We start from the raw sequence: 72,089 nt of genomic DNA, 5'->3' as shown, positions 1-72,089 counted from the left end.
AGTGAGAGTTTTTTTTAAATTATTCATTACATGGGGGGGGGGGTGGTTCAAGTGAGTACATCAACCTTATTACACACAATATAAATCGAAAACAAGAATGCAAACAAGAAAACGCAACCGCGGGTAATATTAATCAAGATATCCAGCCAGAATACATCAGCTACCATCGAATACGTCGCATCAGCCAAACACATCGATGGCGAGTACAGAACATTTTATAAATAACCATTAGAACACTGATAACTACATTGAAAAAATAAACAACACTGCATACATATCGCGTAAAAAACCGTAAATGAAACTAAGACAGTCAAATACAGATTAGCAATGTTTTTCACTTCGAAAATATAGTCCATGATGATGTAGCGCTGTTGACTTTAACAGACGGCGCCCATCCTGTCGATTTCCCTCGTACTGGTCCTCTTCAAGGTGTTTCTAAGTACAAGTAAAACAACAAAAGTGATTATTGATATGAAAAGTTGCCTTGTAAATACAGAGAACCCATTACAGTGCTTAAAAATAAATTTTCGCAGAAGTAATGCTGTATTACCTCGCTTCACACGTTTCGAAGAAATGCACAGGCTATAACAGACACCATGCCAGAAAGCGCCGAAACATTTTGGTCCCATTATGCCCCTTAACTCTACTACACCTGGGCATACCGTGCACAGGCATTTAAAGACCGTCACAGTACCCACTACGATCGGGAATGAGCACGAATGACCATCGGCTTACTAGCACCACGCTACAAATATATTCGTCTAAAAAATCAGCTATATAACGTAACAACCTGAGATCCGCAAGATATGTGCTGAGAATAGAGAAAATCACAATGCTTCGCTTGCCACGCACACAACAGCCGTTCTCCCCAGAAGAAGCACTGCGTTCTTTAGTCCCAAATAACCAGTAGCGAAAAAAGAAACTGAGGGAAAAAAAGAAACAAGAGACACACGATGTGTGCTTCCCGTGAAAAATTAAAATAGGTGGCTTACATGACGATTTGTAGCTAATGTAAGGCTATTTCGCGGCGAAGCATTTTCGTCAGTTCTTAAAATAAGGGTACTACTCGCATAGACTGCGCTGATCAAAACGGCAAAAGCCTATGCGACGCGCGCTCGCAAACCATAGGCTACTCAGCCTCGGTGCAGTGCTTAGTTCGTGAGCGAACGTAGGTACGTGAGCGAGGATCACAGAATACTTTCTTATTTATGAAAAACACGATGCGATAGTCTAAACTTTCTTGACACTTACTTCGCAAATGTAGGAGCTATCCGTTGCCTTCCAGTGATACCGCTTCACTTGGGCTTCCCATCTCTTCCTTCGCTCTGGGTCCCGGGGGAAGCGTAAACGAAGCCCTTTACGCGTCGATCCGGTGCACTTGGGAACACAACAGCCCGTCATGTCGACTCGATGCACTTGACAAGCTTGTCATTCATGCGGCTGAACACTGTCCAGCAAGTAGAAGCGTCAGCGAAGCATCCGCGCGCACTGTGTCTCGAACTAAGCACCGGCACCAAGCACTCGCAAGCGCTCGCTGTGACTCAAGATGGCGTCGCAGCGAGAAAGCGGCGGCGCGGGTGCGGTCAAAGGATGGCACCACCCTGAACGGCGGCGCTGGCATCGAGGCACCCTAATGATCCTCATCGCGTCGCGCCATCTGCCGAGGTGCGTGGAAATCACTCAACAGCTTGCTTCCATGTGCGCATGCGCTGAGTGGCGGAGGCCGGCGGCGCGGAACGGGCACTGCGGCACGTGTAGAGCGTGTGGTCTGCTAGAAACGCGGGCCCTCAGCTATGGTACCTCACTCGTCTATTTGACAGCAATCAAGCAAAAAATATTAAAATTAAACTGTTTAAATATTAAAATTGGTATTAGAGCTAAATAATTTTGAATTTAATGGAAAACACTTCGTGCAAGTCAACAGCACATCAATGGGCACTAAGATAGGTTCAAACTATGCCAACGTATTCATGGGCATACTGGAATCAGAGCTTCTTGAGAGCTGCGCGCTAAAACCAATGTGTTACAAAGGCTTCATTGACGACATTTTTATAATCTGGTCTCACAGCGAGGAGGAGTTGTTGAAGTTCCATTCGCGGTTCAATGTTGTCCATCCAAACCATCTCATTCTTCCATACATATTCAGATTCCGTAATCATTTTCCTGCATGTTAGTGTAAGTGTGCATAACAGCAAGCTTATCACATCAGTCTACAAAAAACCAACTGATAAGCACCAATACTTGCATTTCCAGAGTAGCCATGTAAAACACTGCAAAACAGCAATCCTGTACAGCCAAGCTCTTCGTTTCAAGCGGATATGCACTAAAAAAGAAGACTTTACATCGAACTGTGAACAAATACGTAACGACTTACTACGGCAGCGTTATCCTCCCTTATTAGCGACGCTATTCAAAAAGCAGACAACCTTGATCGCCGCGCGCTCATCAACAGCAAACCAGCTCCCCAGATTCGCGGACTAATCTCATCCTCACATATTCAACATCAAATCCTAACATACACCGTATCCTCCGGAAACATCATACGATACTCTTACAGAACGAGAAAATGCGCCAAATTGTTCCTGAACCTCCGCGGGTGGTACACAGACGGGCCACCAACCTCAGAGACGTCAAGTCCTCCAAAATTCACTCAGATAACTTCAAAGGCTGCGTACCATGCGGAGAACCTCGATGCAGGCTCTGCCCCATGATGAATACTGCTAATGTTGCCAAAAGCACCGCGTCTTCATTTTCATTCAAAATCCAAGGGGATTACAACTGCGGCACTTGTAACGTTGTATATCTCCTCGAATGCACCATTTGCCGTGCACAATACACCGGACAAACGGAAACCCCTTTTAGGCTATGCTTTAAGAATCACAAATCACATGTAAAATCTATACCGCAGCTCCCCCTCTCAAATCATGTGAACACACTAGGTCATCCTTTCGAAAAATTTAAGGCCACTATTTTGAAATCAGGATTCTCCACTCAATACGACAGAGAAGCTTGTGAATCATTTCTGATAAGTTCAGCTCACTTTCAAAGAGAATAAATGAAAGCATAGGTAGGCTGACATGCATGCCTCACGAATAAGAGGCATTTTTTGGCATGTTTGGTGCACCAATTGATATGGGGTTTATTGGCGTTAGGTCCAGCTCAAAGAGCACCCGAGCAGTTCCAGCCAAACGCCAGCGCGAGGCAAAACCAGCGACACCGATCCGTTCGTCTTTCTCTTCCTCACTTCAGCAGCCATGCGACCACAGCGACGCTTGTGCTAACTTCGGCATTACAATGGCCCCACGAGAGAAGACTAGCCATCCTGGCGACTCACGGTGACGACACGATAGAGGGATCGTAATACGGTTTAAGCCGGCTAACGTGCACAGTCTCGCGACCACGACGCCGCAGATCGTCAGACAGCGTGAGAGGTTCGACCACATAGTTTACAGGAGATGTACAGGTGACGATCCGGTAGGGTCCGTGGTATTGAGCCAGCAGCTTAGACGAAAGACCGGGAACGTGAGGCGGAATCCACAACCAGACGAGGGTGCCGACACGGAAAGTGGTAGGGCTCAGGTCGGTGTCATGTCGATTCCGCTGGTGGGCTTGACCTTCCGTCGTGAAGATACGGGCAAGTTGGCGGCATTCTTCAGCGTACCTGGCTACTTCTGATATGGGTCGATATTCAGAGGCGTCAGGTTGGTATGGCAATACTGTATCGAGCGTGCACGAGGGTTCTCGTCCATACAATAAAAAGAATGGTGAAAAGCCTGTGGTTGCTTGAGTCGCGGTATTGTAAGCGTAGGTGACAAAAGGGAGAATCATGTCCCAATTGGAGTGGTCCGACGCGACGTATGCAGTGAGCATGTCGCCAAGAGTGCGATTGAAGCGCTCAGTTATCCATTGGTTTGCGGATGGTACGCGGTTGATGTACGGTGGACGACGTGGCACTCGGCAAGCAGAGCTTCGACCACTTGGGAAAGAAAGACACGTCCTCTGTCACTGAGGAGTTCTCGAGGAGCGCCATGTCGAAGCACGAAATTGCGCAGGATGAAGAAAGCAACCTCACGTGCTGTAGCGGCAGGAAGGGCGGCAGTCTCAGCATACCGGGTGAGATGGTCAACACCAACGATTATCCACCGGCTTCCAGACGTAGAGCATGGGAGTGGGCCGTAAAGGTCGATGCCGACCCTATCGAAAGGCCGCGCAGGGCAAGGTAAAGGCTGAAGAGCGCCGGTCGAGCGTTGCGGAGGAATCTTGCGTTGTTGGCATGCTTCGCAAGCACGGATATACTTTAGAACAAAGCTGTACATACCGCGCCAGTAGAAGCGTTGGCGCAACCTTGGGTAAGTTTTCAGCACGCCTGCGTGAGCACTCTGTGGGTCGGCATGAAAAGCAGCGCAGATGTCAGAGCGCATGTGACGAGGTATTACAAGAAGCCACTTGCGACCACCCGGTATATAGTTGCGGCGGTAGAGCAGGTTGTCTCGCACGGTAAAATGAGAGGTTTGACGGCGGAGCGCGCGGGAGGGCTGATTGGCGGTGGAATCCGAAAGAAGGTCGAGAAGGGCAACAATCCACGGATCCTTCCGTTGCTCCGAATGCATGGACTCGACGTTGAGCGCTGAGATAGCGGTGTACTGTGCCGAGAGAGACGATGTATCGTGGGGTAGAGGAGAGCGAGAAAGGGCGTCCGCGTCAGAATGCTTGCGGCCAGACCTGTAGACCACCTGGATATCATACTCTTGAAGCCGCAGGGCCCACCGACCGAGGCGGCCCGAGGGATCTTTCAAGGTCGACAACCAGCAAAGAGCGTGGTGGTCCGTGACGACATAAAACGGGTGGCCATAAAGGTAGGGTCGGAACTTGGCAAGAGCCCAGACTATAGCCAGGCACTCTTTCTCAGTGGTTGAATAGTTGGTCTCGGCCTTTGTGAGGCTTCGGCTCGCGTAGGCGACAACATACTCGTGATAGCCAGGCTTCCGTTGCGCGAGCACCGCACCAAGGCCCACGCCGCTTGCATCAGTGTGCACCTCCGTAGGCGCCCGGGGATCGTAGTGCCGGAGAATCGGAGGAGCGGTGAGCAGCTGGCGTAGCGTCTGGAATGCGTCATCACATTCACGAGACCAGTGAGACATGTCGGTGCCAACGGTGAGAAGTCGCGTCAAAGGTGCGATAACGTTCGCGAAATTGCGCACAAAGCGACGAAAATAAGAACAAAGGCCGATGAAGCTCCGGAGGGTCTTCAGTGACGTCGGCTTAGGGAAGTCGGCGACAGCTCGAAGTTTCGCAGGATCAGGGAGGACGCCGTCTTTGGACACAACGTGGTCCAAGATAGTCAAGGTGTGAGCTGCAAAGCGACACTTTTTGATATTCAGCTGAAGACCAGCGTTCTTAAGACATGTCAAAACTTGGTGGAGACGTGAGAGGTGCGTCGAGAAGTCTGAAGAAAACACGACGATGTCATCCAGGTAGCATAGGCAAATGTTCCATTCGAGACCACGAAGTATGTTGTCCATCATGCGCTCGAAAGTTGCGGGCGCATTACAGAGCCCGAATGGCATGACGGTAAATTCATATAGCCCATCAGGGGTGACAAACGCTGTCTTCGGTCGATCGCATTCGGCCATGGGAACCTGCCAGTAGCCAGATCGTAGGTCCAATGACGAGAAGTACTCAGCGCCTTGTAAACAATCGAGTGCATCGTCAATGCGGTGTAAAGGGTAGACGTCCTTCCGTGTGACTTTGTTTAGGCGGCGGTAATCGACACAGAAACGAATAGAACCATCTTTTTTTTGCACTAGCACAACTGGAGAAGACCACGGACTCTGGGATGGTTGAACGACGCCACGCTCGAGCATGTCATTCACTTGGTCGCTGATTATACGACGCTCCGCCGCTGAAACGCGATAGGGGCGTTGTCTGAGGGGAGAGTGGGACCCGGTGTCGATGTGGTGGGAAACACTGTTCGTACGACCCAAGGCGTGTTCCGTACAGTCGAACGAAGAACGGAAAGTATCTAGGAGAGACAGGAGTTGCTCGCGGTGCTCGAGGGAAAGGTTGGCGTCAACGCATGAAACAAAGACTTCGGTAGCCAATCGGGAGCTTTTCGGAAATGGTGTCATGGCGTCGAGCGAAAGGCCAGAAGAGGAGCCAGGCACGTCCAAACACTCCGACATGTCAATAGGTTCGACACAGCCGAGGCACTCGTCGCGAAGCAGAGTCAGCGGGTATTGGAACGGGTTGTCCACTAGCATAATTGTTGTACCAGCGGCTACGTCAAGAACGGCGAATGGAAGTGGTAGAGATTTGCGGTGAAGAAAAACAGATGAAGGCGTGAACAGTACCGAGGCGTCGGGCGCCGATGGACACAACAAAGCGACTGGTGTTGAAGTGCTTGGTGGCAGATCAGTATCGGCGGCGACAATAATCTTTAAGGGGGCGGGAGAGGCGGCAGGCAGAGTGGTGTTAACGACAGACAGCAACTTCGGCACGGGCACAGTCAATGACGGCACGGTGGCGCGACAGAAAGTCCCATCCCAGGATGACATCATGGGAGCAGGAAGGCAGAACAAGGAACTCAATTGTGTAAACTACGTCCTGAATAACGATCCTAGCGGTGCATGCAGCTGAAGGTTCGATGGGCTCCGTGGTGGCAGTACGAAGTACAAGGCCAGAAAGTGATGTGGTGACCTTCCTAATCTTACGGCAAAGAGTCTCACGTATGACGGAAACCGCAGCGCCCGTGTCGATGAGTGCGAATGTAGCGGCTCCTTCAACCTGTATTTCTATAATGTTTTGCGGCGATAGCGGAGGTCTTGGGCATTTCGACAAGCGTGCAGCTCTTGCCTCCGAAGCTGCAGCATTTAGTTTCCCTCGTTGGAAGGCGGGCGACGACGCATCGGCGATATCGAACGGCGACGCGGTGATGGTGAACGACGGGGGCTGAAGTTCTGACGACCGGTCCAGAAGTTCGGCGATGGGTTCGAATCAGCATGCTGGTGGGATGCAGGTACCTGTGGCTCAACGACGACGTCCTGACGCGGCAGGCGACGGCGACAAAAGCGCGCCACATGTCCCGCGATACCGCACGAGAAGCATATCGGCCGATTGTCCCGCGTGCGCTAGGGATCTTGTGGCCGGAAGTACTGAGGGGGCATTTGAGGGACAGGGAGAAGCGCTGGGCGCGGTGGCGGCGCCGAGTAGGGGAGTGTCGTTGGTCTAGGACGCGACACGACTTCAGCGTACGTCAAAGGTGCAGCAATCTGAGCTGGTGCAGCAATCTGTTGGACTGGTGGAAGGGCCTCTGCAACCTGCTCGCGGATGGCCTGCTGCACGGCCGAGGACAAAGGTTGGACAGGCTCCTGGGTGAGAGGGAGCAGCGAGAGCTGGCGGGCCACCTCTTCACGAATGAAGGCTTTGATCTGAGGCAGGAGAGACCCGTCATCAGCCTGTCCGTGAGCAGTCACCAAACTGGAAAGGGAGGCCACTTGAGGAACAGTTTGGCGGGTGAGCGCTCGTTGCCGGCGTAATTCATCGAAGCTTTGGCAATATGTGACTACGGCTGCAACGGTGGTAGGATTCTTGGCCATGAGCATCTGAAAAGCATCGTCTTCAATGCCCTTGAGGATTTCTTTAATCTTATCTTCCTCAGTCATCGTTCGGCTCACGCGGTTGCGGAGATCTATGACGTCCTCAATGTAACTAGTGAAAGTCTCGCCCGGCTGTTGCGCTCGGTGGCGAAGGCGCTGTTCAGCGCGAAGCTTTCGCACCGCAGGACGGCCAAATACTTCCGCGAATGCAGTCTTAAAGTCATTCCATGTCGCAATGGTTGCTTCATGGTTGCGGAACCAGAGGTGGGCGACACCCGCAAGATAAAAAATAACCTTGGTGAGCTTTGTCCGATCGTCCCATTTGTTGTTGTTGCTCACCCGTTCGTACGACGAAAGCCAGTCGTCGACGTCGGTATCAGCGGTGCCACTGAACACAGCCGGGTCTCGTTCACGAACGGCACCACAGGTGACTTGCACAGTTGACGAAGTGGGTCGCTCACCGGCGTCGTCTGGCATGGTCGTGGGGGTAGCGGAGGGCAGAGTGCGGCTGCGGAGTTCCAGGGCGAGTTGGTAGGATAGTATACCCAGCACCTCCACCAAATGATATGGGGTTTATTGGCGTTAGGTCCAGCTCAAAGAGCACCCGAGCAGTTCCAGCCAAACGCCAGCGCGAGGCAAAACCAGCGACACCGATCCGTTCGTCTTTCAATTCAGCAGCCATGCGACCACAGCGACGCTTGTGCTAACTTCGTCATTACACAATGAATATTTTTCCTGGTAGCTTTATACATTTCCTGCCGATTATATACATCTGTAATATGGCATACTTATGACGTGATGTGTACATTTCCGTCTCATCTATTAGAAATTCTCCTAATTAATCAATTTTTTACGTCATTGTATGCACGCGCAGGTTTGGAGTCACATTATAGCGCCACTGTAAATGCGCCCGAAGTTTTTGGTCACGGTGATGTCTCTCGCTCCCTCCTATTTCCGTTAAGTTTGACGTGAGGCCATGCACGAGTTGGTATGCATGACGTCACTAATTGTGCACGTGCCTGTGGTCATAAATCAGGTACCGACTCTCTTTTTTTTCCACACTGTATGCACGCGCAAGTTTTAAGTCACGTTGATGTCTCTCTCTCTCCTATTTCCGTTGAGTATGTGTTGGTATGCATGACGTCACTAAATATACACGTGTTCGTGGTCATAAATCAGGTACGACTTTTTTTTTGTTCCCTACACTGTATGCACGCGCAAGTTTGTAGTCACATTGATGTCTCTCGCTCTCTCCTGTTCCTTATTTATTGATTTATTTTACAATACTGCAGGCCCTCCTCGGGCCCATGCAGGCATAGGCGCCGACTACGGGGGGGGGGGGGGGGGGGGCTCTGGGGCTCGAGCCCCCCTCGGAAATCCAAAGTCTGCCCGCCCCCCCTCCATGTCTCGCCCAAGTGTCACCACCAGAGTTCTGTTACCCACATCATTTGCGGTTTCTTTAGAGTTGCCTCAACGTTTCACTACACATTTTATTGTGGCTGAAAGCTTACTGCATCAGCGCGGACGTGCACGGCTTTACATTCACACTTTCGCTTTATTTCTGCAAACCCTGACCATAGGACGACAAGCGCATTAGAAGCGCCAGCGGCGGCTACCTCATAAGCATTTTTTCTCACTTCAACGTTTTTTTTTTAAATTTCGACTGTGAACACTATACACACACATACAATATATTTTAATATATACACAGGAATAAGTTTGTTACATTTTTTAAAGAGACGGATTTAGCCAAGTAACAATTAATTCTAACTGTAAGGATAGGTTACGCCTGGAGAATGAATACGTTGCTCTATGTTCACCTCCAATTACCCCTGCCTTGCGCTAGCGTATTCCTACTTGCGCCTGCAAGTTGGAATACGCTTGGAATACAGGGATAATTGGAGATCGCAGGGAGAGGCCTTCGTCCTGCAGTGGACATAAAACATAGGCTGATGATGATAATGATGATGTTCACTTCTCACCCACCGCGGTGGCTCAGTCAGCTAAGGCGTTGCGCTGCTGAACACGAGATCGCGGGATCGAATCCCGGCCGCGGCGGCCGTATTTCGATGGAGTGCTTGCGTTTTACTGCACGTTAAACAACCCCAGGTGATCAAAATTAATCCGGAGCCCTCCACTACGGCGTGTCTCATAATCAGAACTGGTTTTGGCACGTAAAACCCCCAAAAGAAGAAGAATGGTCACCTCTCTTCAAATTGCTTTGCGTGCTTTTTTTTGACCCTGAAAAAGAAAAACCTGCAGTCTTCAGTGGCCCCTTCAGCAGTCTTTTATCAGCGGCGTGTGAAATGCACATGAATGCTGTGTGTCTGAGTATTGCTACTGTTTCCAGTAGGCAATGCTAACGACTCAGGAAAAAAACAACAACCAAAAACTGTTCTAATACTTAACAACATTTATTAGGGATGGAAACATCCCCACATGCCTGCAGCGGTCATAAATAATAGTAATTTACTAAGTAACCGAAGTGAGGCTAAGCCGGATTCACTCGCAATCAGAAGCAATAGCCGCCATGCGCAGCAGCGCTTATACTCGCACTAAACGTAAAAAGAAGAAAAAAAGAAAGAGGCGCAGTGTCGCCCGAACGGCGAAGCATCGATTGCAATAGAAAACTAGTGGACAGCTATATGAAGCTTACGTCATATATACTTCATAGTAGTTTTATCGGCCGTATAAATTTGCAAACATTTGCTTAATAACTGAATTATCAAGCATGTCAGCGCGCCCAAGCAAACATGAACACAGCACACTCGATGACCTCTGACACTAACCGTCAAAACGCTGGCGTATGAAAGTGCGGCACCAGCAGCAGCAAGCAGTGATCTTCGTACTGCCTATCGCTTCAACGGAAACTGAGCGGCAAAAACACAGCGCGTACAAAGGTATTAGCCGTCTGCAGATCGCTTTCAAGATACCGCGCGCAGATTACCGCCAAAATAAAGCGCGCGACCCGCGTATGTAGTACTCCCCAGGCGCACGGACAGCCGCAGTCACTACAAACTAGCAGATACGCGCCGCGCTTGTCCCCCCCCCCCCCCCTTTTTTTTTTTTTTTTTTCAAAGCGCACGCTTTATCGATAAAGTGACCGCGCGTTCAAGACTTGTACTCTGCGCATGCGCCGCTGCCTTCTTCTCTGAGCCTTGCGCGAACCCTAAGCTTAGCACGCTGCCACTGCGCCGTCTTTAGTGATGTCTTGTGAGCATTCGCAGGAGGCACCTTCGCGTTTGAGCAGGTGGAGAATCCGAGATAGAAGAACCAAGCGAAGCGCCATTGTGTCCGTTGTGGTTTTCATGCGCACAACTTTGGAAAGGTAGAGGACTTTAAAAAGCTCGCTGGTTTTTCAACGAGGTAGTACCATCGTGTCCAGGCCCTTTGGATGCGCCTCACTCGTTTCACTTGTGAAAGTAAGCGAGTGCCTGCCCACGCAGACAAGTTGACAACTGACGTCTGCGACCTGATCGGTCCAAACAGGTGAGTGAAGTCTTCCATTATAAACGCATACCCCTTCGTATACTCGACGTCTTTAGTAGAGGTTCACTGTCGCAGTAAGCGTCGTCAGCACATCGCATCGTCATAATACTTTGACTTGCGTTAACTATAATACTATACGCGCGCGATCGTACATGCTTCTTTATGGCAGCCTTGCGCATCTGGCGGCGTCAAAGTCGGCTACCACGTAAGCAGGAGCGCAAGTGCCCGCGCTTAAGCCACCCAGAGTGACCAAAAGTGGTCGGCGCTGACTGATTCGGAAAATTGTTCGATCTCGTTCTAATGGAGGGGTGCGTCTTTATGAACATTGCATGGCGGCAAGTTTTAATAAAAGGAAAAAGTAGGAGCTATCGCATAGTTCTGAGCCGTTCTGTACCAGGACGGCAGTCTTACAGAGAGAGTGCTCCTACAATAAGGCATGTACGAGGTATTCAGTTGCCCTATTGAAAAATTTGTACGCGAATTGTGCGAGAAATGTACGAGATGTATGCACATCGCACAGATTTGAGAAGTGTGCGATGTGCTACGCACATTCAACGAGATATCGTAGAAAATGTGCGAGATCTGTACGCATGAGCTGCGTAGACTTCACGAAGTGTACAAGATCTGTGCGAGGTGCTACGCGAATGCATGTGCGAGATGTCCGCATGTGCGAGATGTGTGCGATGTGCTGCGCCAACCTAACGAGACTATGTACGAGGTGTGCGAGATAGCGTGCGATGTGTACGCACTGTAGTCATATGAGCAACGAGATCTTTGCCGATGACTACGAATTGCATACAAAGTGCATGCATCTAAGTAGTAGTGTATACAAAAGCTCGTGAATGACAGCAAGATTTTATGATGAATCGTTTGTAGCACATGCAAGGACGTAATCAATCTGCTGTATGACGACGTCGAACCATTGTGCCACATATAGCAGCATAAACTGCAGAGTGAATAAGAGCTCCAGTGTTGAATTTCTGCAATTTCATATAATGGACACACACATCCCCATCAAAGCTTATGTCAGTCCTAATGATGCATTGATTTTCACTTGGGGACATATTCTCGGATCATCACTTACGGCAATACTATTGCCTTCGTGTAACGCATTGCTCAACCAGCCAATAAGCGCGCACTGACAGTGATATAGCCAAAAGCTGTTGTCCGAGAGTACGTCCCTTGTTCAGAGTGGATCACCCAAAGCTTTTAATGCAATATAGGGTTGAGTACCTTCACAGTTTCGGGAAAAAATGCTATAGGTTTGTTTTTTATGGAGAATAAAGGAAGCTGGCAATGGCGATTATAGCTCATTGAAAACAGATCCAACAAGGACGAGTTGGCAAATGATTGTATTACATGCAGTTTGATCAGTAACAGAAGATGCACGCGCTTTGTCACACCCTAATCATATTACTTGCGTCAGAGCTGTCAGTCATAGGTAGGAATGTAGAAATTTCAAGCTCCACATTTTCCAAACAGCTAAGTGTGCCCCCCCCCCCCCCCCCACAAGGCGAGTAATTCACGAAGAAAGTTGGGTTAGTTGGTGTTGATGCAGTTGCTGTGACTAGTGCGAACAACGGAAAAAAGGTGGGACAGGACAGCACTCTGTCCTATCCCACCTTTTTTTCCGTTAGTTGTTCGCGTTAGTAATTATGTCACAGCCCCCACAAGACTCAAATCTGCTAGTCACTTTTTATTGCCCATATTTTAAGAGGTTGTTAGTGCCTGTTTATGCCAAACTGTAGCAGGCAGGCATAAACTGGCCATGCATGCCCACATGTAAAAAATAAAAAGAACCACAAACTCAGTGTAAATTGGTCAATAAATAGCCAAAATAGCAGCCAAAATCTATCGCACTTTGACAGAAAAAAATAACGAAATTACATAACCATCAATCACTAATGCTGTCATACGATCAGCACATTTTGCCCAATTGCTGCTTGAAAAATTATTTGCACTAAGTACTGCACAACTTGAGCACTGTATGCTGAGAGAGCTTGACGTAGTAAAAAAAACCTCGTATTTGCCGCTCAACAGCGGCAAATACGAGTTTAGCGTGGCAACGGAGCATTATCTGTGTATATACTACACAAAACTGAATTTGAAATTAACGGAGAAATAACTAAGTAGTTCGTGCAGTGATGTTTCAGAGCAAGGCAACGCTTTGCGATGCGTTAAAAGCTGACCTCCAAACGACCAAAATGTCAATGTCCCTACATTCAAGCAGGGTCGTTAAATGACGAACATGCAGCATATCCTGGCGTTCGCGCACGCCGGAAACAAATGAAAAAACACTTTTGCAAATCGCTGACACAATAACGACGCATATCAGACGCGCGCACTCACTCACTCACTCACTCACTCACTCACTCACTCACTCACTCACGCACGCACGCACGCACGCACGCACGCACGCACGCACGCACGCACGCACGCACGCACGCACACACACACACACACACACACACACACACACACACACACACACACACACACACACACACACACACACACACACACACACACACACACACACACACACACACACACACACACACAGACAGAACGCAAGCAGTGTCCGAAAGCACTCGCGACAGACAATGCGGACGTTCTCGCGCGTTGGCTAGAACGCAACTCGATCCGGCGTGGCAGCAGCGTCCGATGCACAGACGGCACTCTTCATGAACTATACACATCCGCAAAATGGCACACAAGCCAGAACAAAGTGCGTCGACGACGCCACTCGACACCAAATGCGTCGTCGATAACGCCACATGAAAACACGAACACCTTGTTGAATTCACAAACATTCACAAACCAAAGCACGATATGCTGAGATTTAACGGCCCTGACCGGTTGATACGGCTGCTCCGCAGGTTGCTGTTCTCGATGTTGAAAGAAACGTTGTTGAAACACGCCGCATCACTCGCATAACATGTGAATACCAGCCGCCACCATCCATGCAATCACGATTACCGTGGAGCACCGTGCCGAGGAGCCAGAGACCAACGTTGCCTGAGACGACAAAACGGTAGACCAGGCCCCGGAAACTCCGCTGGTTTTTTGTCCACGCGAATTGCAGCGCCATCCATGAGATGGATGCGGAACCAAAATCGCTTTTTCTTTTTTTTTTTCTTGTCGACCCTTTCTCAACTTTGTCGTGTCTCCCTCGCCTTCAACTATCGGCGGCGCGGCCCGCGCTCGTCGTCCGCCGTGCTGATAACGGCCAAACGGCAGAACTTTTTTTTTCTGGCATTATACGGTCAGTTTTTCGCCTTCCGTGCTAGCAGTGTGGTCGGTGTGGTCCGTGCGGTAACCTACCGTTGTACGTTTGTCGTCTTTTTTTCCGCCATGTCTCGCAGCTGTCGCTGTTCGTGTGTTGTTCAGTGGTGTACGAACACATCAAGACGAAGTGAGCCATGCGACGTGAAATTCTACCGCATCCCTAAAGACAACAGGTGAGCACTGTGCTGTTTACTTCCCGGTTTTTATTTGTGATAGTAATTGTGCGCAGTCGTACATGGCTGTCCGGTGGTGAGGCAGCGGTTGGCTGATTTGAAAAGACCACAACGATGCAGTAAATCGTTATGCCAACAAGCAGCGAACATAAAGCTCCTGATAAATATAGTACCACCTGTGCGTATCGCAACGAACACGTGTGTAGGCGTGCGCTTTGCACTTATTTCTACCTAATTGGTCGCGATCGTTTAAAAATGCGTTTCTGAGAATTCACGTTGACATATCACAACTAGTACTCTGTCGCGATGCGAAACGAGTTCTGTTTTGTATGTTCCAACTGCGATGTTATAATTTATGATGTTCACTGTTCTTCAGGAAGGAAGCGTTTTTAACCTACGCTGGAAGGATGGACCTAATGGGTTTGCCCAGAGAAAAGGTCAACAACCGCAGGATATGCTCGGTGCACTTCACGGAGTGCATTTATGCACTCCGTGAAGGTGCATTTTATGGACCTAGCAAGAAGCAGGCTCGTGTGGTCAGCCGTGCCATCCGTGAAGTCGCCAGATGACCTTCCCGGGTCAGAAAGTAAGTAAAAGTACCACATTAAAACTAGCTTACATAGACTGTACAAGCTTTAGCTGACACTACACTCGCAGCACTCTTACTTCACCAAATGGGAAAAAAAGTGCGTGCTTGCTGCGACAACTGCACCTATTTTGTAATTTACTGTGTGGCAAATGTGCAATCGTCACTTTTGAAGCCTTAAAAAAACACAAGTGTGCTATGACCTTTGCAGAAATAAACTTTTACGTTAAAAAGCCATTCAATTTCTTTTCATGTAGTAGAGTTATCCCTGTGCAAACACATTCATCTTCACCCAGTGCGCTTGCACATCACGAATGTGCATTACCTATGCATGAAATGCTCTAGCATAACTGTTCAAAAAGAAAGAGCCTATTTGAAAAATTGACAATCAACATTCGGAAAGTAACTCATATGTGCTCTAATTGCAGAGCTTGTCACTATTTGATTTAGACACAAGGCAAGTCGTTCACTTCTGCTATTATTTTGGCAAAGTGACGTGGACATTCTGCACCTACCGGCGCCATTTCCCCTTCCTTGCTGTTGCTTATGCAACTTGTATGAAAGGCCGTGGCACTATAATTGAGCTTTTGCATTACTTTCTTTTCCCCAGATGTTGCTGTCCAGCCTGAGCACCTGCAGGACATGACACCCGAGCCAGGACCATCCGGGTTACGCAGAGGTAGGCCCATTGTTGCAGCGCATTGTACAACATAAGTAAATGTTTCAGACTTTTGACACTCGGCATCCACAAAACAAGCCAGTAGGGCTCTTACATTTAGAGCCGTGACACAAAAATTGAGCTTTTTCATTACTTTCTTTTTCCCAGATGTTGCTGTCGACCCTGAGCACCTGCAGGACATGACACCCGAGCCACGACCATCCGGGTTACGCAGAGGTAGGCCCATTGTTGCAGCGCATTGTACAACATAAGTAAACGTTTCAGACTTTTCACACTCGGCATCCACAAAACAAGACATTGCATGTGCAAACGTTATGACACATCCTTACAAACGAAAATCTAGGGTCTTAAAAAAATGTGTCCCAGCTTATGAACAGAAGCAGTACGAGGCACTGGCACTGCTTCTGTCTGACTTTGTCGTTTCTGGTTTTTCAAATACTTATTTACCTGCTGATTCGCCTGAAAAACAAGACTGAATGTCAACGAAGTGTACTAAATACATCTAGTACAACCAACCAATGCTGTTTCTCTGCCGTTTTCTGCCACACATAGAAAAAGCATTGGTTCAAAGACTGTTTTGAAAAGAAAAAAACCTTTTCATGATCTGTTCTAATTTTCGTTTTATACCTGCAGCATCTACCAGTACACCTCCCCCCTCCCCAGGACGCCACCGACGCAGAAAACGTAAGTTTAATCCCTTCCATACATTATGTGCGGGAGATGCAGTTTCTCAGACAAACATCATCGGTAATTTAATACGAGCTCCTTATTATTGTAGCCCATGCAGTGCAGTCTTCCTTGAGTTTATTTTGCACCTGTAAAATACTCCTACACTACCACATCAGTTATCAACGCATTTTCCCTTCTCACATTTGCTTTTGACGTGATTTTATAAGGTTAGCTTAAAGTTGAGCGAGACTCGTAATACCTCTTTAGTGCAATTAAGTCATGTTTTGACAGCTACATATTTGGTGTTAATAACAGTGATGCATTTCTGTTGCAGGAACACCTTCAGAGAAAGGGCGGGAAAAAAAGCTTTTTTCGCCTCAAACGGGGAGGATTGTGAAGAAGTGGAAGGCGGAGGCTCTCAGGTACCGGAAAGCATTGTCACGGTTGCAGATGTGTAAGAGTCCTCGTAAGGCTAACAAGAGGGATGGAAACCCTAAGGCCGAGTCTGACTCCGGAGTTTAAGCTCCTGAGCAATCAGGTCTCGCTCCATAGTCGGAAATTGAAAGGAAGGAGGTGGCCACACGAAATGAAAGAGTTTGCCCTCGGTACATTCTTTCATAGCCCGATGGCCTACAGACACCTTTCCAAAGTGCTTGCTTTGCCAAGCTCGAGGTCCCTTCGGAAGTGGCTGTCTGAAGTGCCCATGACAACCGGAATTATTCCTAACGTACTGGATGTACTTAAAGACGCAACCACTGATTGGCATTTATTGGCTCGGGTCTGCGTCATCATGTTTGATGAAATGTCTCTGCAACAAAACTTGCAGTACGACACCAAAAACGACATTGTCATGGGCTTTTCAGACAATGGGACTGAAAGGACACCAAGTGTGGCAAACGAAGCCTTTGTTCTCTTATCCGGAATTTCAAAACCATGGGTGCAGCCTTTGGCGTTTGCTGTGGCAAAAACGAAAATGTATGCTCCTGACATTAGGAGGCTGCTATTTGCTTTAATTGAACAGCTCAGAACAATTGATTTGTTTGTTAAGGCAGTGGTGTGTGATGAGGGTACAAGTAATGTCACACTTTCATAGCAGCTAAACGTAACTTCAAATGAACCATTCTTCGAAGTGGGCGGTCACAAAGTTTATTTTCTGTTTGACACTCCGCACCTTATAAAGTGCACCAGAAATAACCTGCGTACCCCTCACAAACTTTTCATTGGCACAGACACTATTGAATAGAAACACATCGTGGAGTTGTACAAGAGCTCTGACCCAATTAGAATGAAATTGGCAAGAAAACTGACAGATGACCATATTTACAGGAGGCCTTTTAACAGTATGAAGGTAAAGTTTGCCATTGAAGCACTGAGCGAGTCAGTGTCGGTGGCATTGGCAGTCATGATTGATCTGGGGAAAATGGATGGGACTGCCAAGTGTACAGCAGAGTTCATTGATAGAATTGACAAACTATTTGACTGTCTCAACCGCAAAAACACCACTGCCAGGCCTGGCAAGATGGACCACGCCATCACTGCTGACTCTGGTCATGTGGAGTTTTTGCAGGAGGCAGCCAAATGGATCGAATGCTGGAGATTTGACAGCCCCAGACAGCCTCACACAATTCGTGGCTGGCTTGTCACCATTCAGGCTATCCTTCTACTGTGGGAAGACCTCTCCCAAAATTTTGGATTCACTTGTCTCCTGACACGCCATTTGCAGCAGGACCCTCTTGAGAACCTTTTTGGCACCGTGAGAAGGAAGCATGGTTGTAATGAACATCCAAATGTATTTCAGTTTATTGCTGGTCTGAAACACATTTCTTTTGGGAAGCTAAGCAATCTGGTCTCTCGCGGGAACTGTGAAATTGGGAACACCTACTTATTGGCAAAAGTGATGAGTGGTAGTTCTACTGCACCACCACTCATTGCTGAAGAGGCACAGGTGCCAAGTTCCTGCGACACATCAGGTAATGACTTCCTAGACATCGAGAAGCAGAATGCATTGTACTGCTTCACGAGTCACCTCGTGCAGCAATTCCTTAAGAAACGTCCTGCAGACTGTGTTTGTGAGCGTTTTTTAAGACTCGAGGAGGAGGAATTAGTAGGTTCCCATCAGTTTATAGCTATGCTTCAGGCTCATGATAAGCCAGGGGGACTCTTTGCTGACCTGACACAGCCTTCCGAACGTCTCTTTGTCGCAGTAAAGGACACAGAAAAAGATTTCCTGGATATTATTGGTGTTGTAGCTCATTTGCCTGGTGTCGCAAGTGTGCTGGGGGAGAAACTGCGCGAAAGCTTGTCTCAGGCGCTCTTTTGCTGCAGGAGCTGTCACGCTGACTTCCTTCAACAGTTTTGCCATGCAAGGCTGCTGATTCACATAAGGCACATAAATAGAGTGCTACGAAAGCAGCGGGGAAAAAATCGGCAGCGAAAAGGAAACTGCAAAAGCTACAAAACTAATTTTGATTGATATTCCCTATGGAATACATTTAGTCCACCCACCTAATAACTTTACCCACACTAATGCTTTCGAAGCACTGCAGTGGCTAATACAGTGAATTTTTCTGTGTTAGATATATTACGTTCATGTGAAGTACGTACACCCGATAAATGTTCAATGATCTTTATGGACAGAGGTTTTAAGGAACGTCTGTAGTAAATACAGAAGGGGAGAGTTATGAAATGCTATTGTTTATGTGCCATGATACAATTGTATGCTGTAGTGGCAGCCCCTGGAATGATTTATACCTCCTGCTGATCTTTACTGTGCTCCTAAATACAAGTACACAATCATTTTTTGTATCCCGCCAATGTTATGTGGCCGTCGTAGTTTGGGGTTAATCCTCGACGTCGTGCTCAGCATCTCAAAGCCAGAGCGTCCCACCTACCAGGAAGACTTGATGCAGGAGCATATACTTTTGCATTTTGCTCAACTTTGCATTGTTCCAGTAACAGCTTAACTGATGCTTAGCAGCAGAACACCTTCTAGTTTAAGCCACTGCAGTTTATAGTAGGAAATCTTTTTCTATGTCCCGAGCATTTCGTCCATTTCACAATTTTATTTGCATAGACGTTGCCTGGCAACATCCTATTATGTTTCTATTATGTCCATGATTGCCGGCGAAAAAACACCGCGAACTACCTTCATGAGTATGTATTAAAACGCTTTTTCTGGAACGCTTCAGAATTGAAAGTATTTAATGTACACAGTTGCTCAGTGTTTTCTAGTTTGTGTGCAAATGTTTTCAATGTGTTGCTACAAAAAGGCGACTACTGCGGCTCCTCCTTACCGCTAGCACTTAGGTTGTTAAGTGCAGAATAGTGTTTTTCTCTTATAAGTAGATTAATCCTTTTATTCTGTCAGGTGTGCGCTTTGGTTGCGTTTTGCCGTTTCAAATATTTCTGTGCAATGTGTTAGCTTGTATCTAACGTGTTTTTTTATGCGTTTAGTGTGATCGTTAGAAAAACAAATACTTTTGTGCAATATCTGAACTTGTATGTAACTTGTTTTCTGCTGCGTTCAGTGTGATCGTTAGAAAAACAAATACTTTTGTGCAATATCTGAACTTGTATGTAACTTGTTTTCTGCTGCGTTCGGTGTGGTTGTTAAAAAACAATGTTTACTTGATTATTCATTATTTAGTACCTTGCCTGTATTCATTCTTTTTTTCATTGCCAGGGAATTTTGGCACTTAGACCATCGTTATGTCTCGCACGACGTCCAGCCTTGTGCAACGACTCACTGCATATATGAGAAACTATTCTGCGCATTGGCCATTAGAGCAATTACTATAAATGTTTGTACATGTCCGTACAATAAACAGCATCCGCGTTTTGTTGCATTCTGTAGTGTGTTGCACTGTCTGCTCCAATTCTGGTTTTCGCAAACGAACACAATAAACTGAGTCCAAAGAACTGTTGTGTTGTAAGTGTAATTATTTTTAATATAATTTGGGCACATGCTTGCTTGATACTAATAATGAACGGTACTGCGTGCATGAAAACGCAAAAATAATCCACTGTGCACAAGCACGCAGCACGAATGCACGAATGGCACGGCCGGACAGGGGAGGAGCGCGGAACGCGCGCTTCGGTCCGGCGGTGCGTCTGATAACGCCCGCGACAAAAAAAAAAAAAAAAAAAAAAAAAAAAAAACGGACAGCTAAAGAAATAAAAAAAAGAGCATTGCGCGTGGCATGAGGGGAGGGTGAGGCGAGGCATGCGAGGAGGAATAGGAAAGTCAAGAGGGAAAGGACAAGAGAGCGGAACAACGTTATCATAAAAAAAGAAAGACAAAAGTGCTATTGACCGTTTTCGCGGCGATCCCGTGGGCGCTGCCATGTTTGATCACGTGGTGACGCGTCCATTGCTTGCCTCAACTGCCTCCGTTGCCTCCTTGTTTGCAATGGAAGCGTATGACGCCGGCGTGGCTTAGAAAACCTCTGTTTTCGGAGATGTCGTAGACGGTGACTAAGTGGACGATACGAAGCTTTGATCACAGCTTCAGAGAACATGCAAAAGCGCTTTCGGAGCTGATTAAGCTATGTCCAAACGGCGCAAGCAGTGTATATGGTGCTTGTTCTAAAAGCGGGGATAAATATGTATTCCAAGCTACCCAAGCATTCCGATTATGAGTTCAGTCAGTATTAGTGTGTTGTGCTCTTTGTTCTTTATTTGGCAAATATATTGAAGCAGTGGCTTGTAAGTTTCTGACTCAGTGAAGTTCCTCGGTGCGGCCACTATCTGATTATTTTCTGCCTAATCGCTCGCGGGTGTGCTCAGTTCCGATAGATTTGTTCTTGGTGCGCAGAAGGCTTGAAACTTAGCTGTTTTGTACATTGTAATACCTTGTAGCAAATATATATTACAGCTAGTAATTGGCTTACTCTTGTGGACCGTCACGAGACATTCAACGTCGCTCATTCGTGCGCCATAGGCATATATTCCGTCATTTATTGTGCGTATACAGAGCGAATATATTCAAGTGTGCGCCCATTCACTTATTCTTGATACGTCGGTGATAGAGCGGGCGTAAGTTTTCCTGCCATTTGGGACAGATGTGTATAGATAACGTGCGTGAAACTTACTATGATAGGAAGCGGCGCTACTCCCTTTGTCATTGTTTAACGAGTGGTACTCACTCTTTCCGACGTTCTGGGGATGAAGCCCTTTCTTTGAAGGTTAGCGATACAATTAAGGCTGGCGGATGAGCAAATTTCTGCATCATAGAGGAAAGCCGTACATCACGAAGTGCCGGTAACACGTTCGGACAGTTGCAGCAGTGGTCCGCGAACTTGGCCACACAGATAAATTCTATTCCTTAACATGCCAGTCACTATTTTTGCAGCCAACTACTGTACACGTCTTCAACCCACATGATTCAATCTAGCATGATTAGAGCACAGTGTGTTAGCAAAAACTCAGTTGCATTTCCGACAGCTGATGGCACAGAAGCGAGGTAGAAGCGGTAATGGTTTCGTATTCGTGCGCGGTCGCTGAGGAGAGGTATGGCGCGCCGCCGTGAGCGCCATCTCGTTTCTATAAGACAAACTGCTCCGCGAAAAGGGTCAATAGCGAAAGGGGGAGGGTAAAAAAAATCGCGCCGCTTTTCTTTTTCTTTTTTTCGCCACCATAGTACCGCCATCCATCCGCTAGGGCCTAACTGAAGTTCGCCTTGGCGCTAGCGTTGACTGAGCGTCTGCTATAAAACAGCCAATGGGAGGTATAGGAAGATTCACCCCCCTGGGTAGACGACGATGTAAATAATATGGCCGCCATGACGTTTATCCGGTTCTGGCAAAGCTTCCGGTTCTTCTATCATGACGAAATGACATCATTTTCCCGTGTTAGGCTGTCAAAATGTTACCAGTCTAGAAACGTTGGGCTGTCGGTATGTGAGCGCTGCATGAATATTTTCCTTGCGGACGGTCGATGTGGTAGTTTAATCATATTTACGCGTTGCCGAGAGAAAATGTGCTCTTTTTTGTGCGCATCAGCGATCGCTAAGCCCCTGGGCCTGTGTAACGCTGCTAGCTAGCTGTATCTTTTGTGCGGTGCGGCGTTGTTGGTCATCGTAGTTCTGTCCATTCGCGCTCTTTGTTCCCGGCTCATTAGCAGCCTCTAGTACTCTCGCCGATCTCGCAGCAGTTCACAGTGCACGGAAGAATGTGTTGGAAATTGTACGATTACGTTCATCCGCAATTTAACAGTGTTTATGCCTGAAGGCATAAACGGCATAAACACTGTTACGGCAGGCATTGCCAAATCCTGACTGGGAGCTTACCACTGTGGTTGAAAAGAAAAGTGTACAATCATTGCATTCTACCGGTGCTAACATATGGGGCAGAAACTTGGAGGTTAACAAAGAAGCTCGAGAACAAGTTAAGGACCGCACAAAGAGCGATGGAACGAAAAATCTTAGGAGTAACGTTAAGAGACAGGAAGAGAGCGGTGTGGATCAGAGAACAAACGGGGGTAGACGATATTCTAGTTGACATTAAGCGGAAGAAACGGAGCTGGGCAGGCCATGTAATGCGTAGGATGGATAGCCGGTGGACCATTAGGGTTACAGAATGGATACCAAGAGAAGGGAAGCGCAGTCGAGGACGGCAGAAAGTCAGGTGGGATGATGAGGTTAGGAAATTCGCAGGCGCAAGTTGGAATACGCTAGCGCAAGACAGGGGTAATTGGAGATCGCAGGCAGAGGCCTTCGTCCTGCAGTGGACATAAATATAGGCTGATGATGATGCCGGAAGGACAGTTCGTGCAGTCGATGCGGCCGGACCTGACACGAAGGAGCGTTTGCCGAGTATGTCTCGCAAGGTAAGTCCGGCGCTTGGCGCATTTTTATAGTTCGTGTAGTGTGCTTTGTTAGGCGGAGCACAAGATGATTGGTACAGCGACAAAAATTATAAAAGTGCTTTCCTAATGTTCGTGATTAATGCCGTAGTACACATTTAGCGAAACGTTTTATGAAAATTGCCCTCAAACAAGTATAGGATGTTGCCAAGAGCTTCATATATTGTTTCTTTGCTTTCTGTTATGAAATACACTAGCGCCGAGTATCGTTTAGTCTGAACGGGCACAAAAATTGATGCCGCGAATGTCACTGCTTCTGTACGTAATTTCTCAGCAAGAAATCGTATATATATTTCTAGAAGTACGTTGACGTGTTGTCATCAGAGCTAACATCTGCGCGAGACGGCACCTGATTGCTCTGTTTGACTCATGAGCACATTTTAGCTTGTATGCAATTTTTTCTGCTTATAGATTGTCAAGACAACCTGTGTTTCTTGTGTTGAGTGTTCTATATGTATTCGTGCATTTGACAGGTTAAATAACTGCCCGTGATGTCAGAATGACATATTTGCACAACCATGTAGCTGGCTGTGGTCGTTTCACAATTTAACGCGGTGTTGTTAAATCGCAAGTTTGCAGTTTCAGCAGTGTTTGCAATAAACTGAACATTTCATATTGTTTAGGGATGTCACGATTTCGTGAGACGGAGGCATCTCTGCACCACATGGGAGCCTGTGGCAAAATGCAGTCTGAGCAGCCCGACAAGGAATCTGATCTGCTTGCTTTGACAAGGTGTGTACAAAACAGTCACTGCCACTTATGACTTCTAGGTTCTGTTGGTATAATTCGTACGTGCCATCGGTCCTGAATCTTTTGATGAGATTTACGAATTTGGACTCGTTCTACAATTTTACTATTGTTGCATTGACTTATGAGAATGAAATTCTATTGGGAATATGTTGTAAGAATCTTGAAAAATGGGGTGGTATGAGATTGCAAAATTGCATGTAAAACAATAAATTGTGATGGCACTTGTGCTGCTTTATTAGCAACGCAAAATCCCTAACGAGTATACCAGAGGGGCACTTTCTTAATACCGGTGTCACAGATACACTTCTGATCGCTACCAAGCCCGATTCAGATTAAAATTAGCTACTGCAATTGGCTTCCTCACACAGCTTGCGCAAAAGAGCCAATCACAAGCGAGAAATTTGATCCGGATTGGGCTTGATCGCAATCAAAAGTGCACTGTATGACACCCGTATTAGACGAGCTTATTGACATAAGTTCGTAAAGCCGGCTAAATCGGCAACAGCAAAAGCACTGAAAAAAGGACACTGGTCTAAAAACAATGTCAGTTTCCGCTGTTCCAAGTTAATGGTTTATAATGTGTCTATTCAACAATGTAGCTGCTGAGAGAAAACTTGTAAGAAAATACATGCTGACTTTCCAACACAGCATTGTGTCTAGGATTTTTGCAAAATATAAAGTTCACAGGCTGGCAGGTTTTGTAGAACGTACAACACTTTTGCTTTAGATGCCATATTTATAACTTCGAGTTTCGACATAATATTCAAGTACTACTTGAACTGTATATTTTAAAATATCGCCTACCTTCAGTTTAATCAATATACCTAAGTAGCCTCCTCTGAGTTAAGTATAATTGGGGGCTTGAGTAGATATGCATGACATGCTACTTACTGACTGTATAGTGTCGTATTTTTTTAGGAACTGTGTTTTGAGGCACACATATCCTTTTATGTCTTGTTATGAGTTGCCCAACGAAAGCAGAAGGGCATTGCAAGTTATTGCAAATATTACTGCACTTAATTCCTTACATACATGCCTGCACAGATTCTGTGTTCCTAGATTTATTTCTCTAAGTAGTCAAAAATCATGTATTACACTTTTTTTTCTCTTTTTTTTTTGGGGGGGGGGGGCTGTTCATTGATTCCCATTCCTAAAGGGACGTTGAAAGAAAAAACCACGAAAGGTGGCTTGAAAATGTTTGAATTTTCTATTTAATCTCTTATTATTCTTCTAAAGCACTACCAGCATGAACACATTTCTGCTCACTTTTATAAGCTAGCTGCCAAATAAGAAACCACAGTGTGAAAGAGTATTTATTCCTTTTTTTACTTGGTTTATTGTATGTTCTTTATTTGGCTCACAATGTTCTTCCTGCCACCTTATGCAGTACTCCAGCTGGAGCCTATGAAGTATGTTTATAAATGAATAAGTAAATTCCTGAAGCTTGCAACAAACCATGAAGCATAACATTTAAATGTAGTCAGTTCATAATACATCCCTAGAGCAGCATAGCATCAAGCTTGAAGCTGATCTCTGATGTCCCATAAATTGCAGGTTTGATAATGTGGTATCACAAACTGCTGGTTACGCATGTCAGTCAGCCTAGTGCAGCGGTTGCAGGTGAGAGTGTAACCGAAAGCTGGGTATGGGGGGGGAGGGCTTTGCCCTTCCGCATATGACATGGGAGAGAGCTTGAACTCTGCTATTGCTTCTCTTATAGTTGGGACCATCTCTCTCACCTTCTCATTATTCTGTCAACTTGCTCATATGCATCTCTACAAGCTTAGTTATGATGTTGACTGCTGAACTTGGATGATGTGCGTTTCAATAGTTAGTGGGACCCTCAAAACCATGCTGTACTTTGTGTGCATTTCAAATGGTCAATTTGAAATATGCGATTGACATTCTCAGGGAAACAAGGTTTTTGTTCTGAATAGGGCATAGGCCGCTTCCCGAAAGAGTACCAGAAACAATACTTTCGCACCTAACAAAAGTGTTTAGGCACGCCGTGCTCAGGCCATGCTGACCTACAATAATTAGACAATAATGTGCTATATCGACCGTTACATGTTATTAAAAGTGGTAGACAAAAGTCATAATGCACTTGAATTTCACTGTTAAAATGTGTGTGGCTACCTAACATTTAGCCTTAGCCCCTTTGGCGCAGACACCATTAGTGCAAAAGGGGCGTATGTCATTACCAAGCTTTTGGGATAAGTATAGACTGACTAAGCACTTGTGAAGATTTTGAGTAGTACTATAACGTGAGACCCGCCCAAAGTGTGATTTTATTTTAATTTTTTTATTTAGACCATGAAGTCACTTTTATCTTAAGCCTGTGCAGATATGTCACGCTAGGCGAGTCCCATTTATTTCTCCCTTTACAGTGAATCCTGTTTTCCAGTTTCATGTTGCATGGCATACAAAGGCACTTTAAGCAAGCCAAAAATAAGTGGTTTGAATGTGTACAAAATGACTCCAGACACATAGCTCACCGAATAAACTTACGCATTTGGCTTTAAAGGAATACTAAAGAAGACACTAAATCAGTTTAGATGCATCGGGTATTCTTTCTTGTTTTGTTAGTTTTGTGATGAGAGGTTATTTATTGCAAAAAGAAAATGAAGGTCAAAGTGGCATTTCCTGCCAAATTTTGCGGCGAAACATCGTACGTTGGGGGACATCATGCATTCCAGAGTATTTTCGTATATTTTGGCTGTTGCGGTTCAGTACACTTGCTCCAAAATTGCTAAGTTCAGTTCTTGCCTCTTTTAGAATGCAATATAGTCAGCTATTGCCAAAAACAAATTAACTAGGCCTTAGCAGATAGCCAGCAGGTGTAGGAACTTTATTGTGGTTTCACCACCTGTATATCGTTCTTGGGTATTTTCTAGCTTATCAAGCCTCTACTTTTGGGCAACTGCAGTCTTTCTGGGTTTGCGGAAGAGTAATTCAATAATGCAGCTGAAATAATTATTTTTCCCTTAAGTGTCTCCTTAAAGTTTTGTCTGATTGATGTGGCATGAGACAACACTGCCCGAAAGTTATCTTGCATGTCAGCTGTTGTGTTGCCATGTAATCATCAGTATTGTCTTTGAGGTGCTCAGAGATGTCACTGCACTTACTCATTTCCCAAGTCCCTAAGAAGCCATAAAGAGGATCTGTTTGAAATGTCCTGCAATAAGTTATATATCATACTGTATTCACTGGGGCTCTGTTAAATGCTTGCAGTAGAAAAGCACTGTCTTCTCCAAAACATGTATAGTGTGTCGGGAATTTGTCAGCGATTCTTTTTACCTCAACAGTCATGGAAATATTGATTTACCGTGTTGACTGGCAGATTTATATCAAGCCTGATCTCTGTAGCTGACTGTAGGCTTTTTTATTACACAAAATTAAGCTGGTTTTTAATAATACCACCTTTTCACAGTACTGTAGCACCAGTTTGCAAAAATTATAGAATAAGTTTAACTATTTTTTGTAAAAGCAAGCTGTTGTCTTACACAGCAACTTCAGTGAGTTTTTTAAGCGTAGCAGGCTTAGGATGTTGGTTGAAAATTAAGTTGCTTAAAGACGTGTCGCATCAGAGAGCATGTTTCCCTTTCTTTATCTATTGTAGCATTATCTAGTCTCTTATGTTCCTTTCCATGTTATTCACAGTGCACACTTTCTAAGGAGATAAGGGACAGGCAGATGGTGGCATTCACAGCTCACACATTCCAAGGCACTAAGGGACACACAGAGTGTGAAAGAGGACAGTTCTTTTTCACTGCCTGTCGCTTATTCTTTTGGCATGTGTGTGCCATGAACACCGTCAAAATGAACTGTTACCAACTTGCCCAAGCTTCAGCTCTTGCGCTTGGTGTTTTTGTCTACAAAATGCCCATATGGCAGTAGTAGTGTTGCTGATATTTGCGTGTATGAAAAGGGGATGCTTCCTTGATTGCAGAACAATTTGATTGGTTCTACACATGGTACTGAACTTACCAATGTTATCTTAAAGGTGGGATTAGGTAGGAATCTATTGTGGTACTGTTTAAAGTGCCCTTGTGCAGATGCTTAAAGCTTGTCTTCTGTTGACAAAAATTGGGCTCAAGCCGTAGGAGGATAGTCGTCAAAGTGTAATGAAAGCCTCCTGGTAGACATGCCGAGTTGTGCTGCTGGGGACACTTATTAGTTAGCCCTATTGGGTAATGCTGCTAGGCTTATGGGTGCTTTAACATTGCAGTGCCTGCAGAATGCATGTCGTGTTGTGGTATCATAATTGGCCCACCAAGTGACCACCTTTGCTTACACTATGTGGCTGTCTGGCCTAGTTTCTTAACCTGACTGCCACCTATACACAAGGAGGAGGAGGGAGGCAAAAAAAGGGATCTTCAATTAATTTTCTTGCATAGATGGCTCATGCATCATATTTTTCTTATAGTGCAGGATTTGTTAGTCAAAGTGAAGCTTGCTATATGGAGAATATCTACATTTTCTCATATGTATACCGAACAAGGATTGCTTTGTTCACGGTGTCACTTTTTATATTATACTCACGTGACACTAAGCCCACTTTTATTAATGCAGGTATGGCTGGGCCTGCTGAGAAAGTGTAAGCAGACTGAGCTGTGTTGCTGATCAGTGCTGATCTCCACACCTGAGTTGGTCCCACAACATCCAGGCACCAGCGTGCTTTGCTTCATCATTGACAATGTAATATGATATGGAGAGCTTGCACCTGGATATCAGTTTTGAGCTTGAGAAATATCTTAAGATAGAAGACACAAGGGTTGGCCTTGGTGATAGATCCCCGCAGGGGCGTCTGCGTCAGCAGGCGTTTGGTGTGTTGCGACACCACGGACCCGAGCACATGAGGGTTGGCCCCTCCCGCGTTTAACCGTACGTGGCTTAGCCGTGTCCGGGGAAAGGGGGATCCTGGGGGTTGAGCCGATGCCGGGTGCTTGGACCTTTACGGCCCCCCGGCGGAGGCAACACACCTCTTTGGCCTCTGCTTCACGTAGACGGCACCCCCGGACTGACCCACCCTGGGGAAATCGGTAGTTGCCTTTTCCTGTCTTTCTCTCTCTCTGCAATCTTCGTCTTTCCCTCTCACTTTCAGTCTTTCCTGTCACCTCCTCACTTCTTTTGCTTCGGTATTCTTGGCAGCGAGGGTTAACCTTGTGTGGTACAACCAACCTTGGCTGTACATATTTGGTTATAGCGGCAACGTACAGTTGGCGACCGCTGGGTTTTTTTTTTCTTATAAGACCTGCGGCGTCCCCTTGTTGGGCTCCACGGTGGGTGACTGGCGTTGCTGCCGAAAACTGACTAGTTTCTATGGAGAATTGTTTCCCCAAACTCCCTGATCGCCCTCATAAGCGAGGGCGCACCGAAGTATTCCAGTTTTATGGCCTTCAACGTGAAAACTTTCCAAAGTATCATGTGATACATTCTGAAAAACCAGAAAAGAACGTCAGAGTCATTTCACCTTTCCTTGTAGCGAAATGTCTGTGCGATTCTATAGGCGCCGGTTACAAAGCCACGAAGCTAGCTAGTGGTGACCTCCTTTTGGAAGTGCATGATAAGAAGCAATATGAAAAGCTACAGAACCTTGTCTCTTTTGGGAACATTCCAGTGACCGTGACCCCACACGGAACTATGAACACTATCCGCGGCGTTATTTCAGATGAAGACATGATGGAGCTAACCGAGGCCGAATTTTTAGAAGGATGGAAAGAGCAAAATGTGATCAATGTGAAACGGAATACGATAAGACGCGATGGGAAAGAAGTTCAAACAAAGCATCTTATTGTCACCTCCGGCTCAAGCGTCCTCCCCGAGACAATCGAGGCAGGATATGTCAAGCTCCGGGTCAAACCGTACATACCAAACCTTCTGCGATGCTTTAAGTGCCAGCGATTCGGGCACAGTTCATAGAACTGCCGAGGTCGGCAAACTTGTGCAAAATGCCACAGCACAAAATTTGTCACAGCACAAAACCGTCCTAACAAGGGCCTGTGAAAAAATGATTTGCACAACTGAATTAGGCATGACGATGGAATATAATGAATGAGACGAGCCAAGTAAAAAGTGGTCGCAGTTGTTTCGTATGCGTTTGTGCTTTTTCATGGGCAAAAGCGCATTTGGTCCCTATGGGCCAAGTTTTTTTTTTCTGTAGGAAGCTTGTGAACAGAGATTTGCTCTGATGTGAGAAAAAATACTGCAGCCAGGAAAACAATTTGGTTGTTGCGTGTGGCACAATTTGAAGGAGCTGGTGCATTGTGCAACGGAGGTTGTGTACAGTTGGCCACGACCATCTTGTTATGCCTACATTGTGTAGACAGACATTGTATTAATTTGAGATTAGGGTGAATCGGGTTGCTTGTGCCTAACAAATCTCATCTGCACATTGCAACATACTGCAAAAAACGTGGGTTCACTCCTGTGTTCGACAAAACTCGTTATAGCCCAAAATTATGAAATTTGGACATCATAACAAGCACAACGAAACGCGGACCCAAAGAGACACAGACTGGATAGGCGCTAGCCTATGTGTCTCTTCTTCGTTTTCGCGTTCCTTCGTGCTTGTTATGATGTTCAAGTTCTGTTATCACAAACTAGCCCAAAGTTCTGCGTTGAACAGAAATTATGACCAGAGAGTACATAAGGTAATTAAGCTTTGGCAGATTAACAATGCAAAGAACAAATGCATCGCTCATTCTCAATTACATTGGATGAAGAAATTGTTTTTGAATGCATGACGTCACTTCATATCACCACGTGTTATGTGCGATTTCTGTTTTCTTATTAAAGCTAGAGTTAAGAGTACGCACTTGTGTCCTGCTTGTCGTTGTCTTCGTTTACTTTCTGTGATTCCATTAATAGTTAGTTAGTTATGTAAGGTTTTGTGGCGCAAAAGCAACTAAGGCTATGATGCGCCATGCACAGGTTGAAAATATATAACTTGATAAAAGTGCTTCAAGCAACAAAGATCATTTACATTAAAATTTGTTTAAGAACCCTGTTTCATCTAAAAAATTAAAAACATCATCTAGGGATACAAGTGCATTTTCAGCTAGGATCAGGGATGGATGAAGTGGTGTTAGTGTTTTGTAAACTTCATAAAAATATTTGTCTTTTTTCCTCCAACGCCGGACATGTTAATAAAATGTGATTCACAGTTAGGGATTCTTGGCAGTGATCACAAACCGTTTGTTGTTCATTTTTCAATAAAAAGATATGTGTGAGATGTGTGTGTCCGATGCGAATGCGACATAGAATGACTTCCATGAAACGTTCCTGGTGATAAGATGTCTTCCACTCCTGTAGTATGGGTTTTACTATTTGTAGTTTGTTATTTACTTGGCAGCGCCATTCGTGTTGCCACTTTGAGGTGATCGCAGCACGGACCACCCCGACACAGTCCTTGAATGGAAGGTTTATTTGTCTAATTTTGTTACAGGCTGTGAGTGCTGCACATTTGTCCGCCTTTTCATTTCCCGGGATTCCCACGTGACTTGGAACCCAACAGAGACGAATTATTTTACCATGCTTTTCACATTTGCCGAGCATTCTCAGGATGCAGCCGAGAAAAGGTTCGCACTCTGATTTTCTATGGAGAGAATTAAGTGAACTAAGGGAATCTGTGTAGACAACCGCTTTTTTATAATCTTCTGTTACTATTTTTTCTAAGGCCATAAGCAGGGCATATACTTCGGCTGTAAAAACCGAAGCAGACTGTGGCAACCTAAGACAATTTTCCAAGTATTCCGATACAACTGCGCTTCCAACATGTTCATTTGTCTTGGAACCGTCAGTGTAAAACTCGGTGTAGTCATTGTATTTATTTTGTAATTCTAAGAAATCTTGCCTTATGTGTTCAAGCGGTGTTTCTTTTTCATTGTGGCATGTCAGAGTAAAATCACAAAAAATGTGCGAAATCATACCACGCGGGCAGTCTATTCGGTGTTTCGGCGACCTTGAGAGCCTCGCTCGGAACATTGTAGTTTTGGCACATATCTTCAAATCGAAGGATAAGTGGTCTCACGCTGTGTGGTTTTTTGGCATAGTGTATTCTGTTTGTGGTGTAGGTAACAAGAGTGTGGCATATATGATTAGGTAGCGCTGTGATTCTAAGCACGTATGACATTGTGAGCAAAGCTCTTCGGTGCTCCAAAAAGGGTTCGTTACTCTCGGCATACAGGCTTCCTATTGGGGCGCCAGTTGCTAAGCGTAGTCCGTGGTTGTGTGTGTGATCAAAACGTTTGATGTACGACTGCCTTGCTGACCCGTAAACTATGCAACCGTAGTCAAGAATGCTGCGCACGACAGAACGGTAAATACGTAACAGGCGCGTTCGGTCGGCGCCCCAATGTTTATGTGATAGGACCTTCAGGATGTTAAGCGCTTTGTTTGCCTTAGTTTTTACGCTGTTAATGTAAGCGATGAAGTTTAATTTGCTATCAAAAATGATTCCTAAGAACTTTTGTTCGTGCTTAACCGGTAATTGGCTTTCATTTATTTTGAGAACTGGGTCCGGGTATAGCCCCCTTTTTTGTGAAAACACGACTGCCACAGTTTTTTGCGTAGAAAAGCGAAATCCATTTTTATCGGCCCATTGCGTCAACTTGTTTATTGTTATCTGGGTTTGCCTTTCGCATGTAGACATTCCCGAGGCACGGCATGCAATCTGAAGGTCGTCGACGTATAAAGAGTACATAATGTTGGACGGTATAACCGAATTTATGGAATTCATCTTCACCACGAAAAGAGTGGTGCTTAATCGCAACCCTGTGGGACGCCATTTTCTTGAACAAAGACTCGGGACAGTGTTGCGCCCAGACGGACTTGAAATGTTCGGTTTGACAGAAAATCGGCCAGACAGTTCAGCATCCTACCGCGTATTCCTAGTGTAGCTAGATCTTGTAAAATGCCATACCTCCATGTGGTGTCGTAAGCTTTTTCCAGGTCGAAAAACACCGCTAGGCAGTGCTGTTTGTAAAGGAATGCCTCACGTATGGTATGTTCAAGACGGACAAGATGGTCAGTTGTTGAGCAGCCTTTCTTGTAACCACACTGGTGAGTATCGAGTAAGTTATCTGTTTCAAGAACGTATGTTAGCCTTATATTTATTATGCTTTCGTACGATTTTGCGAGACAACTTGTTAGTGCTATAGGTCTATAGCTGGTGGGAGTATTTGGTGACTTTCCCGCTTTAAGAAGGGAACAATAATGGCCTTTTTCCACTCTGCAGGCATTTTACCCGTTTCCCAGATCATGTTGAAAAAACGCAACAAGGCCTCCACGGCTTTGTAGTGTAATGTATTTTGTCAGGACCCGGTGCTGTTTTCTTACCCGAACAGATCACTCTGTTTATTTCATGAAGCGTTAAAGGGACATTAAACGGTCTGTCTGAACTTCCCGTTGTCGGGAGCTTTTACTTTTCTGCGGACTGTTTCTGTTTAAGAAATGTTGCGGAATAGTTTGCCGAGCTAGATATAGTGTAGAAGTGTTGGCCTAATATATATGTCTGCTTGTTCCTGTAGACTTGTTTGCGTGCCTGGAGTTGAGAGTACGGGGATCGTGTAGGGAGCATAGTCGCCCCTAAACTTGTGAACCTGATCCCACATTCTCTTGGATGTTATTGAACTGTTAATCGATGAGCTATAGTTTTTCCATGAATTTCGTTCTGCTTGCCTACGGATATACCTCGCCTTTGCTTTCGCTTTTTTGAATGATAACAGATTATCTTGGGTTGGGTACCTTCGGAAGATACCCCACGCTTTGTTTTGCAATTTTTTAGCTTCTGTGCATTCGTTTGTCCACCAGGGTTTTAGTTTTTTTCTTAAGAATGCTGAAGATTGGGGAATAGCCTCTTCCGCCGCAGCAACTATGCAAGTAGTAATCCTCTCATTCGCTTCGTCTATGCTTAGGTCATCTAAGATCAGTTTATCTAGACTAGCTTTTTCGGTGAAGAGAGGCCAATTTGCAAGGTGAAGTTTCCAACGGGGTGGTCTAGAAGGTAGGATAGGTAGCTTGGATGTTGGTTTTATGATTGCAGGCATATTGTCACTACCATAGGAATTATCTATAATACTCCAGTGGAAATCACTATAGAGAGACGGAGAGCACAGTGCTAGATCCAGACAGCTCATAGCTCCTGTGCTTGGAGAGCAGTAGGTTGCAGCACCGGTGTTTAAAAGGCATACGTCATTTGCAAGGATAAAATCTTCAAGTGTTCGTCCCCTGGTGTCGTTTGTTTTACTACCCCATAGCGTGTTATGTGCGTTAAAATCACCCGCGATTAAAAAAGGTTGAGGTAGCTGGTTTAAAATTAACTCTAGGTCTTTTACGGTAAAATGTGATTGTGGTGGAATGTATAGCGAACAAATGGTGATGGTTTTGTGCGCTAAAATGGTGACAGCAACAGCTTCTATGTGACTGTTAATGGCAACTTCTCTAGCTGCGATACCTGCCTGCAGAACAATGGCTACACCACCCGAAAGCCGGCTCGCCTGGGTACGGTCGCGCCGTACTACAGTGAAGCCTTTTAAAAAATTTTTATGTTTTTCGCCAAGGTTTGTTTCCTGCAAGCACAAGGCCGCAGGAGAGAAGTTACTTAGCATGTCTTTGATGTCACCTAAGTTGCGTAATAGACCTCTGCAGTTCCAGTGGATAATAGAAACCATTTTGAAACTGAAAGATAAAAAATTTCATTACGATTGAATAAGATATAAGGTGTTAGGTGACATGGATGTGGAGAAGGCTAATACAAAGGCGCAATAACCCTTAGGGTATCCCTTTCTTAATTAGTGTGGTTATTGGGACTTTGTCCCTCTTTGCGGGCTCGAGAGAGCGCTTGTCCTTCGGCGTCAATGACACCGTGGTTTTTGCGTCGACCTCCATCGCTCTCTCAGAGGCGCTGGAGGATCGAGAGGTGGGCGCCGGGACACGTGTCTCGGGCCGTGGAGTTCGATTGAGTTTAGGGCCCAGCGGGACTGGTGTCTGCGGGCCCTTCGAAGACGATGGAGCAGCACTGGCTGCTGCCACCACGGGGGCAGGAGGGGTCACTGCGGTACCACTGTGCGTGGGCTCGGAGGACTCCCGAGGCCTCTGTGACGCTGCCCCCACCTGCGTCACTTCGGCATAACTTCTTCTAGAAAGGTAAGACAGTCGCTTTCTTGCTTCATAGAACGAGATTTTTTCTTTCACAGTTAGTGCAATTACTTCCTTTTCTTTTTTCCAGCAAGGGCAGGACCGCGAGTAGGCTGGATGGTCCCCTTTGCAGTTGACACAGTGTAGAGAAGTGCAATTGTCAGATTGATGGTCATTGGAACTGCATTTAGCACAGGTTATTTGTCCTCGGCATGCGTGTGAAGCATGTCCAAACCTTTGACACTTGAAACATCGTCGGGGGTTCGGGATATATGGTCTGACATTTACTTTTACGTACCCTGCGTTTAGAGAGGTAGGTATTTCGCTTGTTCCAAAGGTGAGTATGACATGTTTTGTCGGAATTTCTTGATCATTTCTGCGGATGACAATCCTTTGTACTATGGTCACGTTTTGCTCCTGGAAACCCTCCAGCAGTTCCTCATCGCTCAAACCAAGGAAGTCCTCCTCGGATATCACACCCCTGCTTGTATTTAGAGTTCTGTGGGCTGAAATTGTAACTGTGGCATCGCCAATACTGGTAAGTTCCGAGAGCTTTTGTACTTGGTCTTTGTCATTTAGTTCTAGGAGGAGGTCCCCGCTAGACATTTTTCAGGCTTTGTATGTCGGTCCAATTTTGTCTTTTAGGCACTTGGCCACCAGGAAAGGAGACAGTTTTCTCACGATTGTGTTGTTCTCACTATGGACTACATGGTACTTGGGGAATGCTGGGGTGTTGCTCCGAAAGGAGAACTGGAATGTTGCTTCGGTGCGGCCTCTTTTCAGAGGCCGATCATAGACGACAGAGGTTTGCGCTGCCATAAGAAAATATTCGAGTTCGGCAACAGCGCCGACCGCCCACCACGGAGCCCAACGAGGGGACGCGGCAGAGCTTGTACACAAGTCTGCACGACGCCAGTCGTACGCCGCTACTATAACCTAATATGGTGTACCCAAGGTAGGATAGCCACACGAGGTTAACCCTTGCCGCCAGCGAAAAATGAAGTAAGTGGAAGAGAGTAGAAGACAGGAAAGACCAAAAGTGTGAGAGAGAGACGCAGATTTGAGGAGAGAGAGACAGGAAAAGGCGACTGCCGATTTCCTCCAGGTGGGTCAGTCTGGAGGTGCCGTCTATGTGAAGCAGAGGCCGAAGAGGTGTGTTGCCTCCGCCGGGGGGCCTTAAAGGTCCGAGCACCCAGCATCGGCTCAACCCCCAGGATCCCCCTTTCCCCAGACACGGCTAAGCCGCGCACGGTTAGACGCGGGAGGATCCAACCCTCGTGTGCTCGGGTACGTGGTGGCGCAACGTGATTCCATTAAGCCAGAATAAATCCATGACATGAACTGCCAGTCCATATAGCTCTACATTGTATGCAGTATGGCTGCTGGCCTGACTTTGACAAGTGCGAAGTAGCAGTAAAAACTTCAGAAGAGTAGAACTTTGGGCCAGTTGGTGATGCATATTAGAGTACGGTGAAGTGCAATAGATGGGACAATGTGAGGTGAGACAGACAGGCGAAGCTCTACTGACAACTGTGAACGTTTATTGGAAAATTTTGCTGCACCAGGACAATGCGCGCATGTGCCTAAGGCACCTGAAACCAGCAACAAACAGAGCAGGCACAAAAAAACAAGGAAATACGGCAAAAATTGCTAACAATATGTGCACGATCTCTTCTTCAAACGTGATAATTGGGAAGCATGTGTACGCTGTCAACTGCGCACAATTGGCACAAGAGACGTCAAAAAATCACAGCATATCCACGGGGTGAATGATGATGAGTGGGCGAAGCTCCGGAGGGAATCATCGGATCTCCCGCTTAAGGGGACGCTAGCACAAACGCGTTAGAAACGTGCAGTAGTCTCTAGTAAGGGGGAGCGGCCACAGCGTCTTACGCAGCCATTTACACATGCCGGAACGTGCACCGCGTTTGCCGACGCCATCACATGACTGCTGAGAGAGTATACCCCCCGTATTCATAAACGCTCCTCGACTTGAACTTGACTTGCCACCGCCTTGGGCAGCGCGTTCGAAACGCGTTGAAGGTAAGGCGGAGAGGCCACAGCGTCTTACACCAGCTTCTTACACGGGCCGTAACGCGCTAGCACAAACGCGTTAGAAACGCGCTAGAAACGCGGCCTTACGTTAATGTTGGGTATTTATTGCCATCGTGGTGCGTGTGTCTATGTGCGCTTCGTGGCGTAGTGGGCTAACGCCGCGCGCTCGGAAGCAATGGTTCGATTCCGCGCCAGGGACCCCTCATTTTTTTTTTCATTTTTCTCGGACTGGTTACACACTACTACTACGACGACGGGGACGGAACGGGTGCCGCTATAAGGAGCTTCGCTCCTAAAAACCACATTGTCCAGCATAACTGTCAGATCCCAGTGACTGTGATCGCTCGCCCGGTCGTATTGCGTTAGCCACTCCTCAACGTTGGCGCCATCGGTCCCGTTGAACGTTCCAGAGTCTCGAAGGCGCGCTAACACAATCGTCGTCCGTGGCGCAGAATCAGATTCCGGCTGGTCTGCATGGTGGCCGCACCGCAGCGCTAACCGCTTCGGAGCTCCGTCGTCTGGCGAGAATACGCCACACCTCCACCAATGTGTGACGGAGCGTCAAAGAGATTAAAGCGAAACACGATTTGTGAACAGAGACTATTTACTGAGAAGGCCAATATGGCTTAAGACGCGCAACGTCCCAGCCATCATCATCTTCCCCGTTGATCCAAGGAGGTGGTTCGTAACAATATAATAAATTTCGCTGTGCGGGTACCGCTGCAATCTTTGATATCAGTACGCTCTCACTCCATAATCTACTACCTACGAGGCATTGTTTAATAAATGAAACGATTCTTGATTGTTGATATTTGCGCGGAAGAGTAATTTCTGTCCAAGCAATGTCTACCGTTGTATTCATTTTTCCCGCAGAATTGGAATCAACGCTGCAGGGGCAGTGCGTGACCTTGGCAAGCCACAGACGTCAGGCGTAACCGTAAGGATCGGCATCCGGAAAGGCCTCACGATGTACGTGTTTCTCGCGGATTACGGCACAGATCCGGTTTCAGCCCCGTTTTCGGAACTCTTGATGCACGGCCATTACTACATCCCACGATTCACTGCAAATTTCAACGTCAGGCGCGTGCAAATTGTGAGTACCCAAAATACTATCAATATCAATTGAGAGTCACTTCAAGAACCAAGCAGTACCTTGATTCGCTTCAATTTCTTGAGTTCTTTTGGCCTGTTGTTACAAATACGTAATTGACAATAATCATAACTTTATTTATATTACTTTTTAATTTGATGAATATATTTCCGTACATATATAAACAGCGCTCTTGATATAATAATGTCAGTTCCATGGCCATACAGTTGGCAGCAGCGAATAGTCACAAATATATGATAAGTACCTAATAACTTACTTCATTATGTAATTTCGACGAGTGTAATTGATATCTTATCCCTCAGGATCTAGTTTACCATTGTAGAATCGAAGCTAGCCAGCGTGAAGGGCATTTATGTTTGCAATTCTGTGACTATCGCCACATTCACAATATTTGTCAACAATTTCTATAACTTGAAGGTACATTGGGATTACATTTACTATTTGCACGCAATATTTGAAGGTGTCCTGAACCACCCCTTGGGCTTGATTAAAAAACAAACCGGCGATAGCGCACGCTGCTGTCAACATCTGAGCCTAATTTTGCAGCCGTGCGCGGAGCGTGGAGCTCGCAAGCGGAGCGCGAAGTCGCCTTTTTCTCAAACGCTTTGTTTTCAACAGAAACCTGCTCCTCACTCTTCTCGGCGCTTTATTTCGTAATATGGCAGATTACCATACGCGGCTACTATTGGCCAATGGCTGACATGGCCTATCATGTGGCCTACCTGGCAAATGGCTACCTTTACTGTGTATGCTTATTGACGCAGTTAAATAAACAGGCTGAAGTAACCAAAAATCTGCTTTAAGATTTCGATAATATTTACGTACATCCGGAAGACCATGTTGCATGGAGGAGGCGCATGGAAGCAAAAACCTCTTTCACTGAGGCCTTCTCCCGTTTTTTGGCGCTGGGTACAAATATTAAACAAAATATAAACGAGCAATGTCGGTTTACTTATCTTTCTAACAAGCGCTCTAACGATATATCGATAGCTACCAGAACGCTGCTCGCTTGAAGTTTCCAACCATACCAACCATTTTCCTTGCACTGATCTGTCATGGCCAGAACATGGAGAGAAATAATTTTGCAGCATTAACGCCTACGTAAAACCAATAAACTTGAGCACTGCGTGTACTGCAATGCTGAAAAAATAAAAGGCAGAATTGTTTCGTAGCCTAATTAAGCGTACAGCCTCGAGCATCTGGGATTGCTCGGCGAATACCACGATGACTTCGTTCAAGAGTCGCCATTGGCCTCCTCGTCTGCAGCATTTACCGTTCTTTTTCTTTGTATGTGGCTACAACATTTAAGATGCATGGACACGCTCTTATTGCGAGCAGGCCTTGCGACACAACCTAAATATGATAACGCTTGTCACGTTGAATCTGACAAAACATAGTCGGCATCATATCATAACTGTTACCGCACGTTGCGCAAACATTAAACGTTGTTATAGCAACAACTTGATTTGAACGAGTTGGTTCATGTTGAGCATAACTTGAAGCAGCGCGAAGAAGACGAGGACAAGAATTGAAAACTCGTCCTGTTGTATTCGTTTTCGATCCTTCTCGCCTTCTTCGCGCTAGTTCACGTTATGCTAAACATTAATATCATACACGAAGCGAGAGAACACCGTCAGCTATCTCAATAAGCTGGGAAATATTGTTTGTGTGCCTAAGCTTATCTCTTTATAAAAGCATACCTCCAGCATTAAGAAAGTAGAGACTCCGAACTAAAAAAAGAAAAGCGATAAAGACATATATAATCTGTAACGGTATAAAAAGGTCGCAGGAAATTTTCATAAATTATTTTAGCGCACGTAAAAGGATTCAAACACCGAACGTACACGGCGTCTGGATACGTATGGACTCCCTCAGGATGCGCCACTGCGTCAGGGACAACATTACGCTGCTGCTCTCCAAATCTGCACGCCACTTTGCATACTCGAAGTCGGCGTCGCTGGCGCTTCTGAATCAAGCAATGGCCAACAATTGGCGTTGCGAGGTGAACTTCGTCTGCTTCCGTAGAACGTAGGGACGTGAATCCTGAGACACTTAACTAGACTTAATAGGACGTGGAACAAATCGACGGTATTCGTCACAGCATTTGCGTTGAACAGGGACGTCCCGGGTTCAGCTCATCATCGATTATGTTCGGTAGCATGATTGTTAGCAAGGTGACCGGTTTTTCTACCCTGCAGGAGCATGCGAACAGTCAATTACGCTTTTTCTTATTGCTCTTTAGAGTACTTAAACGTAATACAGGGGAAAAGTGCTCTCCCGTCATTCTTGCCGCCTAGTCGGTGGATGAAAAATGGTTCTCTGATGGTCAAGTACTATCTGCTTGTTTTGCTTGTACGATGGCCCTCAAAGTCGGCCTGTGTTGCTAAGGCTGTTTCGCGCACCTTTAGTTTCGTTATCGTACCCTGCATCGCACCCTCAAGAGCAATTGCACAGCTGTCAAGGAACATCCTGTGCAGCCCACCAATGATACAATAATGCAAACAGTATGGTTGGTCTCGTGGGACGTAATGACGCCGCGTGCAACAAGGTCGCTAATTACGACTCATGCTGGCTCACTGCGGATTAACCGACATTGAAGCTATGTCAAAATAACTGCCTTTTAAGTGCACCTCTAACACATGGGCCTCTTTATAGACGTCCTCTTCCCCACTGTCTTGTTCTAACTGTTTTCGACCGCCATTTATCGTGCTCGTCTGCCCTCTTTCTCACTCGGTGCAAAGCAGCTTCATCCATGTGCAAGGAATTCTTGTGTGCATTGTGCGTCTCACCTTCTGCTGTATTTGCACTTCAAGGTTATAAAACCAAGCGCACGCGGCGCTAATCGCAGTATGTAGCACTAAAATTGCTTACGTACTAAAATATCTTCATGTTTTGCAGGAAACATATTACTGACAAGCCCTTCCCGATGGAAAGTCCCAGGGCCACTTAATCGACAAGCAAAAAGTTGCTCTATAAACAGCTCCTTAAAAACGTAATTACTCTTGCTGCATAACAAAACCCTATTTCTTTTCAGCAATATAAAAGCAATTATGGTGTCCCGTGTCGTTTCCATAAATTTATAACTTCTCGTTGAGCAATTACACAGTGCGTCACTTTTTTAGGTAGTAGCAATATTAGAGAACTATCAGTTGGTGGGGTCATGTGGTTTTAGTGTAATCGTAAATGTTGTTGCAGGTCTTTGCAGCTCTAGAAGTTAAATTTGAGAAGAAATTGACACGGTCAACTCCATGCAACAAGAATTAGAAATTAAAGCGCAAAGAACAATGAAAAACACATAAAGAGCTAGGAACATTTGCATATCCTTATCCATCCATTCACCGGCGCGGTGAAAACTTAGCTACGTTACAAAGCAATTAATAGTTGCTTCGGTTACCTCCGTAGAGACTTTATAATGTTTCCACTAGTATGTGATCACGAGAGCCAATAGTATGGACAAAGAATTCTACACCAATTACATCTTGCTTAGGATACTTATTTTCGTTTTACTTCGGTTCCACCTGTAAGGGGATCCTTTCCTCACATTTATGATTTACCTAAATGAAACGGCCTTTCACAAGAGGTAGAAAATATATGGAAGGACGTTGCACATATTGTACTTTCCTTTTACCATATTTTAACAGACATAACAATAAATGCGTTAAATGTGATCTATAAAATATCTACTGTGTTCCAAAACAGCGTTGCACTTATCTCTAATTTTTATTTGGAAAATTATTTCACCTGCCTCTTTTTCAAAGCACGCGTAAATGTGTGAGACACCATACCGCACAATTAGACCTTCACCTCTGTGAAGAGGCCTACATCAGCTGAAGTATGGCACAAAGGAACCTGTTGTGGTCTTATATTATGAATGGTGGAATAAATAAATGTGCAAGTTCGTCTTCAGCACAATGTGCGAACAAGCACAGGACGAATAAAAGCATAGAAACACCGGCTTTACACGCATAATAAAAACCGTCTGGGGGTCAACAAGGCAAACGACAAGACAACACATTCATCAATATTTACAAAGAGATGACATGCTTCGATTTCTTCTCGTGTGCCTCACCGCTTGTGCCGATACGAAGTGCTTGTGTCAATAAACGAGTTTTTCCTGGTTTCGGTTCTCTCATAAAAAGAAAATCCTTCTTTTGTGAAAATATTTCTGCCGGATAACTTCTGAATATCTGCTGATACAAAGGTTTATAAACTTTTTATTTGCCAGAAGTTTGAGTACAGTGCGGAAGCACGCGGCGTAGGGTTAAAGGTTAGCAAGAAATATACCGCTAAAGTCCATGCACCTAAAGAGCTGAAGTCTGTATAGCGGAGATAAATTATAAGACTGGCAGCAAATTTCCTTGCTCAGAGTAAAACGGCGCTGGTGCGACTTGACTTCTTGGACAGCCTTCTTCCGTCTAGAGTTTCTGTTTCGAACTTCATGAAGCTCCAATTACCCCTGTCTTGCGCTAACGTATTCCAACTTGCGCCCGCAAATTTCACAACTTCATCACCCCATCTGGTTTTCTGCCGACCTCGACTGCGCTTCCCTTCTCTTGGTATCCATTCTGTAACCCTAAGGGTCCACCGGTTATCCATCCTACGCATTACATGGCCTGCCCAGCTCCATTTCTTCCACTTAAAGTCAACTAGATTATCGGCTATCCCCGTTTGTTCTCTGATCCACACCGCTACCTTCCTGTCTCTTAACGTTAGTCCTAATATTTTTCGTTCCATTGCTCTTTGTACGGTCCTTGTTCTCGAGCTTCTTTGTTAACCTCCATGTTTCTGCCCCATATGTTAGCACCGGTAGAATGCAATGATTGTATACTTTTCTTTTCAACGACAGTGGTAAGCTCCCAGTCAGGATTTGGCAATGCCTGCCGTGTGCACTCCAACCCAATTTTATTCTTCTGTAAATTTCTTTTTCGTGATCAGGGTCCCCTGTGAGTAATTGGCCTAGATAACCGTACTCCTTTACAGACTCTAGAGGCTGACCGGCGATCTTGAGAATTCTTGTTCCCTTGCCAGGCTGTTGACCAGTATCTTTGTCTTCTGCATATTCATCTTCCACCCAATTCTTACACTTTCTCGAATAAGATCCTCAATCATTTGCTGTAATTCGTCTCCATTGTTGCTGAATAGGACAATGTCATCTGCAAACCGAAGGTTGCTGAGATATTCGCCGTCGATCCTCACAACTAAGCCTGCCCAGTCTAAGAGCTTGAATACTTCTAAGCATGCAGTGAATAGCATTGGAGAGATTGTGTCTCCTTGCCTGACCCCTTTCTTGATAGGTAACTTTCTACTTTTATTTTGGAGAACCAAGGTAGCTGTGGAATCCTTGTAGATGTTTGCTAAGATATTCACGTATGCCTCTTGTACTCCTTGATTACGCAATGCCTCTATGACAGCTGGTATCTCTACTGAATCAAATGGATTTTCATAATCTATGAAAGCCATATAGAGAGGTTGATTGTACTTTGCAGATTTCTCGATTACCTAATTGATGACATGGATATGATCCATCGTAGAATATCCCTTCCTGAAGCCAGCCTGTTCTCTTGGTTGGCTGAAGTGAAGTTTTGCCCTGATTCTTTTGGAAATTATCCTGGTGAATATTTTATACAATACCGAAAGCAAGCTAATATGTCTATAATTCTTCAATTCTTTAACGTCTCCCTTTGTATGGATTAGAATAATGTTGGCGTTCTTCCAGCTCTCTGGTACACTTGAAGTTGTGAGGCATTGCGTAAAAAGGACCGCAAGCTTTTCAAGCATGATATCTCCTCCATCTTTGATTAAATCTACTGTTATTCCATCTTCTCCAGCAGCTTTTCCCCTAGCCATGTCTTTCAAGGCCATTCTAATTTCATCGCTAGTTATATAAAGAGCCTCTGTGTCCGGTTCATCACTATTTCGAATGAAAGTATAGCTTGACTGTTTTGGGCACTGTACAGGTCAGTATAGAATTCTTCCGCTGCTTTTACTATGTCATCGAAATCGCTGATGATATTACCATATACATCTTGCGTTGTCCTATGCCAAGCTTTCTTCTTACTGATTTAATGCTGCGTCCATATTTTACGGCTTCCTGAATATTTCCCACGTTATAATTTCGAATATCCCTTACTTTCTTCTTGTTGCAGTTCTGACAGTTCAGCGAATTCTATCTGATCTCTTGAGTTAAACATTTTCATGTTTTGCCGTTTCTTTATTAGGTCCTTTGTTTCTTGGGAGAGCTCACCAACTGGTTGCCTTGGTGTCTTACCTCCCACTTCAATTGCTGCTTCTGAGATCAACCTAGATATAGCGTACATATATCTGTTTAATTTTTAAAGACATGTCGGCTTCCCTGCCTTCAAGGTCATTTTCCAGAAGCTTGAGTCTGCGGTTCGTGGCTGTTTTTGTTCCTCCCGGGTCACTCATACTTTGAAGAATGTGCCATGTTTTCTTTGTAGTCAACGTGCAACGAAGCGAGTCGCTAAACTGACGCCAATTGCTGTCGCCTAACTTTCGTGCGTATTCGTTAGCTTCCTGTGCTAGCTGACCTATGCGAATCCCAAGTCTGAGAAACGGGCTGCCAATGCCGATGGTAGACCCGGTCAAACTTCTAGGTCTGGTCATCGACGCCAAGGATTGCAACGTTCCGGCTCTCAATAAGCTTTCTGGTCAGGCTGGAAACATCATCAGAATGATGACCCGCATCTCCAACCCAGGAAGCGGGCTAAAGGAGGACAATCTTCTCGAAGCTTTCCAGGCATTTTTCCTAAGCCAGATTACCTATATATGCCCCTACCTCAATTGGAGCATGGCGAAGAAGACCAAATTAGACCAAATTAGAAGCGCTCATTAGAACGGGCCTCAAACGTGTGCTGGAACTTCCCCAGTCCAGAAGCACGGAACGACTACTGGAGCTAGGGCTCCGTAACACGATAGACGAAATTACAGAAGTCCACTCGTCGGTGCACGTTTATAGACGGTCGTCCAGCAGGGCAAGAATCGGTATACTATACTCGACGACAGCTTTCCTTGACAGCACTGTGGAAGCTACAGAGCCGAACCGCGTGCATGCGTGCGCGCGAGGAAATAGTACCTATTTTATTTTCTGATTCTAAGAGTTACTTGGCCTGAATAAATAAAACTTTCTTAATCATAAATACAGAACAAGTCTAGGAAGCTGTTCAAGGAAAAAAAGTTATCGTGCGCCTTAATTTTTTTTCTTTTTTATTTCTTGGACGGCACCACGTTTTCCGCACCGCCTGCTGGTTGCTTTTGCAGTAAACATGGCGTCTCCGGTGCCGGCGGCACCATGTGTGGCCGCAAATTCTCCTTTTAGTTCTCCGAGGTGGCTATACTCTAAGTGTGACAAGAAGTGGGTCTCCAAAAAAAAACCAAGCAGGTTATTTGCAATGTCTACGCTGGAGTAAGGCGCCGTCAGCCCGGGCTGCCGACGAATTCTGTGTGCCGGACTGTCGCCGAGCTCACCGGAGTGAGTATGCGGACGGTAACTCGAATCAAGGCTGAAGCTCTGCGGGCCCCACTCTCCTCTCCAAAGCGTAAGAAACTGAATTTCTCGACCGAAGCTGGGAAGCTGCTGCGTTACGACACGTTTGCGTTGGCAGCATTGCGGCGCAAAGTGCACAGCTATTTCATGCGCAATGAACTGCCTACGCCCGAGAAGCTACGCAACGATGTGATCAGCGACCCTGACATGGTAATGCTGACGATCAGCACTCGCACGATGCAACGAATGCTGAACGACTTGGGGTTCGTCTTCCGAAAGAGAAAAAGGAATTCCGCATTGCTCGAAAGAGAGGACATCGTTGCTTGGCGTCGAAGGTACCTCCGAACAATCCGAGAAATGCGGAGGCAGCAGCGGTAAGTTCTTGCGTTCTTTTAATTTCTGCAAACTTTCGTTGCGCGTGCTTGTCGGTAAACGTGTAGACGTGAATGGTGAGCATGCGTGTGTACCTAACGGTGAGCGAAAACGAGAGGTACGCTTTGCATCAGTGATCGCCAAACGTGTGCTGTTTACGCGAGTGATCGAAATCCTTACATAATCCTAACTTAAGTCGCAGCGAAATTCCCCAGTAAAATAAGGTAGCAGTTCATGTTTGCACTTATACGGTGGAAAATAGTATCACCCGAGGATATGATGATCTGTGCCGAAGATGTAACTGAGCGTTTCGCTATTGCAGAATTTCCCGTCGCATTGTTTGGGAAGATTTACTGCCTTTTTTTCCGCGTAGGAGCAAGGAATCTAAATGACTTGATGAAAAGAAGAGCTAACTTTATTCAGCGAATATGCTGTGCGCATAATTGGGGATGTGGTTTCATTAGCTTTTGTGAGCAGCCTGAAACTTGTTTTCTAAACATTCGCTTCAGTCTTTCTCAGGGGAAGTTTTGCCTGCTCATCAGCGTTATATGTATTCACATGGGTTTTATCAATGGATTCTTCGCGCTGTAACAGAGGCATAACCTTGAATCAAGGCCGCTGGTTTATTAATGGGCTGTTGCCAGTAAAGGTAAGCTCTTAACTATACGACTGATTTCTTTTCTTTTACATGACCATATATTACAATGATGAGACCTGGCTAAACGCTGGCCACACTAAGGAGACCGTATGGACAGACACCAAAGTTATGTCCCGGCAAGACGCATTTCGTCAAGGCCTCTCAACAGGCCTCCGTGCACCCAGCGTTAAAGGAGGACGCCTAATTGTTTTGCATGCTGGCAGTGCGGAAGGCTTTGTTGATGCACCCGCCCTAGTGTTTCGTGCCAAGAAGGGCGCTGGTAATTACCATACAGAAATGGATGCTGCGCCTTTTCAAAAATGGTTTGTTGAACAGTTGCTACCGAACATCAAGCCACGCAGTGTGATTGTGATGGATAATGCGTCGTATCACAGTGCTCAAGTTGAAAAGGTGCCAAGTTCATCATCAAGAAAAGCCGACATCCAGTGCTGGTTGAAATCGAAAAGTATCCCTTTTTCGGATGACCAACTGAAGAGCGAACTGCTGCAGCTCGTTAAGCAGCATAAGCACACGTTTCTTGCTTACTAGATTGATACACTTGCCATCGCTGCCGGTCATGAGGGTGTGCGCTTGCCTCCTTACCACTGCGAGCTCAATCCACTAGAGCTCGTGTGGAGCCAGGTCAAACGCTATGTTGCTTCGAAGAACACTGACTTCAAGATCGATTCAGTCGAGAAGCTGCTGCTGGAAGGAATCCCAGGTGTAACTCCGCCGAACTGGTTCCGAGACTGCACTCACGTGATAAGACTTGAGGATGAGGCATGGGCGCGAGAACGCTCACGAGTGGAACTCGTGCCCTGATGTTCCAACTGAAGAGTACATTGAAAGTCGACGATCTGCCCCATCACATTCGTGTCGCCGGGGACCTCGCCCTGGTTGTAATGCATGGCCAGCCCCTACAGATCCTGTGCTGTCAGGGCTCTGATCACGTCCAAGGGGAGTGCAGCGTCCCGCGTTGCTCCAGCTGGAGGTGTTTCAGTCAGGTCGACAGTGTTTGCATCCGTTCGTATGCGGCAGCATCACATCCAGTGGTGAGCAACGCGACACAGGGGCAGCTGACCGTTGTGGTGAAGGTGGAAGACGCGGTCAGTTTCTGGCGACGAGACCGCATTCGCACAGGGAACAATAGGCAGTCAAACCCAGATGAGGCGAAATCTCTATATGTATGTGCATATATTGTCACAAAATTACACTTGCAGGCCTGCAAACAATATGGTTTGGATCCTCTAAAGGCGGCGCCGTTGGTTTGTTATTGTGTAAACAGATGGGGGGAAAATAGATGTTGATGTAGAGCGTAGATCCTGCGTCCTCACTCTGAACTTCGTATTTCCCTGCGCCCGCATCTTGTTCTTGTTTCTCAGTGAAATGGCGCAACCCACTCTGGGGCATCGGCCATGAATCGTGAGGTTCATGCCGTGAGGTTACGTGCCAAAACCACTTCTGATTATGACGCACGCCGTAGTGGAGGGCTCCGAGTTAATGTCGACCACCAGGGGTTCTTTAACGTGCACTACAACGCAAGCACACGGGCGTTCTTATATTTCACCTCCATCGAAATGCGGCCACCGCAGCCGGGACTCAATCCCGCCACCTCGTGCTCAGCAGCGCAACGCCTTAGGGTAAATGTGTTAGTATCATTTTTACAGAAAATGCATGAAATTAAATAGGTATCTTTCAAATGTCAAAGAAGGCGTATGCTGCCTAAATGTCTAAATACCGTAAATTTCTAAATATTGCGCTAGAGGTTATGTGAGCATAAGAAGTAAAAAGAACAATTTTAGCTTCCAATTCTTTTTTTTCTCGCGCATAAAGTTGCAGAGTGCTTCACGAACATTCATGTGGCTATAACCCAGTACAGCTAGTAGCCCCAAAGATAAGAATGGACCTTTCCAGAAATTTGACTACTTATAACGATCTCGTTAAGGCATTTACCTTAGTCGCCGAACCTTCCCCCCACCTCACCCCAAGTTCAGCCGGGCGCAGGCTACCACCCTGCGTCTGCTACAAACAAATACGTACGCTTCACCCGCCCGCCTCCACCTTATATTCCCTGAAGTTTACAATACCCCCAACTCAGTAGCGCACCCAGGATTTCTGCCAGGGGGGGGGGGGGGGTTGACAGTTTGCCAATACCATCTAAACAGCACTAATTTCGGTTTCTTCACGGGAAATTGTCAAAGAAATGCGCTTTTTGCAAGTGTGCAGACGATTGAGCGTCTTACATCTTAGCTACAGTACTCAAATGCGTAAGGAAAGAAAAAGGGTTAAACAAAAGGGGGGGTTAAGCCTGCCTCAGGGGGGGGGGGTTACAACCCCCGAATCCCCCCCGTCGGTGCGCCACTGCCCCAACTGCCGGTACTGTGGCACTCACCCGGCTACGCTTCCGCATATGCTGTGGGAGTGCCCAGCACAGTACACACTCATTAACACCACGACCCTCTTTTCGAGGTTGCGTGAGGCTCTGCGGAGCTCCGCCCTCGACGACCAAACCTGGGCGACCCAGCACGCCCGTGAGGCGGCAGCGAGGCAAGCCCTCGGCGTCCCCTCATGGGAGGCTTAGGCCTAGCCATCTTAAAGTGCTGGTTCCGCAAATATCCTCCTCCTCCAGAAATCGCAGCGCCGCACCTTCCCCTAGCGGATCGGCACTAGGCACAAAGGGAAGCTGGAGCGCCTCTGGCGTGTTGTCTGCTCGCCTCGTTTGCAGCTCGCAGGCGCATTACCAGGAAATTGGAACATCGCCGAACAGCGCCTCTAGCGGCCGCCTCTGCAAACATACGCGTTTTCAATGGGAGAGCGTCATCTTTTCCAAATAACTAATCATAGAAGCCATCTTTCAAAATATTCCCGTGAAAATACGCTCTAGGCGCTTAGCCCGACATCTCATGCAAGTGGTAATATTACTTAGGGCAGAAAACCTGTTCCAACTTGCGAACGAAGTTTGAAGTACGGGTACAGTGTACTAGAACACTGTAGTATGGGAGTCTATTGAAAAGGTCAAATTATGGACGCTTTTTTGGCCCGTAAAAAGGAATTTCCGATGAACCTATTGCACCGATTGACGTATTTCCGGGGACTTATCAACTTCAATGACTCAGCTAGTTGTAGCAGTAGCTCTTGAAATAGCAAAAAAGTCTTTCTAAAATCGCAGTTTTCATAACAAGGTCGCGGAATTTATTGTGGTACTTATGTAAACCTAGTTTTTCTCTACAGAAGTGCGTGGAAGCGATAGCGGAGCTCTCTGAGCGACCACAGATCAAGATCACTGATACCACTATAGTGAGTTCGCAGGTTCTCAGCCACCTGCGCCGCGTTTTTGTTTATCACTTTGTCGCTGCTTAGTTTGGTGTTTTTCCGCCAGATGGCATATTCCGAAATGCAGGTCATTTAGTTTCGGCTCTTGTTTCGTTTCTTTCTACTGTACCAACGTCTTCCTAAAAAAATATATGGCTGGATTTGTGAACATGCGAACGTGCTTCCAACTTTCTTTTCCACTTTAGGTATACGGTAATGTATTTTAAAGAATAAACCCAGGTAACGTGTTTTGAAAGTTCATTTTTTTCTTAAGGCGAATACTTATGAAGACATTACTAAGAAATATGTTTACCTCTTCAGCTATGTCATGGGAAAGGCGTGTTTGTGCGACTCTTGTGCAGCTTGAAACGTACCACACAAAAAATAGTGTCCAGTGTGTGCAATTAAAAGTCACAGAAGTATGAAAGTTCGCTGCAGCCCCAGACGTAGTATTTTTGCAAAGGAATACCGTTGAAGCTATTTGATTTAGTATATTTGAATTATACCAAAGTAGGATTGTTGCGTACCTGATCTTCGGTGCAAACTAAGGCTGTCCAAGTTATTGCACAAGCTTGTTTCCTTTGTGCAAACCGGTACCTCAAAACATAAACATTCTATGCTCAATATGCAGCACACGTATCTTATCATTTGAAGCATTCCCATATACCTTCACGAAATCCCAGAAATACTAAAGGTCCTCATATCCTTTTACCACGACGCACGCAGAGGAGTAATGGAAATTGTGCGAAAAGACACCGCGACGTGTTAATGTAGCCTGTCGTGTAAAAATAGAGAACGATTCCAATCACAGACCACACACTTTTCGAGTTATGCCCACAAAGTTGTGCAAGAAGACATTGTTTTCGGCTACAATCACCAAAGTTGCTATATCATTCTGCTGTTCTGTTCTTGAGTAACTCTATTGCTGAATCAGGTCGCATCACCATGATATAGTTACTGGTGCAATTGTTTAGTAATACTGTGAGAATATTCTCCTTCTTCTTTCTGGAGTTTTACGTGCCAAAACCAGTTCTGATTATGAGGCACGCCGTAGTGGAGGGCTCCGGATTAATTTTGACACTTGGGGTTCCTTAACGTGCACTACAACGCAATCACACGGGCGTTTTTGCATTTATACACCATCCAAATGGTGCCGCCGCTGCCGGGATTCGATCCCGCGATCTCGTGCTGAGTAGCGCAACAAGAAGAGAATATTCTACTACCCCAAATTTAACGTGTTTGAACTGAAGAAACATGAGAAAGGACCGTGAGGGTTTGCAGAAATGCTTCTTTATTATAATCGTCGTTGACCCATATCGGTACGGTGGTTTTGTCATGATTACGCCAGCGTCCACTGACACCATTTATCACTATGTCTACTGCTTGTAAATAAAAAAAAATTACACCATCTTCCCGTAGGGGAACCCTGAGTAGTATGCGAAGCCGCCATGGGGTAGACTCAAGTTCCCATTAGTTTTCAGTTCGTCGTTTCCATTAGGTTGAGGTACGTAGCTACCGGCTTCGCGAGCCCGAAGTTCGGGATCGGCCTATCGCCGCTGCCGTTTCGTGGCAGCGGCTTGAGCCCTCTTCTCCGCGACGCTGTCTACGGCGCTGACACTGGCGTTGACGCTGGCGCTGTCCGTGGCACACATCGCGGCGTTGCGGGAGCAGAATGAGAGGAGCGGAGCGCGCGCGCGCGTCATTATACCACAGAACACCCATACAAACTTAGAGAAGGGGAACTGTACCTTCCACAGTGCAACGAAAGTAAGCGTAGCGGTGGCGTTGTCAACTAAAGTATGCGACCGAGAGATGGCGCTGGCAAAATCAAAACTGATATCATCATCATTACGTAGTGAGCAATATGGCCGCTACCGTAGCGGTTCGTAGGGCTCGTCGCGGTGCTCGCTCGCTGGTTTTGGGCGTTTTGTTACCGCTTTCAGGGCGGTATTCATGTGTACTGTACTCTAGAATGACTACAGATGTCTTTATTATGTCGCGAGGTGACCGAGAAGCCTCAACTGGCAATAAAACACTTCAAACAAGTAAGCTTACATTGTTTATTGTCAGTGGTGAATGAAGCAGTACATGCTCACAATTTTCGTACAGGTCAGGTGGACTTGATGTTGTCCGTCACTGAGTTTACAACATACAGAAACACAGATAACCATCTATTTAATGGAACCCAAGGCTGAAATCGAGCGAAGTTTGCTCATCGTGTTCGGCGTGCCGCTAAAGAACACTGTAAACACAAATTAGCCCATATGGGCGTTTTAACAGCTGACATGCCCTTTTTCCTCCCAAGCTCAAAACAGGTACTCCCACGAGATGGAGTAAAACAAGCTATAACATTTATTTTACCCTCGACCTCATTCAGATGAACATTAAGGGGATGTTGCGGTAGTAAAATGGAGGTTTTCAAAAAATAACTGGCGTTGGGTAGATAGGGAGGGCTGAATACGCCCATATCTAACCCGAGCCAAACAGCTAAAAGAACAACTCAGCCGCCAGGTGCCGCCTGCCATGACCAACATGGCTGCCACCCCGAGCGACAATTTCAGTAGAATTTCTGCACTCAGATTCGAAATATCCCGCGCAATGTGCGTCCGCGCTGTTTTTCTGTTTGGAGTAGCCGCGCTAGCGCTGCAAGCGCTGCAGAGAATGGCGCGCCAAACCCGAAACTACGCCACCGTACCGAAACCTTCGAAACGCCGCGCCGACGGGTCTTCGGAGTGCGCGCGCTCGAAGCGACCAAGCGGCAGCCATTACCACCAGCGTCGGCGCATTGTTCTGCCGTCCTTGGTGTCTCCCGCAGTTTCGAACAGCCAAGACTCCACGGTAAGTGATTTTGAACGACCGCTGCACGTTCTGTGTATGCATATGTGTTCAGAGGCGCTGATACGAGTTACTGAAGGCCTCAGTGCAGCAGTTGGCCGTCCCGAACCATTTTGCAAACTTTGCCTTGCACGATCACCGTGTTTGTGCGAGCTTTGTGGTATTCGAAGCGAGTGCTTAGAGTGGAGCGAGAGTAGTTAGAAAACATGATTTTAGATGATGAGGAACTTTGCCATGTCTTTGAGGTCTGTTAATAGGATGGCTGTGAGCGTTCTTGATGTTTCCCCAAGCGCAAGCTACTACCAGAGAAGTTACGTGCAGTGCGGGGTGAGCTAAGCCGCCAAGCTTCTCCGCCTAACCGCGGCCTTACAATGTGTCAACTCGTTACTGCGATGCGCGTGTGTGCGGGTTTCGGCGCTTCTTTGTGCGCGGTATCTGCTAGCTGCCGCGTACGTGGCGCTAATCCCCTCGTACGGTTGTGTGCAGTAGGTCGCTTACTAAGCGTGCACTGTGTAGAATTGCCGGTACGCCCCGGCCGGCGTCTGTCTCTTTGCGCCCACGCCGCTGATTGTGCAGGCAGTGCGCGCTTGCTGCGCGTAGCCGTGCAGCTTGGGGAGCCAGCACCCGTCGACTTTGGTCTTTAGATTACCGTTCACATTACCGGATACGCCGTCGCTCGACCCTTGGCGGGCAGAAAACGATGCGGTTGGCTTGACGAAACATTAATTTACGCGACAGCGTTGGCGGTGATAGGTCACGGGAACGTAGCGCGGTGGCTGTGTTATTTGCTGATGCAGTGACTATGCCTCTCATGCAAGCACTATGCAATATCTATATAGTCGGCGACTGTACACTGTTATTATTCGACTGCCCGCTCCGTGCACTGGATGCCTTGACTTGTTTAATGTTTGTTTTGCTGCTGCACCATTGTGTACAGATATTCAGTTTTGATTTCTACATACCAAATTCATACAAAGTCGCCCTTTCAAACTGAGGATCTTATCACACTTGACAGTGTGATCGTACTGTACACGAGTAATATTAACTCAATTCCTATTGCTCGCAAAAAAAAGAATGGCTGGCTGATCAACCCAAATCTGACAAAACTGTGCTTTAGGTCCGCCATTGTCTATTGTAAAAAGAGATACTACCTTGGTATTCAATGTCAGTGACACTCATTAATTATGCATCCTCTTGACCGAAATAATTTGTCTTGGAAGCCATTCAGTTTATCTGATCAGTAAACATTTCATGGCTTAAGTGCATAGGGGCATGAGTTGGCTAACGGCTTTAGTTGTAAAGAGTAAAGCCTGATAAAATATAAAATTTTGGCAAGTATAGTTTACCAGTAATGTAAGCTGAACAGCATACAAAACTCAGCGTAGCAGCGGAAGTAATCCCGTATCAACTTGCGGCCAGCTGTTGCGTGCTCTATGTAACATTGCTGTGTCTAATTTTTCACTTGTGTTTCAAGACTGCAGCCGTTTCATTGCCAGCTGTAAGGATGAAGCAGCTTCATAGCCGGACATCAGACGCCTTCCAAGTTCCCCTTTTCAGCAACAGAGGCCTAGGTATGCTCTGACCTAGTTTTTTTTTTACCCTGTATCTTTTACCTGCAATGGCTAGTTTTGTGGCTTCATTTAGAGGGAATGCTGTGACACCTGTTCCATGGGACAGAACACATATATAGGCATGTGTGTTCCTGTAAGAAAATAAAAATACTGAAGGAGCCCAACATGACGTATTTGAGGACAAATGTATCATGTAAATTACTGTGGCAAATAAAAAAAGCCGACAAGATTTGCTGCACAGTGTGCAGATGTGTGCATCAGAATAACGACGAAAACCTTGTGCAAGTTTAAAAAAACATTCAGTAGGTTGTTTTGTGTGGCATTATTATCATTGTTCTCTATCACATTATTGCAAAACTGTGCTCTCTAGTATTGCGTGTTAAAAACACAGTTCAAGTACATCATTTGCCTTCACCGTCATATGCATAGAACATATGCATATAAACAGAGTGGAATTCCTCAAAAGTTGCTTTGCTTCACCGACCCTAATTTTATGTCCTTCTCAAGTTTTTCCATCTATTTAAAAAAAGTATCATGAACACTTTCCAGGGTTTACAGGCAGCTTAAGCACATTGTGCCAGATTGTGAAGAAGCCAAAGAGGTCCCAGTGTCTATAGTGGTGTCTGGTAAATGCAAGTTTCTTGATTGATGCTTTATGCTTAGTACCAATAGGATTAAGTCATGATTTTAGCAAAATGTTTGTTTTCCAGGCAAATGTCATTTGATGTGTGTCCAAAGAACCACACTTTTTAATACAGTTGCTCATTGTCAAAGTCCACTGCTTAGTATTATGAAATGCATGTACCTTGTAAGCATAGTGTTTGACCTTCAGCTTGCATGCACATAAAGTAGCATTAAGACAAATGTGAAAACACAAGTGATAACACGACACAGCTATGTATAAACTTAGACATGAGCAGATCACTCAGTGCAATCCTTAGGAAAGTAAGTAAAAATATAATAATGTGCTTATATGATAAACGGCGCTGATGTTTCAGGAGCATGGCCTTTTACCGTCATATACAATAACAGTTCGTTATTTAGGATTATAAAACTATTTGCCTTATTTGTGTCCAACTGCTCTAAATTTGAAAATTCTCGTTGAGTGCATTAGGAAGTTTTTAGGAATGTCTTGAGTCACTGCCAGAATTAAATTTGTAATTGGAGCCATCATATGCGTGATAACAAAAAAAAACATTTTGGAACCAGTTGACTGTTATGCAGTATGCTAAGTGTGCATATTGGAACAGTAACTTATATTTTCAGTGTAGACATGTATAAAGTGTGTATGTATACATCTTTAGTCGTAGACTGTGCAGTTTTATTCAGATGTGTCATTGTGTGGATGTAGGTTCTTCTGTATTGCATTGTCTAGCATTTTTAGCAGTACATTAAGGTGTAAAACAAAGAGAAAAATATTGTTCAAACAAAATGGTTGAAGTTTACTCTTAAGAGGCTTAAGCACATTTGGATGACTTTACACTATGTAGTAAAACAAGAATAGGAACTGAGCTGCTCGTCACAACCATGTGGCACCAACAAACAATGAAGACGAGGAAAGAAAAAAAGAACAGAAGTGAAGTGGACCAAAGGACAAGTCGTTGCTGATGGGAGCTGTATTCACATCTGCATGATGCATGCAATCTTTTATTGAGTTAAAGCAACAGCTCTTCCTCCTTTTCACTTTGTTGCACATTTCTGTGTGTGTACTAAGTTTGGCCCTGGAAGCGTTAGGTAGTGCCACTCGTGGCCTTGGTGCTGGATGTAACACATCGTTCTAACTGTAGGTTTCATGTATTATGTGAACCTAAGTTTTCTTAAATTCACGTACCCTGCAAAAGCTGCACTTGAACGATATGCTATATACGCCACCGTTGCAATGAGTAGCACTGGCTGACAGTCCCATGGCCAGACATTGATTTACATTGCTTAAGTATTCTGCAAAACTGCTTTGCATGCAAATGTGGTAATTAGTATACATGCGAAATGCCTCACAGCACAAAATTTTTGATATGCATCTCACAATTCTTATTATTTTGTTTTAACTCAGGATGCCATTCTACCTGTGCTGCATTGTGTGGGTGACCACTCCAAGGATCTCAGCAGAATCATTACACAGGTGTGTACCTTTGTGATTCTGAGTACGCATATTTTTGTAGTTTACATTTGGTGTAATTGCACAGACGAAATGAAAAAGATTAAAATATGAGCTGACAGGCACTGTCTCCAAACTTAGTTACAAAGGCAAATCTTTTTTAACAGTTGTCTTTATAGCAATACAAAGGAACGTGCACATCAAAACACCAGTGTCTAACAAGCAACATCATTGTAGTGTAGAAGAAACCAAAATATCGTACGAAAACTTGTACTAGATTAGGGACTGTATTAAAATGTTATGAGAAACACCATTTCTTAAGAGCGACAGTTTGTGTATTGGAGCCTTAAACTATTTCTCGGGTTACTCTGTCTCGTTTCTTGAACCCAAGTGATGTCTTTTTCTTTTGGTTAGTGATTTTACTCAGACCGCTGCATATTTTGGCGCAGTCGGCGATCAATATCTGTGACCGCTACAAGTGGCAAGCCACGCTCCCCGCGACGAATACTGTGAACAGTAGTACTGTTATTGCGGCAAAAGTGCCTACAGCTACTTCTGTGAAAGATCATGCGAACTGAATAACCTATATAAAAGCATCAGGTGACTCCGCTAAGAGCCTTTTATGCCCTACGCACCAGACTAGGATGCAAGATTTAGGTTATTTTGCAACCAAGACGCCCACATACAACGCTTAATACATGAATAATGTGGCGAGTTGGGCACATTGATACATTATTACGAGAATTTCAGCGCAATAAAACACAAGGACGACACAAAGAAACGACCAGGACAAGCGCTGAACTTGCAACAGGTTTTATTGTAGCGAATTTCACATATATATGCACTGTCCAACGCAGACGTCATTATCTGCACATGCGTAGAAATACCATCTCTTTATCTGAGAGTTGTATCGATGGCACGCTAACACACCTTACCTCTAGCCGGGCAATATGTTCTGCTTCAACAATTTCTCTAGTGAAGCGCGATTTGCTCTTCATAATGACAGACGTGTTATGTATGTCAGGTGAACAATCCTTACATGTTAAACATTGACAAGCCAGGAAACCTTGTCTTTCCCTTCATGCACGTTTTTCACATAGTTTGCATGCTCCCTAACACTTATCCTAAGATTGACGCATCTCCCAGTTTGGCCAACATAGACCTTTCAGCATCTTAGAGGGATTTCGTAGACTGCACCTTCTGCACAATCAACAAAGGGTGGAGGGTGCCTATGCGTTGTGCCGCAGGCTTGCTCCTTTGTTACCTCTGGGTCGGTCATTGTGCAGAGCTTGGACAGCCTGTTAGGTGCGGTGAATACGACTTTTACGTTGTACCACTGGGTCACCTTTTTCAGGTTGCCTGAAAGCTTGTGTACATACGGTATCACAGCTACGTTCTGCCTGCACGGTGATACTGTATGTTCACAAGCTTTCAGACAACCTGAAAAAGGTGAGCCAGCGGTACGACGTAAAAGTTGTATTCACCGCACCTAACAGGCTGTCAAGCTCTGCACAATGACCCACCCAGAGGTAAGAAAGCAGCAAGCCTGTGGCACAACGCATAGGCACCCTCCACCCTTTGTTGATTGTGCAGAAGGTGTAGTCTACGAAATCCCTCTAAGATGCTGAAAGGTCTATGTTGGCCAAACTGGGAGAAGCGGCAACGTTAGGTTAAGTGTTAGGAAGCATGGAAACTATGTGAAAAACGCGTATGAAGGGAATAACTGTCAAGGTTTCCTGGCTTGTCATTGTTTAACATGTATGGGTTGTTCACCTGACCGACATAACACGTCTGTCATTATGAAAAGCAAATCGCGCTTCACTCGAGAAATTATTGAAGCAGAACATATTTCCCGGCTAGGGGGGGGGGGGAGGTGTGTTAGCATGCCATCGATACAACTCTCAGATAAAGAGATGGTCTTTCTATGCATGTGCAGCTAATGACGTTTGTGTAATGAAATATATGTGAAATTGGCTACAATAAAAGCTGTTGTAAGTTCAGCGCTCGTCCTGGTCGTTTTTTGTGTCGTCCTTGGGTGTTATTGTGCTGCAGTTCTTGTAATAATGCGCGGTGGCCATTTTTTCTTCTTTTTGAGTCTGTTGTTTAAAAGGTCATTTTCCTTTTCAGTGTGTTAGGTAAAGTCAGTCACAGGAAGGTCGCGACTATATTTTGATTTAAGCAACCCTTTATGTGACTTGGCATAATTCCTTCACATGTTGCAACCAAGCTTATTTTTTAAATGTATGCCTTTCTTTCAGCATGGAAAAAAATCTTACATGAAACAAGATAAGTACTGCTTATGCATTTGTACGATATTCCAACAGAAAGGTGAAAAGTAATAAATCTATGCTTTCATAAATTGTCTACCTAATCTACAAAATTTCCTAATGGGAATAAGACAAATTCATTTGTTTGCGCTAGCCTATAACAGAAACAAGAAATTACAAACTTAGCTTTCAAGAGGGTCCTGAAAGGGGCCCAAGGGGGCAGTTTGTGTGCGCGTCCTCTTTTCTAGCGCAGCCATCGCCGCACATGGATGTCGATGCAGCTGAGCACATATGCAGTCTGCGCACCTTGTTCTAGAGGTAATCTGCTGTGTGTGCAAAGAGTGGGCATGCTGACATGGCGTGGTATTAAGTGCATTGTCTTCCTGCTTTGCGAGCACCACTATAATGTGACAAAAGCAGCGTGTGGCCATTTAGTTATCCCAATTCTGGTGTAATGGCACCACAAAAAGTGAACGAAGATGTGCACACATGACACAAGCCTCAGCTCTCACCTCAAGCTTTATAATCAAGAAACGGACAATATATAATAACAAGTGGTGATATGATGCGATGTTATCTATTAAAATTTTTCGTGCAGTGCAACTGATAGATGACTGATGCATTTGTGATTCTTTTTAAGTTTCAGAAGCCACAATTGCCGGGCATGTTGTCTGGTCATGATTCGTGGCTACAATGTGAGTTTTGTTGAACACAGTACTGCCGCCACATTTGTTAGTGTTTCACAATGCATGAGGGCAGGTTGTTTCACACAGATGAGTCATGCTCCCCCAATCACGCATTAATACAGCATCCAATCTTTCCAATGTAGGCACAACCTTTTGAGGACTCCAGACTGTACACAACACTTGTGGCCTAGTTTGCCAGGATGCATATTATGCTGTAAGCCACAACCAACCTTCTTCATTTTTTGACTTCGGCCTTTTTTTGTCACAGCACAAAACCGTCCTAACAAGGGCCTGTGAAAAAATGATTTGCACAACTGAATTAGGCATGACGATGGAATATAATTAATGAGATGAGCCAAGTAAAAAATGGTCGCAGTTGTTTCGTATGCTCTTGTGCTTTTTCATGGGCAAAAGCGCATTTGGTCCCTATGGGCCAAATGCTTTTTTTTCTGTAGGAAGCTTGTGAACAGAGATTTGCTCTGATGTGAGAAAAAATACTGCAGCCAGGAAAACAATTTGGTTGTTGCGTGTGCCACGATTTGAAGGAGGTGATGCACTGTGCAACAGAGGTTGTGTACAGTTGGCCATGGCCATCTCGTTATGCCTATATTGTATTAATTTGAGATTGGGGTGAATCGGGTTTGTCCCTTACAAATCTCATCCGCACATTGCAACATACTGCAAAAAATGTGGGTTCATTCTTGTGTTGCACAAAACTCGTTATAGCCTAAAATTATGGAACTTGGACATCATAACAAGCACAACGGAATGTGGACCCAAAGAGACACAGACTGAACGGGCGCTAGTCTATATCTCTTCTTCGTGTTCGCGTTCTTTCCTGCTTGTTATGATGTTCAAGTTCTGTTATCACAAACAAGCCCAAACTTCTGCATTGAACAGAAATTATGACAAGAGAGTACAAAAGATAATTAAGCTTTGGCATATTCAGATTGCAAAGGACAAATGCATCGCTCCTTCTCAGTTACATTGGATGAAGAAATTGTTTTTGAATGAATGACGTCACTTCATATCACCACGTGTTATGTGCGATTTCTGTTTTGTCATTAAAGCTAGAGTTGAGAGTAGGCACTTGTGTCCTGCTTGTCATCTTCGTTTACTTTCTGTGATGCCATTAATCCAGAATAAATCCATGACATGAACTGCCAGTCCATATAGCTCTACATTGTATGCAGTATGGCTGCTGGCCTGACTTTGACAAGTGCGAAGTAGCAGTAAAAACTTCAGAAGAGTAGAACTTTGGGCCAGTTGGTGATGCATATTAGGGTATGGTGAAGTGCAATAGATGGGACAATGTGAGGTGAGACAGACAGGCGAAGCTCTACTGACAACTGTGAACGTTTATTGGAAAATTTTGCTGCACCAGGACAATGCGCGCATGTGCCCAAGGCACCTGAAACCAGCAACAAACAGAGCAGGCACAGAAAAACAAGGAAATACGGCAAAAATTGCTAACAATATGTGCACGATCTCTTCTTCAAACGTGATAATTGGGAAGCATGTGTACGCTGTCAACTGCGCACAATTGGCACAAGAGACATCAAAAAATCACAGCATATCCACGGGGTGAATGATGATGAGTGGGCGAAGCTCCGGAGGGAATCATCGGATCTCCCGCTTAAGGGGACGCTAGCACAAACGCGTTAGAAACGTGCAGTACTCTCTAGTAAGGGGGAGCGGCCACAGCGTCTTACGCAGCCATTTACACATGCCGGAACGTGCACCGCGTTTGCCGACGCCATCACATGACTGCTGAGAGAGTATACCCCCCGTATTCATAAACGCTCCTCGACTTGAACTTGACTTGCCACCGCCTTGGGCAGCGCGTTCGAAACGCGTTGAAGGTAAGGCGGAGAGGCCACAGCGTCTTACACCAGCTTCTTACACGGGCCGTAACGCACTAGCACAAACGCGTTAGAAGCGCGCTAGAAACGCGGCCTTTCGTTAATGTTGGGTATTTATTGCCATCGTGGTACGTGTGTCTATGTGCGCTTCGTGGCGTAGTGGTTAGCGCCGCGCGTTCGGAAGCGAGGGGTCCCTGGTTCGATTCCGCGCTATGGACACAACTTTCGGAATTTTTTTTTCATAAAACGCCGGAAGCGTTCTCCGGAAGCCGGAAGCTGGCTTCCGGAACCAGAAGCGGAACCGGAAGTCGGCTTCCGGTTATACTATACGTATACATGTATATGTATATTTGGGTATGCATACATATACGGACACACAACGCCATCTATTGAGCAATTCATAAAACTAGACGTGGCTACCTACTACGACGGGGACGAACGGGTGCCGCTATAAGGAGCTTCGCCCCTAAAATGAAACAGAAGTAGAACTAGCTTAGGCGCGGCTACCTGTGAATAGCACTTCTTTGTTTAATTAAAGTGCCACCAAAGCCACGCTAACGCATGTATGAGATCCAGAATTGAAAAGAATTTTCAATTAACACTGCTACGAAAAGCTCGCATTCTAATTTTGTTTTTCCACGGCTTACAACTACCACATTCGTCAAATACATAGAGCAACCGCAACTTTTGTACTCCAAGGCAAGATCCAAACCCTTCTTATTTCTAACACCTGAAGTGCTGTCGCAGCCTGTCGTTCAGGTACTGGCCAATCCATCCCAAGTAAACACGACCGCTGCTTAAAGGAATTCTGCACGTAGCGCATGGGACATACTGATACTCGTGTTTCGTCGTACAGTATTTCCTTACTCGACTACCCGTAACGCGTTTGCACAGTTGTGCCAACTTGCATGGTGCAGGAAAGACAGGAACCACCCCATACTTCCCTGTGACTTTCATCAAGTTGTGTGAAACCTTATGCACATAAACGTTGCTCCCTTGAGGGGGTGGATGTGTTGCTGAGGTTTACGCAACATAAGGAAAGTAGCAGGGAAGTATGGCTGGATCTTGTGTTTTCTGTGCCATGCAAGTTGGCACAACTGTGCAAATTCATCGCGGGTAGTCAAATTAGGAAATACTGTATGACGAAACGTGAGTGTCAGTATGTCAAATGCGCTAATTCTGTCATGTACAGGATTTGTTAAACTGTGGTCCTGTTTACTTGGGACAGACTGGCCAATGGCTAAGTGACACGCTGCAGCAGTACTTTAGGTCTTTAAATAAGGAGAAATGTGGGATCTTATCTTGCAGTGCAAAAGTGTGTTATTGTGGCTTTGGGGGCACTTTAACCAAAGAAGTGCGATTCATAGGTAGTCACAGCTTAGCTAGTTCTCCTATTTCTGTTTTCTTGTTTATTCCTCTTGGGCCAGTCGTGCAAAGTTGACAGCGTACACATCCTTCCCAATTACCATCACATTCGTAAGAGATTGTGCATGCGTTGTTAGCGATCTTTGCCATATTTCTTTGTTTTTTGCACCTGTTTTGTTTGTTGCTGGTTTCGGGGTGTCGTGGGCGCATGTCCTGCTGCAGCGAAATTTTCCAATAAACGTTCAGCTATCAGTTGCGCTTGTCCTGTCTGTCTCGCCTCACCTTGTCCCGTCTATTGCACTTCACCATACTCATAGCAGTGAGAAGAGGAACCAACTCACCCGAGCAATAATCAAAGTCCACAGAATTGCCAAATTGAAGAAGAAATGTTTCATTGTAGGACCTGTTTTGTGAACTGATAAGGAAATGGCATACTTGTTTGCAAACCAATGACCAGGTGCATTTTCCATGCACATACATTATTGTGTGTACCTGCTCTCTGCTTCTTAATTAGGTTTTTATGACTTTTATCAAGCGTTCCAGAGTACTTGACTGTTTGTCTGTTGTAAAATTAAATCAGTTGTCATTCAGCACGGCGTGTCATTTTCTATAAGCCCTTACTTTGTCTTTGTCCTTGGCGCTGGTCGCACCTAAATATGAATTTCCAATTAGCCTTTTTTCATATTATGAGCAGAATACTTTTAATATGTATTTCATTACGAAAACTTTCTCAATTTTAGGAAGAAGTCCTGCTGACCCCAAGTATGGTGTGAAATGGAAGAAATGGCACTCCACATCCATAGAGAGCTTGATTTCCCCTGTTTCATGCTTACTTGTCGGCATAGCCAGTATGTTAGCGTAACTTTTTGTTCTTCCCTATTGAATGCTCAAGAAAGGCACCAAAACTGTCATTCATTGAAAAAAAAATTTGTACTTGCAGACACTGCCACGCACAAAGCCCTGGACCTCATTGAATGTTTTTAAAAGAAAATGCAGCTTCTGTGTGCAGCAATAGGCTGAACAAGACGAGCGCAAACAGGAAGGTTGCGACATTAGTGTTCAAGAGTTGGCCAACAAAGAAGGTCTAAAGCTGAAGTAAACATCTTTAAAAAGGAACAAATGGATTTAGCCTGAGACATTCCTTGTTCGACCAGCCAAGTCGCCTTATCGAAACATGTGCTCTAGCCTGAGGCGTACATATCCCATTCTACCACTCTCAATCAACAATACACCAATACAATTAGCAACTCGTGGCAAGGTCGTAAATTCACGTTCGAAGGGAATGTAGTGTGCACCCTGCAAGGTAGCATGAATAGTATGTTATTTACTTGAGTGAAATGCAGATTTGCTTGCCAGTTACTTTATCCCCATGTTATAATTGGAAAGCATGGTACCTAAGAGAGAATAATGATTTGAAGTTCACGCAGTTTTGTGCCTTTACTTAAGTTTACACTGTTACGGTTGCTACACTACCAGTCCTGTCTGCAACTGCATAGTAGTGTTCCGAGTACGCAGCCCAATTGACCTTCTGCAAAATAGTTGTGCGCATGCGCTAAAAAACAGCGCGCTAGGCGCGCCCTCTACTTGGATGAAAAACAAACCACTTCCCGCCGGCCGGGCAGGCTTGAATGCTAAGAGGCGACTGATGTGGCTGCGTTTTCAGCAATGCCAACTCATTGTGTTGCTTACGGCTGCACGAATTGCTTTTATGGCAAAAGTAAGGTTAGTGTTTTTAGATCTCCGAGCAAGAATAAGGTGGCCAGGAGAGCAGCATGGATTGCGGCTATCAGACGCCTGAATCCCGATAGTTCGGCATGGGAACCGAAAGAACACTCGCGCATTTGCAGCGCGTATTTCATCGCAAGTTTCTTTCTTTCTTTTTTTTTCATTTTATTCTCCTTTGCACCATTTGTCATAGATGACAATGTCCTTCTTCCATCCTAGGCCGGCGGTCTAACTTCGTGAAGCACCCTGATTATGTTCCGACGGTCTTCAGGTAGATGCGTACTCCTGGCGACGCTGCTGTGCGACGACACGGCCGCTGGTTGAAACGGCAGCATATCGAGTTTAAGTGCGCTGTTCACCTAGTTTGTTGTTGTTGCACATGTACACAGAATTCGCAGGTTCGCGCGCAGTTTTCCGTGATGCTTTTCATGGGGGCGCACAGCAACAGCAGATGATTTGTGCGCGAGGCACGACGCTTACTCAAACTGAGTGATACAGCTAGTAATACCGCTATCACACGGGCTCTTTTAAACGTGATCAACGCTGATCCGTATCGAATTTTTTGATCGCGATCAACAGTGGTCGCCGTTACGCGGTTTAAACTAATACGGATTGAGTTTGACGCTAACGTCAGCCAAATCGCGATCTCAGCCAGATCACAATGCGCAGATCACGTTCGTCTTGATACCGATTAAAGCCTGACCGCGATTAAATCTGACCGTGTAGCAGCAGCTAATACTGGGCAAACCTAATCCGGATAGGTGTTGATCGCGATTAAAAGTGCCCGTGTGACACCGGTATGACACAAGCATTTTTTAATTATTAATTTGGAACTCATTCGCGTCGTGTGAAGCTTTGACGTAAACGCCGCTCTTCATAGATGGGGAGCATGCCGCTCGAACGAGCCCAAAGCGCGAATCGCCTGTTTCCAAGTTCATCACCGCATTGCGAATGTTGTCTTCTTCCTTCAAGGCCCAGCCCCGATGCGCCTGGCGAACGTTGTGCGTGCTGGAACGCAGGTTTCGCCAAACGTCGTCGATTGTCACTTTGCACTGCGAAAAATCGCCTGTCCATCCAATCTCCGAAAAGGAGAACGTGATTGTATCTTCCTCGATCATCGGCAAAGGCGTGCAACAAGAAGCACCACTTTAAATCGATCAGAAAAAAACGCGCCTGCGAACAATGGCTTCCGCAAGGCAGCACGGCAGCTCAGGCACTGTTTTCCATCCAAATATGTTTCGGCCGCTGCTCGGTAGAGGGCGCGCACCATTTTGAAAAAAGGTCAATTCAATAGAAGAAGTAGGCTTTTTCCTCAGAAAATGTGCTGCTGCTTCACAGCTTGGTGCAGACAAGTATTTTATATATGGATGGTGACTGCAATAGGATGTACTTTTTAAATAAAAGCGATATGATGTTTCAAGTGCAATTAAATGCAATTTCAAATGACCTCAGCTTGGGGGATCACACGATGGGAGGCCAATGTGAGAAAGAGTATTTGATATCTTAGAACAAGGCACTTGAACATGAGAAAGCACGAATTATTTCATCTAAAGTTGCCACTGTTGGATATCAGGGAAGGTACTTATTCGTGGCTCCATTTGCAACATGTTACAATGCTGGCTTAATATTTTGCACTGGGTAGAATAAAAATATCACTGCTTGCACAATATTCAATTAAACAAGGTAGCCATGCTAAAGTGTCCATGCAGAACACAACTCATGCACTATTAGAAAATAAATACACAGGGTGATCGTTTCTAAGTTTTATGGAATTTTTAAAAATCGCATGTGGCAGACAGCATAATTCTTGTCCTTGAGCTGGACTATTTGAAGAGGCGGATTACTAGCACAAGAATTCGAAGCACATATTGAGTTAACGAAAATTTCAGTAATTAACTGTTTAACTGATTAGTTTACAGCACATATTGCAATTAACACATGGTAGCCGGAGAGCTTGCAAGACGTATCTACTTGAAATGGATTTCCAGGATGATAACAGTTTCGAGATATTATTTCCCAAAGTGTGGGACGAAATACATGGGCGTTCTAGTTAATTTTGTGCTTCAATGCAGAAGATAGCATTTTGTTAAAAATGTAAGTTGATCAACAGTGCATTTTTAGGGCAAGTTTGATGGCGTATATCTCCAAACTGGCGTCATTCTGGAAATTCATTCCAAGTGGTTATGCCTTGCAAACTCACTGGCTACAATTCGTAAATTTCAATATGGGCTGTAAAGTATTTAATTCAAAAGATAATTACTGGATTTTTGTTAATTAGCTGAATATGTGCTACGATTTGTCGTGAAAACAATGTCCGCGTCTCTGACTAATACAGCTAAGGACTAGAATGATGATATCTGCAACAGGTTATTTTTAAGAATTCTGTAAAACTTAAAAATGGTCACCCTGTATATAGGGGACCCTGTTTGGAACTTTCACAAATCTAGTCATAAACAAAAAGACCAAGCATATCAAATCCCGGCCACGGCGGCTGCATTTCGATGGGAGTGAAATACAAGAACACCTGTGTACTTAGATTTAGATGTACACCCGTCGGCAAAATAAGTCGGGACGCGCGAGCGACGACCGCAATCAGATAAAACTGCATTGCCGCGCCGTCTGACGTGGAAAGTGCGTGTGCGCGTCCTTTCATTCTCGTAGGCATGTATTTTTACTTGCTTACAGCGGACGAGCGATTACATGTAGCGTTTTGCGCTAGGCGTCGCTTTCTTCAATTCGTGACGCGCTCAATTCGACGGGGCCACGGTGGCGGTGAAGTGTACGCGGCTCGCTTCACAGACAACGCAGAGCAGCCGAACTTTTCGTTGAACGCGCTGGTGTTAAAAGCTCCTTTCGCAGAAATTCCGGTGTCGGTGTCTACGTAAGCGTCGTCGGTTGTGTGCGAAAAATCAGCGCGTTCTGCGCGGCAAAAATGTGTTCAATGTTGCGGAGGCTAATCATGGAGAAGGCGATGCCAACAGCGCCCGATCAGGTTATCGTGTTCTACTCTTGGTGGCGAAGCTCCAGCGTCCTTCTCGTTTTATCGTGGTTCGAAGAGCTCAAACTTAGAGTACAGAGAAGCAGGGAACTTGTACTCATCGATGAACACGCTATGTTCTTTTGAGCTGTCACTCAGCTTTTCGGAATTCATCACTGCTGCCACGTGTTTATGTAACTTTCTGCAGCCACGCGGAACGCGTTGTGATTTACATGCTCTCTAAGCGGTATCGCAAGCTCTGAAAAAGCGTGATCACAGCAAATAGTTCCAAAGATAAGCATCGTTTGGTATCCTGTCCGAAAACTTGCCGATCAGTGTCTGAGTGTGACCACATCCTGCAACGGTTTCACTGTTTTTAATGACAACTCAATACGGCATCATGTGTTTAAGCTGGCAAATTTCCTGTTCGCGAACACGTTTCTCAATAAAAAATTGCATGCCACACCTATCTGCCCAACCATTTTATACAGCTGTATCCATTGAAGCACAGTTTAAAAACTGTAGTTATCAAACGCCAGTCAGAGGGGCGCCGTGCGACCATAGATTTATCTACACAGTAGATCAGCTGATTTTCAGTGGTTCGACTAGAATACGGCTGTCACGCCATTCTCTTATCTTCATCCGCCCGTCATGTGTTCGGGCTTCTTATTGGCCAGCGATACTTATTAAACATGTAGAAATAGTGAGTGCCGAACAAAGGTCTGTCGTCGACCGAAATGGCGCCACGTGTTCCCATTGAAGATCGGCGACACATCGCCAGACTTTTTGTGGAGGGTGTGCCACCACTGATCTCCACTATAATTTGCTGGATGCCGCATCGCCGCTCACCGCGGCGGGCGCAAGTGAAGTCACCGGAAGTTAGGAGACGCCCGGCCGCTTGTCCCGGAAGGAGGTGTCTGCTGCCTTTACCAGTGCGCGTTTTAAGGGGATCAAGCTGCGTTAGAATAGTTTTTTTTCGTTCTTTTTTGCGCAATAATAGTTATTCTTTTTTTTTCTGTCAGGAACATGCCTTTTTGCCAGTCTGAGCCTGTATTCTTGTAATTTTATTTACTTAAAACAACTTTAGTCGAAGAATGACAGGACGCCAGGTGTTATTATCCGTTTTTTGAGTCAGGAAACTCGAGATTGTTGGCTTGCTAAAAGAAAGTATCTATCTATTGCCCATCCTGGACTTTTTATAACAGAAAACCTCACTGCGCAGAACAGAATGCTCTTGAAAGCCGCAAAAGAATGGGCACGTGCAAACAAGTTCAGTTTCGCTTGGCACCGAAACGGGAAAGTGTTCGTACGGAAAAAAGAGGGAGATAATGCATGCCTGATTAGGTGTACCGCGGACCTTGCGAAGCTTGTTGCGTAACCTGAGTAGGTAGCTCTTTGCCTATGACGACAGCATCACTTATTCACTCAGGTCAGCTACCAGTGACCATTCAGGATTTCATTCGCTCCCATCACAGTAGATCCATAACCTGTATTCATTTAAACTGCCAATCTGCAAAAAACAAAAGGATGAACTCGATGTACTTTTCAGCAGAATTAACTTTGAATTTCACTTTATTATGTTGTCTGAAACCTGGTACGACCGCCATACTATACCCTGGTGTTTGCAGAAGCATCAGTGTTTCACGCGGTCTAGAAGGGGAAGTCGAGGTGGTGGAGTCAGTATGCTTGTACGCGATAATTTCAATGTAGAATGTATCCCTGATTTTTCTTGTGTGACCGATGATTATGAAATCTTGTCTGTTTTACATGCTCGCACCGTGTACTCTGTTGTATATCGTCCGCCTCGTGGTAATATACAATTCTTTTTTGCATTCCTGGAGAAATTCTTAAACTACGTCGCTGAATTGCAATACAAGATTGTACTCGGCGGAGATTTCAATATCAACATGTTAGAACGTTCCAGCATGACTCGTAACTTTGAATTACTATTACAGTCGAATGGCTGTTTAAATGTCATTAATGCTCCCACTAGAATTACACTTGACACGTCTACATGCCTTGATCTATTCATCACTAATTATGGCCTGAACGAGATTAATTGTGGTGTTGTATCATATAGCCTTAGCGATCACATGCCTATTTTTTTCAGTTTACAAAGAAAAGCTAAAATAACCCCTGTAAATGACATTCCGTCCCAAATAATCACGCATGCTAGGCTAGTAGGCTTTCGTAATGAATTAAATCAGGCTGACTGGAGTACTGTGTACAGTGCTTCTTGTGCTGATTGGCTTACAACACATTTTTGCAAATATTTATCGCCGCCTATTTGAAACATTTCCCTTCGCGTTCACACCGCACAAGGCCTTCAAAGATACGCAAACCTTGGGTTACGAAGGATTTATTAGAAAAGATTAAAAAAAGGGAAGATTATTTAATCAATTCCTTAAGTCACGAGATCCAGCCGATCTTAAAGCATTTAAAAGTTTCCGCAATGGCCTGAACAAAGACTTACGTACTGCTAAACTTGCTTTCTACCACAAATCATTCGCGCTATGCAAAAACGATAGTCGAAAGCTATGGCATAAGCTCAATTTATTGATGAATCGAGTACCCACTCCCGCCACTGCGCTACGAATCGTGCATGATGGGGCTGAACTGAGCGGCGACTTGTTGCCTGATTGTTTCAATGATTATTTTGTCTGTCTACCCCACCAACCCGTATGTGCCAACGCCTGCCAATTTATTACTACCACTTGCCCAGACTCGATCTTCATTAACCCTACAACTGAATCAGAAGTCACCTCACTTTTTTCCGAGCTTAATAACAGTCATGCCTGTGATGCTGACGATATTCAAATTAAACCTGTTAAGTTTGTCCTGGACATAATTGCGCCAGCATTAGTTCATATTTATAATATCTGCCTCTCGTCAGGAGTATTCCCACATGAAATGCAGACGGCGAAAGTAACCGCAATATTTAAAAAGGGTGATAGAACCATGTTGTCAAATTACAGGCCGGTGTCGGTTCTGCCAGTTTTTTCTAAAGGCCTAGAAAAGATTATATCTTGCAGGATAATTAACTTCTTGGATAAACATAATCTGTTAACGAACCAGCAGTATGCTTTTCGCAAGAATAGATCCACTCAGCTCGCTCTATTAGAGCAAAAAGAATTTATCCTAAATAATATTGAAAAAGGTCTGTTTACACTAGGGGTCTTTATAGATTTCTCGAAAGCTTTTGATTCCATTAACCATGAGCTCTTGTTTCTAAAATGACATATTATGGAATTCGTGGCAGTGCCCTTGACCTCATTAAATCCTACCTAAATCACAGAAAACAGTTTGTACAAATAAACAATAAGGCATCTCAAACTCGTTCAGTTAATATTGGTGTTCCACAGGGCAGCATTTTAGGGCCCCTTCTCTTTAATATTTATCTTAACGATTTAGTGAACACTGATAGGGACTCACATTTTGTAATCTATGCTGATGATACTACGTTATTTCTTTCGTCTACAAATCCAAATGATTTAGTCTCAAGGGCTAATATCGTACTGGAGAAGTTATATAAGTGGTCAGTAGAAAATGGCCTATGTATTAATTCCTCAAAAACTAAAGGAGTGCTATTTCGGGCTAAAAATATGCAGACCACTTTGCAAGAAGACCTGAGGATTAATTCCTCTACGATTGAAATCGCTGAATCTATAAAATCTCTAGGTGTACACTTTGACCAACACATGACCTGGAATAATCATACAGATTTCGTTGCAGGCAAACTGTCCCAAATTGCTGGTCTTATCTACTCACTGAACTTTCTCCCCCGTTCCGTCAAACAGTTGATATATAATTCCTTATTTATGAGCCACTTAAACTACTGTTGCCTTGTATGGGGTACGACTTCTGCAACTAACATTAAGAAGTTGTACGTACTACAAAAGAAAGCAGTTCGTGCTGTATGTAACAAGCCGTACGACTTCCCATCTGCCTCCTTATTTCAAGAGCTTAGAACGTTGAAAATAACAAATCTTATGGAGTACCGTCTGGCAATAGCCTATAAAAAGGAACACAAAAGCAATATAAGCCTTATACAGTCAATAGCCCAACTCAACAAGCGTAAACCTACACAACCAGATTTCCAGAATACTGGTACACACCTCACTCACGTACCAATTACGGCAAGCAAATGCTATGTTCTAGACTGCCTAGGCTACTCAATGATCTGTTGAGTAATGAAATTGATGTACTATCGTGTTCACCAGTTGATCTTTATAACTTTTTTTCACGCGTCTAAATGATTCAGTTGTGTCCTTCTTTGTGTTTAAACTATGTCTGATTCAGTTATGATTCAAATATGTCTTTCTTTATTGACTAAATGATCAATGTTGTTGTATTTATATAATCGCATTTCTTTTTTTACATAGTCATTACGAAATATGTTGCTCCACCCTGCTGCTCCGATGTTTCTGGGTTCTTGGGACCAGTCAAGCTGCCATGAGCAGCTTTTTTCCCACTTTCCCACCACAAC

The 72,089-nt window shown here is 45.2% G+C and overlaps 1 long non-coding RNA gene across 1 annotated transcript; it reads left to right on the top strand.

Moving 5' to 3' along the window:
• Positions 1 to 52,924: 52,924 nt before the first annotated feature.
• LOC125944893 (uncharacterized) lies at positions 52,925 to 63,699 on the top strand. Its single transcript, XR_007466585.1, has 4 exons — positions 52,925 to 53,058; positions 54,530 to 54,626; positions 56,677 to 56,745; positions 63,642 to 63,699. It is a non-coding gene; the product is annotated as an uncharacterized LOC125944893 (long non-coding RNA).
• The last annotated feature ends 8,390 nt before the right edge of the window (positions 63,700 to 72,089 follow it).

Source organism: Dermacentor silvarum, chromosome 4, assembly GCF_013339745.2.
Source record: "Dermacentor silvarum isolate Dsil-2018 chromosome 4, BIME_Dsil_1.4, whole genome shotgun sequence".
NCBI classification, from domain to species: domain Eukaryota; kingdom Metazoa; phylum Arthropoda; class Arachnida; order Ixodida; family Ixodidae; genus Dermacentor; species Dermacentor silvarum.
Note: the sequence above shows the minus strand (reverse complement) of the source record. Positions and strands in the feature narration are given on the sequence as shown.